The sequence below is a fragment of the Helianthus annuus genome, chromosome 5, assembly GCF_002127325.2.
Source record: "Helianthus annuus cultivar XRQ/B chromosome 5, HanXRQr2.0-SUNRISE, whole genome shotgun sequence".
Classification (NCBI taxonomy): domain Eukaryota; kingdom Viridiplantae; phylum Streptophyta; class Magnoliopsida; order Asterales; family Asteraceae; genus Helianthus; species Helianthus annuus.
In genome coordinates, this window is record NC_035437.2 from 114,055,017 (window position 1) to 114,127,105 (window position 72,089).

General features: G+C 35.5%; 1 protein-coding gene and 2 long non-coding RNA genes across 3 annotated transcripts; 2 read left to right on the top strand and 1 right to left on the bottom strand.

The window, feature by feature from the left end:
• The first annotated feature begins 1,372 nt into the window (after positions 1 to 1,372).
• Positions 1,373 to 3,067, top strand: LOC110939040. The gene is made up of 3 exons (XR_002591914.2): positions 1,373 to 1,481; positions 2,007 to 2,074; positions 3,028 to 3,067. It is a non-coding gene; the product is annotated as an uncharacterized LOC110939040 (long non-coding RNA).
• Positions 3,068 to 20,939: 17,872 nt separating this feature from the next.
• LOC118492273 lies at positions 20,940 to 30,352 on the top strand. The gene is made up of 5 exons (XR_004892929.1): positions 20,940 to 21,257; positions 22,408 to 22,467; positions 23,016 to 28,391; positions 29,542 to 29,601; positions 30,140 to 30,352. It is a non-coding gene; the product is annotated as an uncharacterized LOC118492273 (long non-coding RNA).
• A 999-nt stretch (positions 30,353 to 31,351) lies between these two features.
• LOC110941038 (cationic amino acid transporter 6, chloroplastic) lies at positions 31,352 to 35,693 on the bottom strand. Its single transcript, XM_022182641.2, has 6 exons — positions 35,391 to 35,693; positions 34,955 to 35,050; positions 34,637 to 34,859; positions 34,085 to 34,433; positions 33,015 to 33,249; positions 31,352 to 32,076 (listed from the first exon to the last, which is right to left on the bottom strand). The coding sequence occupies exons 1-6, from the start codon at positions 35,677 to 35,679 to the stop codon at positions 31,502 to 31,504; spliced, it is 1,767 nt and encodes a 588-aa protein (XP_022038333.1). The 5' UTR covers positions 35,680 to 35,693; the 3' UTR covers positions 31,352 to 31,501.
• Between the last annotated feature and the right edge of the window lie 36,396 nt (positions 35,694 to 72,089).

A 72,089-nucleotide genomic window follows, 5' to 3' on the forward strand; every position in this document is an offset into this window, starting at 1 on the left:
CAACTACCCTTTTTTTTTTTAAAACGCCAGAATCAAATTTTTGATTTTTTTTAAATAACGTCTACCGTAATGGGGGTGGGGGCGTTTCCGGACGGTTTTTTTTTCAACTTTTTTTAAAAATACCGTCCCACTACGGCTGTTTTAATTGTTATATGAACACTAAATGGAATTCGACCCAATATTTTCTCTTTACTAGCAATTTCGGTTCCCAAGGAAAAATTAGGTGAAGGGGAACCAGAACCTTAAGATCTTTGGTAAAGTTTACTTTTTGATTTTTCCTATTTTTGTGGTCGCTTTCTTTTACTTGTTTTGTTTTTTAAGTTTTGCCCTAGTTTTGTATTTAACATCCATTGACCATTGTTCCCATCCCGTGTTTTTTTTTCTTGTTCACTTTAATTTTACGTCTCAAATGATGTAGAAGCATGATGTTATTCTTCGACATGTGGTCGAGTTATTTCACTATTTGAGAAGTCATCCTCACTCCACAAAAATTCCCATCGTGTACAATCAAATCGGTTTTGTTGGACCAATGTTCAAAAGAGTTACATGATGCTCTTGATTTTTACACGATGAATCTGAAAAGATTTAGTGTGGGTAGGTTAGGGTTTATGTTATTCGGTCTTTCGAGAATCATGATATTGATGCAGGGATAATTTTGGAGAATTAAGATTTTAATTAATCAGACATAAAATAGAATTTCTTTCACATCTATATATATATATAAATGAGATGGATTTGGGCTATGTGTCCTTTGTCTTTGGCCATCTAGGCTGATGTGGCAATTTGGTTTAGGAGGGAAATCCCAATTTGCTTTATACAATCACGATTCCAAGGAAAAAAGGCGGGATCCGAATTGAGTTGGGTCGGGTTTTTCGAATTCGGGTCATAGTATATATTTCCTTTTTTTCTCATTCTTCTTGCACACACTTTACAAACCCTAAAAAACTAAGTTGCATCCTCTCTCCTATCACCACCACCAAGATCCTCAATTCTAAACCATAGCCAAATCTCTGCAACATCATCTTCTTCACACAAATCAATCCTATTAACCAATCAAAGGTATGTTTCTATGTTTTTAATTTTATTGTTTCTGATTTCTTTGTTTTACGATTGTAATCTACACAATCGATCCTAAATCTACTTTATTTATGTTATTCAATTCTTTAGAAACTTGATTTTATAAAGATTGTGTCGAATGCTATTAACTTCTTCTTTGTCCTAAACTTTGTAGATCTGATCATAAAAATTGAAGGTATATTGTTGTTTTAATTTGTTGTTTATCTATTGTGTATCTTTAATCTAGCGATTGAACATTTATCTTTCTATTTTTTTTTTTTTTTTTGCAAACAAAATCAAGATCACAGGTTTTATTATCATCATCTACATATATCAAAGTTACTGATTTTTGTTGATTTTGTTTTTCATGTGGAACCCTAAATCTTGGATAAAATCGGACTCCGATCATTCGTGAAACAACAGAGGTTAGTTAAATGTTATAGCTGTTTTCTTTTTTTTAACTTTGTGTAGGTTTGATTTTATCCTTTCTATTCGGTATTTCTTTTTTTTTTTCGTTGTTTGTTGGTTGTTTGTTGATGATGATTTTGCATTATCCGATTCCAATCATATGAAATGATATTTTGTTGATGTTTTGATTTTGTTCTCATGTTACTCATATTTTTATTTACAGTCTTTTAGTTTGTTGTTGATGATGATATGTTTTGATTGTGTCCGATGTTTTTTGATTGTGTTGATGAAGATTTACAGTGGTCTGATATTTTTTCATCCGGTATAAAGTTTTTGTCTTCGGAATATTGATTTTGGTTCTAAAAAATAAATATTTTTTATTTTTTTTTAAACCGTTTCTTTTTATTTTTGAATTTGGAAGTTTCTCAATTGATTAAATTATCTTTTAAAGCTTATTGATTGTTGATATAGGAATATTGATTGTTTTTCTATAAATACTTTACCGTTTTATTTTTTTAAAAACCTTCATATATATTTTTCAGATATGCATCCCTTGCACAACAGTCCTTCATTTTTAAAGCTTATTGATGAAGATGACCCGATATTTTTGGTACGTTTATGTGTATTCTATTTACTAATCATATTTTAAGTAAACTGATATATATCTTTTTTATTTTGTTTTAAACTTATAGCAAATAAATGGTGATCTATATTTAGTATGATAATTTATGGCATTGGATGTGAGTGATATAATTTTCAGAATTCAAATTTTAAATTTTAAATTTTGAGGTTTCTAATTTAAATTTTAAATTTAAAATTTTGAGCAATTTTAAATTTCGTTTTAGTGATTTATTTTTAGTATGATAATTTTGCGGAATTAAGGTTTCTGTTTCTATAAATAAATAGTGTTACGTTTTTTGAAACCTCAAATTTAAAATTTTAAGGTTTCTATTTATATTTCCGGAATTTAAATTTTAAATTTAAAATTTTGATCAATTTTAAATTTCATTAGTGAATTATTTTTAGTATGATTATTTTCCAGAATTAGGGTTTCTATTTCCGGAATTCAAATTTTAAATTTATATTTTTGAGCAATTTTAAATTTTGTTAATGATTTTTTTTTTGAAACCTCAAATTTAAATTTTAATGATTTATTTTTAGTATGATAATTTTTCCGGAATTAAGGTTTCTATTTAAATTTTAAATTTAAAAGTTTTCCATTAATGTGTTTCATTTTAAATTTCGAATCTGTAAATTGAATTTAAATTTGAAAGGTTAGATTTTCCTAATAAGTTTGCTTGATTTACGGGATTGGATATTAGTGATTTGATTTTCAGATTTTAAATTTTAAATTTTGAAGTCAATCATTATTTTAAATTTAAATTTTGAAGTAAACCATTATTGTGTTTGATTTTAAATTTTGTATGCTTTGAAAGATTGATGTTTTTTTATGAGATGCTTTGACTATATTATTTGTAATTTTAGGGATGCTTCGAGTGTTTGACTTTTGTTTTTGTACTCGAGTTGCATATCTCACAAACTTTTTGTGTTTTGTAATTTTAGGTGAAGAGCTTCTTTCAGACTCCTTCCCCTACAAGGAACTCTTGAATGGGTTCCTATGAGAAGGTGAAGAAAAGGTATATCTTGCACTGTTTTGTGAGTTATAATTTTTTGTATTTTAGTTATAATTTTTGTATTTAATTAGTTTCTAATTCTTTAAAGATGTCTTTAATTTCTTTTTAAATCTGTTTTTGTTTCTATAAATAGATTAGTGTTGTTAAAGATGATTTTTGTATTCGAAATTATGATTCGGTTTCTGTAAATAGACTTTGTTTCTACAAATAGATTACCGTTATATTTTTTTTTTAAACAATGGTTACTTCCTTTGCAGTTATGGATAATGAAAACAATGCTCCTTCGTTTTTAAAAACCTTCATATATATTTTTCAGATATGCATCCCTTGCACAACAGTCCTTCATTTTTAAAGCTTATTGATGAAGATGACCCGATATTTTTGGTACGTTTATGTGTATTCTAATTACTAATCATATTTTAAGTAAACTGATATTTATCTTTTTTTATTTTGTTTTAAACTTATAGCAAATAAATGGTGATTTATATTTAGTATGATAATTTATGGCATTGGATGTTAGTGATATAATTTTCAGAATTCAAATTTTAAATTTTAAATTTTGAGGTTTCTAATTTAAATTTTAAATTTTAAATTTTGAGCAATTTTAAATTTCGTTAGTGATTTATTTTTAGTATGATAATTTTGCTTATTAAGGTTTCTGTTTCTATAAATAAATGGACTTACGTTTTTTGAAACCTCAAATTTAAAATTTTAAGGTTTTCTGAAACCTCAAGTTTAAATAAATGGTGTTACGTTTTTTGATTTATTTTGAAGTCGTGAAGAAGAATAAGTGAGACATGTGTAGCAGATATTAGTGAGTGCACAACACATTAGTTAGGGTTTTGAATTATTCCTACAGGTTAGTGATGTTAGAGATTGTGTTATGAGAAATGTGTAGATTGAATTATGTCTGTGTTTGATTGTGACACCTTTGATTGTGCATGAAATTGCTGGTTATATGAGATTTTGTTGATTGTAGACAAATAAGTTTGAACAAAACTTATTAGATTTGAAAGTTTGTCATTAATGTGTTTGATTTTAAATTTCGAATCTGTATATTGAATTTAAATTTGAAAGGTTAGACTTTTCTAATAAGTTTGCTTGATTTACGGGATTGGATATTAGTGATTTGATTTTCAGATTTTAAATTTTAAATTTTGAATTCAATCATTATTTTAAATTTAAATTTTGAAGTAATGGCAATCTGAGTCTGATTTTTTTCGTAAACGATTCTGGTAAACTTTCCCGATTTGGGTTTTCTGCAAGGCTAATCATCTAAATTAATTTGTTATTTTTATGGTTTACCATTGCATAAGTTAGTATAATTTGTTGACAAAGTTTTGTTTTGTGGGATAGTAGTCATAAATTGAGTAATATTCAAGGTTTATGTGTTTTTATTTTGATTCATTAAATAAGATGTGTTTGAGTAATATTCAAGGTTTATGTATATGAGAGATTTTGTTGATTGGCATAAGGTGTTAGATAAGATGTGTTTGAAGTTGTGAAGATGAATAAGTGAGACATGTGTAGCAGATATTAGTGAGTGCACAACACATTAGTTAGGGTTTTGAATAATTGCTACAGGTTAGTGATGTTAGAGATTGTGTTTTGAGAAATGTGTAGATTGAATTATGTTTGTGTTTGATTGTGACACCTTTGATTGTGCATGAAATTGCTGGTTATATGAGATTTTGTTGATTGTAGACAAATAAGTTTGAACAATTAGATTCACATTTAAGTATAAAAAATGAGAGGTTGTTATAATCTGAATTATATTCTGAACAAAAAACTGAAAGGAAAAGGAAAAAAGAAAAATTTAATACAGAGAAAAGAGGATAGAGAGAGAGTTGCCACATTTTTAAAACCAAAAATATAAGGTAACCATGCTTCTAAAATCTACTATACTTTTTAATAATATTTTGTGGAAAATGGACTATATTGGGTAGGTAGTCAAACATGGTTTTTAGGGTCAAAACGGCTGTGTTGGGTTGACTCGGGACACTTTTATGAAAAACTTGATGTTTCTGACCTTAGTAAACCATTTTTGTAGATGACCAATGTATATCTCTATTTGAGGAATTCTCCAAAGATCCAGAGCCGATTGTTTCATAGAGCTGTGAAGTTGCGTTAAACATACTGGATTTTGAATGATCCGACAAACCATTCGAGGTACTTGGAAGATTAAGTCTCTTATCTGGGTGGTTGTTACAGGTTTAGGATGTTAAATGATTTTGGATGTACTCTGCGATGTCGATGATGCAGAGATGTTGGTGAAGCTCAGGTTAACAACTTCATGTGTATATTTTATTGAATAAAGTTTTTGTTGTTTATATTTTCTAATTTAAACTTTTAATTAACTTCTAAATTTGATTAAATGAGTTTGTTTTGCAGGTTCGAACAACTTCATGTGTATATTTTATTATAAAAAAGAAAAGTTTTTTTTTTTTTGTTTCATGGGTCGTTCAGAGAGGCAAGTTTCTACCTCCGGTTCTTGCCTGAAGTTTCTGACCTTACTCGCAACCCATTGACTACAACTTTCAATTCAAAACAATTATAAAAAATTACATTTGAAAACATGTATTTTTATTTTATTTAATGACATAACTCGATTAATATAAAGTAAATTTTTCTACCCGCGAAGTTCGCGGGTGATAACCTAGTTGAATTATATAGAAAATATGAGAAAATCCATGAGATTTTCGCATAATTTCACCTCAAACAAGAAGTAAACTTCCTTAACCGGGAAAACTTCCTGATCTCCCCGATGAAAATATATAATTATTTTGTGTGTATTTTGTTGCAAGAGAATGGGTTTTTTTAATACTCAGTTTTCATTTCTGTTGCAGGTATGAAGAAGGAAGTTTTATCTATTTTATAACTTTTAAGCCCCTTAAGTTTGCTTTATGTTAAATATTACCCTTGAAATTTGTTTTTAATTTAAAAAAATCTTTCAAATTTGTTTTAGTTTTAAATAATACATATTAGAATTCAGTTATATATGTTAATGTTTTAAAGTTTAATTTAAATTAAAAAATATGTTTAATTTTTCTTAGCATATTAAAGGAGTAAAATATGTTATTTATAAATAAAATGCCTTAAAAAATATAAAAAATGGAAGGGGGAAATGGGAAGAAGGGAAACTACACCCCACTCTTGAGGGAAATTGGTGAGGTGGAAGGGAGGATGATGTGGCGCCTATTTGGACTTGGGGTAAGGGGGAACCACACCCCATAGTCTAAGACTTTGATTTTTATTCGGTTGTTCTAAAGCAATTATGATTTGTTTACTTAATTAAAATTAAACAATATCTTATTTATTTGATCTGAATTTTCACTGACTAATCGTATGAATTCTCAGTTGAAGACCAATAATCATTGGCGGGTGGATATCTACCTGAAGATATTCGGGTGCAGTTAAAATGTTTATCAAAGCATTGGAATCGTCTAATTTCAGATCCAAAATTTATGAAGTCCAGATCACGGGGAATGGTCTTTCTCCCCAGCCTACCTTTTCACGCCATTGACAACATTGTGACAGGCGCTCCATCGATGATCAAGCTTTCCTCTTCTTCAATTAAGCTAGAAAGTTATAAAGAGATGACCATTGTTGGATGATTCAATGGGATAGTCCTTTTAGTTCTAAAGTATCATAACCCAATCATTGTTGATCATAATCAGTATGATTGTCATATGATCCAATACAACCCATTGTCTAGAGAGTCCAAGACAATGCCTAATCCACAATCATTTGGTTCATATTTCGACTATGTGTATGGATTTGGTTATGGTGATAATTTAAAGATTGTGAGACTAGAAGATTCATTTGAAGATTCAAGGCATTATGAGGTCATTGATCTTAAAACTTGGTCATGGAGCAGACCTACAGAGTTCATCACGATTTTCATTTCCTCATCTATTCAGGTACATTTGCAAATGAATTTTTGTACCGTATCACATCAAGAAGGACGAATATTCATTGCTCATTGATTATGGCTCTTGATATCAAGAAGATGGTCTTTTCAGAGATAGAAGATGGACGTTGCACCAAACGTTTGGTACGTACAAGGGATGACTGTGTAGGCTTTGTTATAGTATGGATGGATATGAGTAATTGGTAACGAACGAATATGGGTTCGGGGAAACATGGTCGATAGTATGTTCGTTCACATTGCCTTGGCAATCGCAGTTCAGGGTGCAAATTTCGTAGGGGATGTTACGTATTTTGGATGACGAGAAACTGCTTATGCTGAAGTCATTAGAACAACTCATCATCTACAACATGTTTAAAGATTCAAATAAGGAGGTGAACATCTTGAGAAGTTTTCACCGAACAGATCAGAGGCTGCAATCTATAGAATATGTTGAGAGTTTGACATCGCCATCGGATTTATGCTCTATTTCCATATGATCCTTTTGAATCCATTGGTTTATCTACCCTCGTCATCATCACTCACTACAAGACCTACATGTGTTGTCACACCCGCTCGTAGGCGGAAGCGCAAGGTGTGAACTTGATCGGTTTCCATTGCATCCGATGTAAGTAAACAAACTATATGAATAAGATGTTCATCCATTAATAATAAGTAAAAGAGAATAAAAGTCATACTTTATTTAGTGATGAAATTCAACACAAGTTATAATGTTTTACAAGACTTTTTTCATAACAAAGTTTTCAAAACATAAAGGCTTTGCATCCTATGTCTCATCGAAGATGAGATATATGGACCAAACCCTTCAAAAGCAGATCACAATGCCAACAAGACAACCAAATTCTTCGTGATAACCATAGCGCCAAGATCCACTAAGTTCCCTGAAATACATGTAAGTTTAAAACGTCAACAAAAGTTAGTGAATTCATGTGTTTTGAGTTCGTATCAAATGAATCTTAAAAACATTTGAAAATTCGAGTATAGGAAACCAGTATGTAAAGTGTCTATTTGATCATTAATGTTTTGAAAGACATTAATATGTGTGACGACATTGGAAGCACTCAATGCTTTGGTGATTTATACCGATCCACTCGGTTGGGACAACAAAAGCACTCCATGCGGCCACACAAGGACCATGAGTGGGGCTCGCCCCTACCCGATAGATCTACCCTTCTTGTTCCTTGCTCTTATACAAGATTAATGGCGCTTAAGATTCACCCTATTCGCACATGAACTAGTTGTTTCATTCCATAGCTTAACTATACCATCGTAACATGTATTTCCCCCCGAGAGTTGTAAAACCGAAAACATTTAAAAGAAAAGAGAGACATAAACTCACAGTTTTGCGTCCAAATGTGCTAGCAAAGGGGTGTTCCAAATGCATAAGTCAACCTACAAGTGTTCTAACCCATTAAACACTTAGGTCTCTACTAGATCATGTACATGTTGCTCATCTTGAACGTTGTTAAGTTTGTATTTGTTATATATTAGGAAACCTTGTGTATTTGATTATGTTGGCATTTGTTTCGTATGTTTGCTTTTAATATATATATATATATATATATATACACACTTCTTATATATATTTTTTGCATTCATAACTTGTCCAACGGGCCTCGCCCTTCGTAAGTCTTCGCGCATCGCGTGAGCATAAGTGGGCCTAGCCCACGACAGTCTTTATGCCATGCACAAGTGAGAATGTCCTAGCTCATTTGAGTCTCCATGTTCCACACGGTGTGAGTGGGCCTAGCCCATGAGCGTCTCCATGCCACGCACGGTATAAGTTCGTTACGCGTAATATGTATTCTTCAAATATATATTTTTAAGTTTAGTGAATCTCGTTCACATGTATATGTATGTTCGGTTCGATTGCGTATATTTGTATCACAAATATATATATGTATACCTTTTCTAGATATAATAGTCAAAAATTTTTATTTTTAACATCGTATTTATATTGATGTACATGTATGGTATTCTTTGTGTGTGTACACTTCAACAAGTGTATTTGAGTACATCACTATGTACTTGCGTATCTATACGTATACGTATACCATGAATATACTTTACTTGAATATTTTATTATCGGTTTTCATGTCATATTTATACGTATTTGTGTACATGTACATTTCTTGTATTCTTGTAATATCACCAAGTGTAATTTTGTACGTATTAGTATACTTGTATACTCATGTATTCACACTTAATAATTATTTATTTATACTTTCCAGAATTTTAAGAGTTTTAAAAAATATATATATTATCCAAGGTTTAAAAATATATTATTTTTAGAGTTCGTCGTAGGAGTCGTGGATATATATTTTTCGTATCGAGAATGCCCAAGTGTCGCCGGTAAAATGTACACATTCCTCGTTGTGACGGTACGACGATATGACGATCGTTGTCGGTGACAATGTACATAATTTATTACTGAACTTATATTGTATCTTGTATCGGTTTCAAATGTATATTATTTCGTCAGTATATTTATGTAACGGTTTGTCCGAAGTTCGTTTTGTCCGTTGTCCGCATCGCGTTTAGAGATATAACATAAGTTTGTCCGTATATGTAATTTTTGTGTAATTAACCTTCCAAGTAATTTTGGGGGGTTTTTTGTATATGGTGTGTTTGTCTTTAGTTATTTTTCCTAACTTCTAATACATACAGATAACACACTTATACATATACACAAAATGAGTTTTCTAAATATATATATATATATATATATATATATATAGGGTTAGGTTAACGTACAATATCTCTTATCGTACAATATGTACGCGCTCATTTCAGCTATCCGATCCGGTGCGAATTCAATTTTGAACATGCGATTTATAATGAAAAACCAACATGCGAAATTGCTACAAAAAAACATGCAATTTCATCAAAAAAAAAAAAACCAACATGCGATTTCCAACATGCTTTTTTATAACATGCGATTTCCCTATATCGTACGTATTGTACGTTAAGGGATATTGTATTTTACACTTTCACTATATATATATATATATATATATATATGTAGAGGATCCTGTAAAAAGTCCAACTTTTGTGAGAAGTGTGAGAAATAATTTGGGAATGACAAGTGTCCCTTATTTTAATTAATTCAAAAGGGTATATTAGTAATTATCCATTCTTATCAATTAATTGATTTCCAAAGATAACTGCCAAAAATATCAGGCAATATATTAGGGATGTGATTCGAATTCGATTTGTTCTATACATTTAATTGTTTACGGTAAGTTCTTGTTGTAGTGTTATATTCCCCAGTCAATAGTGTTATATTATGTACAGGTATCTTTAATCTCCTTTTCATAGTGTTTTATCCACATCAATAGTGTTTTATTCTGTATAGTGTCTTACAGTAAACAGATAGTGTTATATCTTTCTATAGTGTTTTATCATGTAATATACTGTTCCTTTTCATAGTGTTTTATCCTCATCAATAGTGTTTTATTCTGTATAGTGTCTTACAGTAAAGTAAACAGATAGTGTTATATCTTCCTATAGTGTTTTATCATGTAATATACTGTTCCTTTTTCATAGTGTTTTATCCCCCATGAACAGTGTTTTATTTATGTATAGTGTCTTACAGTAAACAGATAGTGTTATATCTTCCTATAGTGTTTAATCATGTAATATACTGTTCTTTATAGTGTTATAAAAAGTTGTTGTAAAGGAAATCGAAGAATTTATTTCACTACGAGAAATTCGCTGATTTTTTAGGAGATTGATGGGGGGTTTTGAAACAGTTACCATAAATTCGTTGATTTATAGGAGATTGATGGGGATTTTGAAACGGTTACCATATTTGAAACGTTGGAAAAGTCATTATTGCCCTTTAATTTTATATAAGGTCCTTCTAATTAAAACACAATTTACATTTTATACCCTATTGATCTCAACCATTAGATCAAATATCCAATGGTTTAAAACACTTCTTACCCTTCTCACATTTTAGACACTTTTTACCATAGCCCTACCCTATATATATATATATATATATATATATATATATATATATATATATATATATATATATATATATATATATATATATATATATTAAGGATCCTGTAAAAAGGGGTTAATAGTGCAAGAAGTGTAGGAAATAATATGGTGTTGACATGTGTCCTTCAATTTAATTAATTAAAAGGGGCAATAATGTAATTTACTTCAAAGTTTAATTAATTGATAAAATAATCTTTGTAACCTACAGTGAGTTATTTTAGGTTAGTGATATAATTTTATTTTTTACAAAGATTTAAGAATTAAGTTTTATATACCAACTCAGAGATTTTATAAATCATTATCGTCTGATTCATGAAGATCGAAGGAAATTATGGTTCGTTTTTTTTTTTCAATCACTAGTTCTTATTTTTTGAATCATCAGTTCGTATAAAACACCATACGAATTCCACAAAACACCACAACTTAAACCATAATACAGCCATAGTGTTCTAACATCTTGAATGGTTTTTGTTATATATATATGAAAATGTGTTTAAGCGAATCGTAACACCGTGGTAATAGAGCCATGGTGTTCTAACATCTGGAATGATTTTTGTAATACAGCCATAGTGTTCTAACATCTGGAATGAATTGTAATACAACCATGGTGTTAACTTATGAAAATGTGTTCAAGTGTTCAAGAAAATACTTTAGGAGTTTAGGACTTAAACCATTCCATTAAGACTTGCCTAATCATGATTAAGGTCACTAATCATGTTTAGTCAAGTTAATCACCTTTTAATTACACCTTAATCATGATTAGAATTCTAGAAAATTTTGACATAGTTTCCCTCTTAAATTATGACGTTATCCATGTTTTTAAAATGTATTTTAAACCATGTTTAATTCCAAAGATCATCATCAACTCAATACAAGTTTAATTATCAACTTTGCATGTATAAAATAGCATATAAGATCTTCATTTTTCCATGAACTTTTGTATATATATATTTTTAACAATACATCTAAAAATATATTTCAACAAGATCTTTAAAACCAGCATATTTTCTCTAGCTTGTTTATGTTACATAAACTTGTTTAGGCTTCTTTTCAAAATCATTATATAATAAATCATGATTTTAATTTTTGTAAAACCAATATTTGTAAAAAATCACTTTCAAGTATATTGTTTAAGTTCATGGTTTATGGTTTATGAAGGTGATGATCTTGTTAGATCTGAACATCTTGATGTTTAGATCATCATTTTAGCCATGTTTATACAAGATCATAACATTTAAACAACCTACTTTAACATAATCATCAAGTTCATACTAACTAGTTCACAAAAATCAACATAATCAACATGTAAACACTTTATTTTTGTAAACTTTTAAGTTATATTTAAGGTTTTAAGCTTTGATTTTCATGGTGTTCAAGATGACAAGTCGTACACTATCATTTTACATAATGTAACAAGCATGAAAACGAGAGGAAGAGCCTTACTACTAGCACAAGGCTAGGGAAGTTCCTTGATGAAGATGAAGAAGAAGATATGAAGGCTCCAAGTGGTAAGAACAAGTTCCTAGTGTGCATCCATGGCTTGTAACCTCCTTATATTACCTTGAAATGGACTTGTGAAGCTTAATTTAGTGTGTTTAGGAGTTAAAAATGGATGGTTGTGTGTGTGTGATGTTGTCCAAAAGTTAGAGAGCAAAAGAGAGGGTGTTTGGTGCTTTGAAAGTTATGGAAATGATAAGGATAGAAGGTATGATGGTCATATATTTCAAGAGATCTTGCAACTTTGGTTAAAATGAAATCTTGAACACACCATTCCCTCATGATCTTGGACTAGCCATAGGTCGGCTTGTGGGTCCCATATGGGCCGATTTTAAGGGCATGGTGCATGGATTATTTTTTTTAAAGATATATATATATATATATATATATATATATATATATATATATATATATATATATATATATATATATATATATATATATATATATATATAGTTATGTTATATTTAGATATTTAGGTAATTAGTAGAATCCTTGCATCATTAGGCCACTAATGATGGTTTAGGGTGTTATTACTCTTAACTAGTTCTTTAGACTAGTTAACTAGGTATTAGGATAATAAAAATATCGCTAGTTCGTTCATCGGCTCGAAACCAGACAATTGTGAAAGATGTGTCGTAATACCGGAAGCTAGGTTTGAATATTCCATTGATATTCCCGGGTTTATTTAAGGTGTTTAACACCATTTACAAGCCACATGGACATTGTAAGAGCTGAATTTTAGTGTTGCAGATAATTATAATTATTACAGTTTATTGCGGATCCGACAATTTAATAGTTTTGGCATTCTCCGGAAAGTTAAGCTTTTGTTGCAATTCATTCCCATAATTAGGGTTTTTATTCTAGTTTCTATGATGATATGTTTTCATATCATTCATTGATCGTTCAGTCAGTTTTTAGAATTCGCTGACATGAATAGTGTTTTCAGTATTTTCACCAATATTAGGACATAGTTTATCGTGTTCTCGCGACGCGATGAAAGTAACAGTATCAATTTTCAAGTTTCAATATGTCCTATGATTGCTAGACTTTTATGACCTAATCATGCATTAATTAAGTCAAATTGAACGCAATTAAGTGTATAAATAATTGTTAAGTTGTACGGAATTACCATTAATTTTGCCGGTTGTCACATGTGTGATGTTTAGTTGTATTATTTTAAAACATTTTAAATTTTTAGAGTTTGAAATCCGATGGTTTTATCCGTTAACTTTTCATCATGCCAAGATACAAGATTCCATATCTCTTGAACATTAATGCATATTTATCAATAATATAACCATGTTGTAATTCTCATGACAATAGTACCTTATAACAAATCATGTATATTCAAATATTGCTCAAAAGTCTCAAAGCAAACTAAATATGATCAACACTGATTAAAACAACCTCCTTGATTACGCCATTCTTATTATGATTTTTGGAACTGTCCAAATGTGCATCCACATGCACTTATATGTACATTCCGTATGGTTTTAGCATATCAAAACGAATATGATACGATAATTGACCAAGAACAAAATTCTAAATTAGTTGTCTTATCATTTTCGGTAACATAACTCATTACACAATTATGTGAGGTTGAGCTAAAGTTGCTTTGGTAAATGCTTTATGTTTGTTCATTAACCTCAACAAACTAAGAATATTTGTAACAAAATGAGGATACATTGAAGATGGTAAACCAGAAAAAGGTCGAATTAAATAACACCATAAATTCTAAGTTAGAAACTTACAACTTTAGCATATAAGTAATCTGACGCACTGGATTTATCCATATTGAGTTAGAGAAAGGAATGAGAGAGGATTGAAATCGGGGTATTTATATTATTTTAATTATTATAATATGAAAAAATTACATAGATAGTTAAAACTACGTTTTGGCCAAACCACGTCGGAGTAGAACCGGTTTGAAGGGGAAGGGTTGGTGCAACACCTTGTAAAATCATACCCAATAAAATAAAGACACGTGTCATGTAAGACAAACGTGTCAGGAACCCGGATAAAATAAAAGATGTATGGTAGGATTTAAAAGGGCGACATGTTATTAAAATACCTCTGAGCGGCCAAAGTTATAAATCCCAAGATCCTTAAATCGTTATGATAAACATCGAACATATATATTTAGCCGGTTATTCCTAAATAAATAAAATTCCATTTTATATGGAAATTGGATCCTTAAAAATATTACTACAACATCCAGGAAATTTAGATTCTTGATTAAAAGAATTAAACTTGAATTATTCATGTCCATGGTGAATTCTTAACATTTCCGTCATTTCAAACCTCCCACAAGATCCAAAACATGTAAGTGCATGCAAAGGCTGAGCAAAGGGACCCTCAACTGAAAAGGATAGCATGAGATTCGGAGTTCACAAAGTTGCATGGTCGAAACTTGAAAGTTTGCAAAATTTTGGATTCTGGTCAGCGGTTACGAACCGTATGGCTTTAAGCTTACGGTCCGCAAGGATCGGTTACGGACCGCATCCGGTTAAGCATACGGTCCGCAAGGATCGTATCTGGGCGCATCAGACCAGGGTCGGTTACGGACCGTATCCGTATAGGCTTACGGTTCGCAAGAGGAGCATACGGACCGCAAGAGATTTGTCTTACGGTCCGTAAGCCTGTCGCTGGCAGCAGAAAATGGACAGCTGCCTGTTCAGCCAGTTCCACCGCCTTACTTAAGTGGTTTTCGAATTCAGGGGCTTGATAGGTGGTATATAGCATCATAGGGGCACCTGGGATCATCTCACAACATTTGTAGAGTTACTTGGCTTGATCTTGTGCTTCTTAGTTCACTATATAAGGAGAAGAATTGGTGACATTTTCTTTTGCTCACTTGCAATACATCTCAAGACTTCTCTGGAGCTTCACTGATCAGCAACCAACTCCTCTTAGGTCCCTAATCATACTTAGGACTCTTGTAAGTGTCCTTAATCCTTTATTATTCAGTTTAGCTTAGTTAATTAGCTAAAAGTCAAACCGCCGTAATTAAGGTTTGACTTCGAGATTAAGCTATAACTATCCAGTCAAATCTCGAATTAAAAATACCTATAAGTAGGTAATTATGTGGGTAATAAACTCTTAATAGGGTATCCTCAGATTCCCACTCTAACTATGTCAATTGTTGGGTCAAAGCTAATTACAAAAAGTCAACAGAAAGCTTTATTTCAAATAAAAACATAATTAGCAATGTAGGATTCATGCAACCTGTTTTGTCATTAATATAACTTGGTAACTAATATAAGAACATGCCTAAACATGTTCAACTCAACAATTTTCAGTTTAGGATCGGTTTGGAACCGAAAGTCGCATAGTTTGACTTATGCTTTGACTTTCAGTTCTGACCCGTTTAAGCCAAGTTTAGGATTGCCTTAGAGCTTCTTTTGGACCTAGTTACATGTTAGTGTAACCCTCTGTGATTATACGGCTTGGTTCATTAGTTGTCTAATTATTATGCAAGTTTCCGTTAGTTGCCTAAATGTTGACTATTATGCCCTTTCCACCTTAAAATTATGATTTTTGAAAATATAAAAGAGTAGACACCTTAATTACTGATTTATAAACTTGTAACTAAAATTTGACATCAGTTTGAGGTCTAGATTTAGAGTTATGCTCATTAGCGTAATTAGAAGCATTCTTAGTAATTAATTGGCGTATTAGCATATAGCCTATCTAAATCTAAATATTAATATCAAACTTTTTACCTACTGATATAAAATATATTTTGGGATTTTTGGAGATTTTTATTTATTTTTAGGCTGAGCATAACTTAGAGTTTAAGCTTATTTCGGTTATTGCCGGTTTTGCCCTTTTGGGCTATAAAATGAGTTTATATATCCTTTTGACCCAAACCTTTTTCTACTAATCTAATATAGTAAATAAATTATTTTGAGCCTTCTGGAATTATAAAAATATCAGCTTTCTATACAAAACCCGGAAATGGCTCCAAATCGCCTTTTTAAGCATTTTTACGACATGGTATGTATCAAAACTAGTTTATATATATAAGGTTTGATACCTACTGATATATTCAGTAAATTTTTATATTATAATAGTAAACAAAGGTTTTAAACTCATATTTCCAGTTTTAACCTTTTAGGCTTATGTGAAATTACCAAAATGCCCCTTCGGTGCATAATATGGTTATAATTAATAAATTTCACATATATATGATGCCCTACTGTCTTAACTTATTAAATTAAGTATATTTACTAAATAAATTAGACCTGTAACTCAGATTTCAAATTAAACTCTTTTATACCCTTTAAAATGACCAAAATGCCCTTATGAGGCATAGTTTGTGTTTAAAATCATTTTGGGCATAATAGAAGATATCTTACTGATGTCACAACATATTTAGTGCATATTAACTTAGGAAACTTGTATATGACTCTTATGGTTACTCGTTACGCACTTCCCGCGTTCGGATCGACTTATGTAGCTAGTTTACACATTTTAGCCGAAACGTGTCAAACCATATCATTATTGTCTCAAAATCCAGAATGTGTTTAAGTTACCCACATTAAACAAGCATGCAAGCTTGTCGGGTCAAAACCACATTCTATAACGGTCCTCGCTTAATTATGCGTTTGAACCGTATCTTTCTTTAAGACTAACCGGTCTAAGCTTAGGCTAAATTAGAAGACCCGTTAGGATTCTAATAGGTTATTATAAACCTTCGTTCCAGAATAGGAGATCCAGTAAAAGATATTTGCACTTGCTTATTGTGACAATACTTGCTCAAGTAAATACTTTTAACTTATTTTCCCTTATACGGGCTTGGGGTACGGGATATAAAATACCGCTTGGTCGGGCATTTGACCTTAATCGATTGGTGGTTAAGTATTATCAAGATGACCCGTTTAAAAATTTGTTTTGCTTGTTTTACGCCTTTGGGAGTTTAATGACCATGTCCTGGATATCCTTGGCATCATTCATAGAATGGCCACGACCTTAGCACACTAGTGTAGGCGTACACCCGTCAGTGCATTTATATTTATTAAGGTATAACCGCTGGTTTCCCGCCGCGGGACTATATCATGTGGTGTGTCTATTAATCTTTAACCTGGAATGAACCGGGCAATTGAACGCATAACAAACATGTAATTCTTTACAAGTATTATATTCAAATAATTATCCCAAGTTATAAAAATCTTTTTATGCCATGTGCATTTAAATCAATTTTAAACCTTTTCAAAATGAGTCAGTTAAATTGTATTTACCAGTGTAAACTGACGTATTTTCCCAAAAAGATTAAGTGTAGGTATTACGCGTAATAGGCTGGCTTCTCCTTAGCATCACTTAGAGTCTCACAAGCTTGGATGCAAATAAATCTGTTGAACATGTTTCCTTTTTTCTTTTGATCCGCCTGTGGATCTATTTCAACTGTTTGTGATACTTAATATTACAATAATTATTCGGTTGAAATAAATCTATCTTTTTGCTTCCGCTGTGCATTTTAAATTTATGTTGTTTGACTATGATGATATCAACTACGTCACGATACTCCCCACCGGGCCCACCGGTGATACGTGGAAAATAGGGGTGTGACAGTTGGGCTTGAAACCGAATTCTGACCGGTTAGGAAACCATGGTGGGGGAGGAACCGCATGCTATGCCGAAATTGTGAAGAATGTTAGCGATGGGGAATCTTTCAGGAAATGATGACAGTTCTGGATATAGCGGTAGTTCAGATGGAGAATGATTGAGTTCAAGTGAAGAAAGATCTAAAGTTGAGATGAGGGGAGATGTTGATAGTGAGGTAGATGATGTGATTGCTGAAACTGAATCGACGGATAGCAAGGAAGCAACTTTGGAACATAAAATTGAAGGCTCGTCTGATGATTTTTCCAAGCATCTTTCAGAAGTTAGATCTTCTACCTTCCGTGCTGCATTCATGGCTCGTTTGGATTGCCAATCCATTCAGGTAAGTCTCAATAAACCTATCTTGTCTAAGTGTGTTGAATGTATGGTTTTAAAAGGTAAATACTTAGAACTAGAAGGTAAATTTGATCACATCATGAAATATCATCAGAGTTTAATTGTAGATTTGACAAAGTACACTAAGGCAAACATAGCTCTTAATAAAAATGAAAAAAAAAATTAAAATGACAATTGAAACCTTAAGGAAAGATAATTCTGAACTTAAGAAAACCATTCTTAATAAGCAAATTGGTTTTAATAACTACACTAATATCATTGATGAAACAAAGAGAGAGCTAGCCCATGCACGATGTGAACATGATGCAATCAAACTCAAGTTGGACAGTCACATGTATATGTATGTTCGGTTCGATTGCGTATAACAAATATATATGTATACCTTTTCTAGATATAATAGTTAAAAATATTATTTTTAACATCGTGTTATGTTGTTATGTTGATGTACATGTATGGTATTCTTTGTGTTTGTAAACTTCAACAAGTGTATTTTAGTACATCACTATGTACTTGCGTATCTATACGTATACGTATACGTATACCGTAAATATACTTTACTTGAATATTTTATTATTGGTATTTATGTCGTATTACAATTTTTGGGCCCACATAATTTTATCTTTTAAAATGTGAAACTGAAAATATATTGAATCATCTCTATAAAAATTTAATCTAACAACTTATTAGGCCCAAATAATTTTATTTTTTATTCATATCTAAAGTATGCTATATTATAACATATTGGGCTCATTGTTTTGTTTTGATTTATATCTATTATCCAAATATCTGTCTATTTATCTAAAGCTCTTTATAAAAATTTAATCTTACAGCTTATTAGGCCCAAATAATTTTATTTTTATTCATATCTAAAACATGCGATATTATAACATATTGGGCTCACTGTTTTGTTTTGATTTATATCTATTATCCAAATATCTATCTACTGTATTTTATCTGAAGCTCTTTATAAAAATTTAATCTTACAACTTATTGGGCTCAAATAATTTTATTTTTATCCATATATGAAAATCTTATAACATATTGGGCTCATTAATCTTATTTGTATCCATATAAATTATCCAAATATCTATCTAATATTCTAATGTAATTAATAATATAAAAGGTTTTACAAAAAAAAAAAAAAACTAAAGATTGGATACTGGATATTGATGGTGATGAATTTTATATGAAGTTGATATTTGACATATTAGAAACTAGTAGAGAGATTAATTATTGCCTAGTGGACATGGATATGATCGGGTGGTTCCGCTGATGGCGCATTAATACTACAGTGGTGCGTCAGTGATCCAAATTTGCCGAACTACGTTTTTAATAATTCTGTATATTTAATACTTCTAACATATCTATCTATCTATATAATAAAAGAAACCAAGTTTTGGACACGTGTCATTCATAGAAGCTATCTATTTTTTAGTTTTTTCCCCTCTCCCCTACTTAATTATAGATAATTAATATTAATTAAAAGATAACTACAAAATTTAATTTAATATAAATTTAAACAATTTGTATAGGAGATAATATAATATTTTGAAATACTTATTAGATTTAAAAATTATTTATCCTGAAATTAACAAAAAATGTACACTAAATATAAATTAGAGTAAATTACGATTTTGGCCCCTGTGGTTATATCACTTTTACCTTTTTAGCCCAAAAATGAATCTTTTAACATGTGAAACCCCAACGTCTTTTTTCTAACCCTTTGGGCCCCTAACACTAACCTCATCCATTTACTTTTAAGGGCCAAAATGGTTAGAAAAAATACGTTGGGGTCAAAAGGGTTAGAAAAAAAGACGTTGGGGACTCAAATGATAAAAGATTCCTTTTGGGGCTAAAAGGGTAAAAGTGATATAAACACAGATGCCAAAATCGTAATTTACTCTATAAATTAATATAATGTTAATGATTTAATTATTTTATTGAACTAAAGTAGTTAAGGGTACAACTTATTTAAAAAAATGTTTATAAGAGGTATACAAAAACATTAATCAATGTTTATTGGTTCTATACTTTTATTTTCGTGTTCAACTCTCAACTCAAATACGGTATTCACTATGTTTATGGGATATCTATAAGAACCATTACCGCAATCACCTCATCTATCATATATGTGACAACCCGTAACTTCGGGGTAAAAACCGTTCATTTCGCTTTTACAAAAATAATATGCTTATCTTATTCTACGAATTAAATTTGTACTTATATAATTTTTAGTGTGCAAACGTGTAGTCGAAACCAAATCCATATTGTGTTGAACTGACCCGAACCGTTTGAACCAAGGTTCAAGTCTCTCTTGTCGATCTTATCCAATCGTGTGCCTCGAATTTATGAGGCCCGAACCATAGCATGAATAGTATACATGTATATTAGTTAACTAATTGTATATTGATATTTATAACAGTTAATTCCATTTATAAAAAGGTAAAATAAAATAAATAATATATAATAATAGTGACTACATCAAACCAACGTAAATGACATAATAACAATTCTCTGATTCCATTGTTGCGGCCCAACCCCTAGTCCACTTACCCCCTTCTTTTATTTTTCTTGTCATCGGCCCACTTGCACTCCTTTTGATTTAATAGGTTACGTAGTGTAGGAATTTTATAAACCGCTAACCCTACCTGCGAATTTTATTTTCCTTCTCTGCCTCTCTATCATCGACGCAAGTAAGGAGGGCCTAGGACTCCAAGCAACTCTCGGCTACAAGACTATAATCTGACCCCTTCAATCTCTAGGTATCGCACCTTGTTAATTGTTTATAGTTCTAGATGTTTACATTCATGATTTTCGGTTGCAAAATTCATGTTAAAGCTGCGTTTTGTGATGTTAATGATGATACATACCTAGGGCTTGTTGTGATATCTGTATGCAAGAAAGTGTTTGATAGATTAACTTGTTATTAATTGGTGTTACTAGGTTGCATGATCGATTAACACGTTCTAGTATCATATAAGTGAAAAACTAAAAGCTGATTAGCGTATACAGCCAACTTCAGTTGGCTGTAAACAGGTCTTAACATGTCGAAAAACATAATTTCTGAAGTCTAAAACGTACAATTTTGAAAAACGCTTCTAATGGCGCTGGAATCGCAATTTTTGGACGTCGTTTACTAATTTTAGCGAACTGTTTCGTAGAGCAGCTAAAGCTGCGTTTTTTCTGCAGAAAATACGCTGACTTGCGTAGCCTGTTCCGGGACTTTAAATTATCGAAACCTTACGTTTTCAGAGTCTAAAACCAAGTATCCGCAAATAGCTTTCAAACAGAAGTGGTTTCGTATTTTTCGGACAGGTCTAGGTATTTTTAGCGGAATTGTTTGTAAAACTGCTATGAGCTGCCATTTTCTGCAGAAAATGCAGCGAATGTTTTGTGTTATAACTCGGTGTGTGTTTACTTTCTGAATGTGAAAATGCTACTGTAGATTCTAGGGATCGGACATACGATTTTGTTTTTGGTTTCGCGCCAATCGGGTACACAGATATTTTTAAATAAATTTTTCGGCAAACTTGATCAGATTACGTCAAATCTGATCATGGTTTGGCGCAAGATTTTTCACGAAAAATCCGTAAGGAATTTGGTCACCAAATTTTAATAAAATGGTCTCTGGTTCGATTGAAACGTTCTGTAATTTTTTGGGAATTATCCGGTGCCCGAACGGTCCCGATTAACGCACCGCAAATTGTCCGAAAATGCACCTAAAAGCTGAAATTTTGTGACAAGATTTATTATGTGATTTGTGACAAAAATGTGGCCACTATTTGGAATAGCGACACTTTGCATGCATGTGTACATATATATTATAATATTTTACGTGCTACGTGTTAGATACGTGTAGGATCCGCGTCTACGTGTGAGTGCACACACTAACTTTACCGGTAATCATGTTAGGACGCGAGTGACCCGTTCCACTCCGCACCTACTTTCCGTCTTTTAACCGAGCAAACTAAGGTGAGTTCACTGCTCTTTTCTAAGCATGCGTCCCGGTGGTTTGGGACATCTGGTAAACGTTCCTAGAGGGAATGCTGGGTAAACTATTAAACTGGGATGTTGGTTATTAAACTCAGTATCTATCATATAAGACCCCTTACATCTACCGACAGTTGCCGAGGAGGCAACGAGGTTATTAGTTGATAGCGCTATTAGGTTTGGCACCCTCACACCGGGCCGAAAGGACGGGCGTGAACTAATTACCTGGACTTCATGACCAATGCCTAGTTAGAGGCATTGGGGTTGGGCATTCACATCGTGTACATATAAGACCCCTTACATCTATTCAAGGTTGTTTGATACCTTGACATCATGACCAATGCCTAAATGGAGGCATTGGGGTTGGGCATTCACATCTAGTCGCCACATACGGTAATCGAGTTAATAACAACATCAAATCAAGTTGTTGAACTGTTGAACTGTTTTATACACATATCTGGTAACTAAACATGTTACCAAAACTTTGAACTCACCAGCGTCGTCTGACACACTTGTATGCATGCTTGCAGGTCGTTAGATTTGTGATATGGACTTGCTATCTGGGAGTGCTGGAGTGGTCATGGGTCGAGACTCTTGGATATATGCTCGTTGATTATGAAAACTTGTTTTAGAACAATTGATTTACAATTTACTTTATGCTTCCGCTGAACAAACTACATGGGTTTAACTTATGTTTTGGATTTATGTTTTGAAAATAATGGAATGTTTTATTGAAGTATTATGCGTAGTTCAATGTGATTGGTGGCTTGGATCCTGGTACGGCACACGTCCCGCGATGTTTCCGCATGTGGTGTTTTGGGGGTGTGACAGTTTGGTATCAGAGCCACTGGTTATAGTGAACTAGGTTTTAAAACGTTTTCATAAAACCAGACTATAACCGAACAGTTCCGAAATCGACCATGACACTCAGCTCCAGATTGCAAGGTTCGTCTTTTATTTACTGAATACATTGCATGTCTAGCATACACTTATGTAAAGCATTGCATATAATTACATACTCAGCACTACAGTACGATTACATGAATTACTTATTTACATTATGATGCATCGTTAGTATGTCATAGTCTTTAGATTTCTGTGATCTTTGCCATTTTGACAACCTCCGTTTGACACTCGAATTTGGGAACCTTTTAACACAAGTTAAGAGGCACTGAGATGAACATGCAAATCATATTATCATCATGGGTGCACACGTAATAATAATTTGGGGTGCATGTGAGTCCTAGTGAGGCTTAGCAAGTGTAAGAGGATTCTGACCCAGTATCCGACATAATTGGGGATTCAACAATCTATAGGAGTCATACCGATGATAGACTCCTACTCGACCTTGATCTTCCTTTCTTTCCTGAATCATTATGACCCTAGATGATTTTGAGGTAGTTATCGAAGCGTCGAATGTTTGGTCTATACTCTACCCACTTTTCTTGTTTACTTGAACTCAACGAATTGGCGCCTCAGATCAAGAGTATGGTCACCTCTGCAAATCTAGAACAATTTACCGTGAATTATTCGTTTGGCTCACAAGACCGATGAACAAGAAGTTGAACGTGGTACATTACCGAACATAGTATCATGATGACTCCGATTACCGACAACGAACGCAAGTAGAGTGACTTCAACCAAGTCTCTAACTCTAGTCAGCAATAGAAAAGGACTGACAACAACAACAACTGCAATACAAATCAAAATCGAGGCATAAATGCTGGCAAACAACCGGAGTATAAGACGTGTAACTACTATCACCAAGGGCAGTGCCCTAGGACGTGTCAAAGGTGTGAGAAGGTGGGTCATTTGGCGAAAGGACGCAGAGTTCTACTCCGAAGCAACAACATCAGAGGCAACAGCCACATCAGTGGTAAGATACTCGTAAGGGCTGCTTTCAGTACGGAAGTGAGGATCACTTCGGTAAGGATTGGCTGCAATTAGATCAAAATGCCAACAACAGGAACAACAACAACGCTGGAAATCCTTGTAACAGTAACCACGACAGTAGAAATGGTGCTCGTGGAAGAGCATTCACGATCGGCGTAGGTGACGCCAGCAATGATAGCAACGTAGTGACCTGTACGTTTCTGTGAACAATTTCTTCGCTTTTTTCGGTTCGACCACAACACCTCTCGAAACCAAGCATATCGTAGAATTGGCTTATGGTAAGCCAGCTGAAGCGTCTCATGTTCACGTAGGGTGCGAACTCGACCTTCTAGGTCAACTGTTTGACATTGACCTTCTCCCCATCATTCTTGGTAGCATTAACGTAGTCATCGGTATGGATTGGTTGTCCAAACACCAAGCGGGAATTCTCTGTAAAGAGAAAATCGTCGTATACCTCTCCTTAGTGGAGAATCACTGTCAGTTTAAGGCCATCAAAGTGGTGCTACGGTTGGCATCATTTCGGCTATGAAAGCCCAGAAGTGCTTACGAAAGGGCTATCCTGCTATTCTAGCGCTTGTAATCGATACTCAGCCTGAGTAAAAGAAGATTGAAGATCTACCAGTTATTTATGACTTTTCCGACGTGTCTCCCGAAGAACCTACAGGACTACCTCCACACCGTCAGGTGGAATTTCAGATTGAACTCACACCAGGAGCAGCTCCGATTGCTCGCGCCCCTTATCGTCTTGCACCGGGAGAGTTGCAAGAGCTATCGAATCAACTCCAAGAACTGCTGGATAGAGGTTTTATCCAGCCTAGTTCTTCGCCATGGGGAGCCCCAGTCCTATTTGTGAAGAAGAAAGACGGGTGTTTTCATACGTGTATCGACTATTGTAAACTAAGCAAGGTGACAGTCGGAAACCGTCACCCTTTACCTCGTATCGACGACCTGCTTGACCAGCCGCAAGGGTCAAGCTTCTATTCGGAAATCGACTTCAGATCGGGTTATCATCTGATGGAAGACCGAGAGGAGGATGTTCCTAAAACGGCATTTCGAACGCGGTACAGCCATTGCAATTTTCTGTTCATGTCACTCAAGTCACCCAACACACCAACGGTTTTATGGATCACATGAATCGTATGTGTAAAACCCATCTCGCCGAATTCGTCAACCGTGTTTATTGATGACGTTTTGAATCATTTCCAGGAGAAAGGAACACCATGTGCGGCACTTGTATCTTATCTTAGAGCTCCTGAGGGAGGAGCAACTCCACGCGAAGTCTTTCTAAGTGTGACTTCTGGATTCGAGAAGTACACTTTCTTGGTCATATAGTCAACGAATTGAGAATACACGTGGATCCCGCTAAGATCCATTCTATTGGAAATTGATCGGCACCAAAGAATCCGTCGGAGGTGCGACAATTTTTTGGTCTCGCTAAGTACCATCGCAGATTCATCAAGGGATTATCGAAGATCGCACAACTTTATCGCTTTAACACAACAGGGTGCTGTATATTCGTGGAGGGCAAAACAAGAGGACGTCTTTTCAGCTTTGAAACCAAACTCTACAATGTACTGAATATTGTCCTTACCCGATGGTAGAGGTGATCTGGTAGTGTACCATGTTGTTTCGATTCAGGGTCTCGGTTGCGTGGGGGTGCAACGCGAGAAGTGATAGTTTACGTTTCTCAGCAGTTGTAGATTTACAAGAAGAATTGCACGACTCACAACCTGGGATGGAAGCCATGGCCTTTGGATTTATAATATCTGGGGGTGTTACTTGTACGGTACCAAATGCACTATTCAGACCGATCACAAGGGCCTCCAGCATTATTTTGTTCCGAAACAGCTAAACATGCGACGGCGTCGCTGGATGGAACTCTTGAGCGATTACGACTATGAAACCTAAACGTGTACGAGCTTTGCAGCTCCATATCGACTCTAACCTAACTGATCAGATTCGTTCTGCCCAAACCGAAACGTTGAAGGACAAGAACCTCCCAGCTGAACCCATGTGGGGCATGGAAAAACAACTTGTAGCTAAAATCAGGCGGTATTCGCTACTACATGGAGCGAATATGGGTCTCACTATACGGCCACCTTAGGGAACTTGTGTAGGACGAAGCACAAAAGTCTCGATATCCTATTCATCTGGGCTTTGATAGGTTGTATTAGGATCTGAATACCTTGTACGGGTGACCGAGCATGAAAGCCCACATAGCGACACATGTGAGCAAGTGCTTGACTTGTGCGAAAGTCAAGGTAGAGTACAAAAAACCGTCTGGTTTGCTTCAACAGCCAGAAATACCCATGTGGAAATGGGAACAAATTGCCATGGATTTCGTTACTGGCCTACCTAGGACTCAAAACGGAAATGATACCATTTGGGTGATCGTTGACCGTCTCACGAAGTCTGCACACTTCCTAGCGATCAAGGAAACTGATAAGTTTTCACAGCTTGCCGGAATTTACTTGAAAGAGGTGGTTTCTAGACATAGGGTGCCGACCTCTATCATATCTGATCGCGATCCACGCTTTATATCCGATTTGTGGCAGACGATGCACAAATCTTTCGGCTCACGTCTAGACATGAGCACTGCTTATCACCCTCAGACGGATGGTCAAAGCGAGTGAACCATCCAAACACTTGAAGACATGCTGCGAGCATGTGTAATCGATTTTGGCAAGGGTTGGGAAAGACACCTAGCCTTGGTAGAGTTTTCTTACAAAAACAATTACTATTCCAGTATTCAGGCAGCTCCGTTCGAGGCATTGTAGGGACGGAAATGCTGATCTCCTCTCTATTGGGCTGAGGTGGGTGACAGCCAAATCACAGGTCCAGAACTCGTACCCGAAACTTCAGAGAAGATTGTCTAGATCAGAAATCGTATGTCGGTAGTGCGTGATCACTAGAAAAGCTACGCTGATAAGCGTAGGAAACCCTTGAGTTGCCTGCTGAACTCGGTAATGTTCAAGACGTTTTTCACATTTCTAACTTGAGTGTCATGAAAAACTTGTGGTACCTTTGCAAGAGCTAAAGATAGATGACAAGTTACAATTCGTTGAGGGACTTATCGAAATCATGGATCGGGAAGTTAAGGTCCGTAAACACAGTCGAATCCTAATCGTGAGAGTTCGTTGGAACTCAAGACGTGGACCGGAGTTCATGTGGGAACGCGAGGGTCAGAGGAAGTTCAAGTATCCTCACTTATTCAAAACTGTTGAAACTAACACTGATGCAACTGATGAATTTCGGGACGAAATTCCCTTTCAAGTTGGGGATGATGTGGCACCCGAGGAAAATCCACAGTCATCTTGACCTACCACTTTATTTATCTGATTGTCAAATTTCGGGACGAAATTTCTTTCAACTTGGGGATGATGTGACAACCCGTAACTTCGGGGTAAAAACCGTTCATTTCGCTTTTACAAAAATAATATGCTTATCTTATTCTACGAATTAAATTTGTACTTATATAATTTTTAGTGTGCAAACGTGTAGTCGAAACCAAATCCATATTGTGTTGAACTGACCCGAACCGTTTGAACCAAGGTTCAAGTCTCTCTTGTCGATCTTATCCAATCGTGTACCTCGAATTTATAAGGCCCGAACCATAGCATGAATAGTATACATGTATATTAGTTGACTAATTGTATATTGATATTTATAACAGTTAATTCCATTTATAAAAAGGTAAAATAAAATAAATAATATATAATAATAGTGACTACATCAAACCAACGTAAATGACATAATAACAATTCTCTGATTCCATTGTTGCGGCCCAACCCCTAGTCCACTTACCCCCTTCTTTTATTTTTCTTGTCATCGGCCCACTTGCACTCCTTTTGATTTAATAGGTTACGTAGTGTAGGAATTTTATAAACCGCTAACCCTACCTGCGAATTTTATTTTCCTTCTCTGCCTCTCTATCATCGACGCAAGTAAGGAGGGCCTAGGACTCTAAGCAACTCTCGGCTACAAGACTATAATCTGACCCCTTCAATCTCTAGGTATCGCACCTTGTTAATTGTTTATAGTTCTAGATGTTTACATTCATGATTTTCGGTTGCAAAATTCATGTTAAAGCTGCGTTTTGTGATGTTAATGATGATACATACCTAGGGCTTGTTGTGATATCTGTATGCAAGAAAGTGTTTGATAGATTAACTTGTTATTAATTGGTGTTACTAGGTTGCATGATCGATTAACACGTTCTAGTATCATATAAGTGAAAAACTAAAAGCTGATTAGCGTATACAGCCAACTTCAGTTGGCTGTAAACAGGTCTTAACATGTCGAAAAACATAATTTCTGAAGTCTAAAACGTACAATTTTGAAAAACGCTTCTAATGGCGCTGGAATCGCAATTTTTGGACGTCGTTTACTAATTTTAGCGAACTGTTTCGTAGAGCAGCTAAAGCTGCGTTTTTTCTGCAGAAAATACGCTGACTTGCGTAGCCTGTTCCGGGACTTTAAATTATCGAAACCTTACGTTTTCAGAGTCTAAAACCAAGTATCCGCAAATAGCTTTCAAACAGAAGTGGTTTCGTATTTTTCGGACAGGTCTAGGTATTTTTAGCGGAATTGTTTGTAAAACTGCTATGAGCTGCCATTTTCTGCAGAAAATGCAGCGAATGTTTTGTGTTATAACTCGGTGTGTGTTTACTTTCCGAATGTGAAAATGCTACTGTAGATTCTAGGGATCGGACATACGATTTTGTTTTTGGTTTCGCGCCAATCGGGTACACAGATATTTTTAAATAAATTTTTCGGCAAACTTGATCAGATTACGTCAAATCTGATCATGGTTTGGCGCAAGATTTTTCACGAAAAATCCGTAAGGAATTTGGTCACCAAATTTTAATACAATGGTCTCTGGTTCGATTGAAACGTTCTGTAATTTTTTGGGAATTATCCGGTGCCCGAACGGTCCCGATTAACGCACCGCAAATTGTCCGAAAATGCACCTAAAAGCTGAAATTTTGTGACAAGATTTATTATGTGATTTGTGACAAAAATGTGGCCACTATTTGGAATAGCGACACTTTGCATGCATGTGTACATATATATTATAATATTTTACGTGCTACGTGTTAGATACGTGTAGGATCCGCGTCTACGTGTGAGTGCACACACTAACTTTACCGGTAATCATGTTAGGACGCGAGTGACCCGTTCCACTCCGCACCTACTTTCCGTCTTTTAACCGAGCAAACTAAGGTGAGTTCACTGCTCTTTTCTAAGCATGCGTCCCGGTGGTTTGGGACATCTGGTAAACGTTCCTAGAGGGAATGCTGGGTAAACTATTAAACTGGGATGTTGGTTATTAAACTCAGTATCTATCATATAAGACCCCTTACATCTACCGACAGTTGCCGAGGAGGCAACGAGGTTATTAGTTGATAGCGCTATTAGGTTTGGCACCCTCACACCGGGCCGAAAGGACGGGTTACCTGGACTTCATGACCAATGCCTAGTTAGAGGCATTGGGGTTGGGCATTCACATCGTGTACATATAAGACCCCTTACATCTATTCAAGGTTGTTTGATACCTTGACATCATGACCAATGCCTAAATGGAGGCATTGGGGTTGAGCATTCACATCTAGTCGCCACATACGGTAATCGAGTTAATAACAACATCAAATCAAGTTGTTGAACTGTTGAACTGTTTTATACACATATCTGGTAACTAAACATGTTAACAAAACTTTGAACTCACCAGCGTCGTCTGACACACTTGTATGCATGCTTGCAGGTCGTTAGATTTGTGATATGGACTTGCTATCTGGGAGTGCTGGAGTGGTCATGGGTCGAGACTCTTGGATATATGCTCGTTGATTATGAAAACTTGTTTTAGAACAATTGATTTACAATTTACTTTATGCTTCCGCTGAACAAACTACATGGGTTTAACTTATGTTTTGGATTTATGTTTTGAAAATAATGGAATGTTTTATTGAAGTATAATGCGTAGTTCAATGTGATTGGTGGCTTGGATCCTGGTACGGCACACGTCCCGCGATGTTTCCGCATGTGGTGTTTTGGGGGTGTGACAATATATCGAGTATATCCATTTGTTTTTTTTAAAGATATAATTTCTTATTAGATTCATTCATCCCTTGTAATAAACGAGGTTTTTTTAAAGATCTAATGTTTTATTATTTACTATACAAAATTACATTTATGCAACATGTGTAATACACCGGGTTTTTAAAAATATAACTTTTTTTATTATGTGGTATATAAAATTAGATTTATTCAATCCGTATAATACATAGGGTTTATAAAGATGTAACAATATATAACTTTTTATTAATTGGTATATAAAATTACATGTGCTCAACCCATACAATACATGAGGTTCTTTAATATATAAAATTACATTTATTCAACCCATATAATAAACGAGATTTTTAAAGATATTTGTTTTATTATTTGGTATATAAAATTACATTAATTCAACCCATGTAATAAACGAGGTTTTTAAAGATATATTTTTTATTATTTGATATATAAAATTACATATTCAACCTGTGTATTACACGGGATTCTAACCTAGTTTAACATACTATTTAATAGTTATTTTAAGTTTGTATAATATATTAATATATATGGTTTTAATACGAGTAGATATGTCTGGGTAATCGAATGGATATCACCTAATCCTATATCTGATTATCTGTCCCAAATGTTACGCATATCTAATTATCTGTCCCAAATGTTACGAATTTGTTTCCACGGTTGAGATTATTTTGTCACCTCTACATTAGAGTAGCTAGGAACAGATATTAAAATACTGATTTATATACGAACAAAAAGAGGGGAATCCAAGTAGATTTAGCATAATGCAAGTAAACATAAACAAATAACTCTTAACCTTGAACTCGAGCCAAAATGAGACGCGGGATTCAATTGAAAGGGGTGGTCAAGCTTGAGCATGAAAAATACCTAAAATTGTTCCCTTATGTCATGTGAACCATCTTCAAAAGCTGATGGAATAATTGCATTACATTTATATACAAAAGGGGCCAAACCCACCCACTATACAACTTGCCCACCAAATTTTAGTTCTATTCTTGCTCATATCTCTATCAACAACATTAAAAAAGTCAAAAGGTCAACTTTGGACTTTTAGAGTAAGGTCCTCTATATCTATAGATTCCTTCACCATTTCAACACTCTTTTGACATAGACTCCCTTCTTCTACCCCATCAAAGCTAGAATGAACACTATAGAGAACATATACAAGCACTATAACAACCGAAAAGAACCCAAAGCGTATATAAGAAGGTGCATCGATGTTTCCCAACAAGAATATGTTGAGAAAGATTGAAACACACGGTATCCATGGCATAAGCGGGACCCCCCAAAAATCGGGCTTCCTCGCTTGTGGGACCATGTGATTGAATAGTTGAACCAATCCCACTGCGACTACAACGCAGGAACCAAGCATGTAGCCCTTGGGTTTCCCAGGTGGCCCTAGCCACCATAATAGGGTGAACATGATGCAAGTAAGTGAGAAGCTTAATAGGAACGACAAAGTGGGCCATGGGCTCGTGGTTTCCACTGACACATACCGCCTGTAGATGACCGCATTAGAGACCATCAAAAATACAAAAAGTGTGCCAATAGAGACAAGGTTGAGAAGGACGTGTAGTTCGGTGAAAAGGGCTATCACTGCTGTGAAAATACCTGAAAATTCATTATAAGTTATATTAGATTAGATACAATTGTGTTTAAAAGACAAATATGGTGTGACATAGTAGATCAAGAAAGTTGACTAGGGAGGAACAAAAATTGAAGATAAAAATTAGTCAAAGTCAAAACTTTCAAATGAATCTCATTTAGTGGTTGTAAGAAAAGAAAATTCACAAGACCCACATGATAGAGATAGGATAGGATTTGATTTGGGGATCACATTTACAAAAATCGCAACTTTAGAACATGATTCTTGAGGTGAGACTAGATTAGCTTTGGAGCATATGCTTGGGTTATAAGTTAAGCATCATGATTCTTATTTCTTCCAATCAAACCTAACTTCCTTTTCAAGATTCGTATCCTCCCATTCACAAATAAATAACATAGATTTGTCACCAATAATAACACAAATTCTTACTTCTTTGATTTTGATTGACATATAACTGTTGAGATTTTCTAGTTTTATATGTCCTATGAAATTAATATTTGCTTTATTTATTTCCAAGTACAAAGAAAATACTTTTAATGTAGTATTTCAATAATTATATTATATCAGAATAATATATAAAAGACATTTTTAAAAATATATACAAAGAGAATGGATCACAGGATTCCATGGTTTTTATTATTATATGTTCCCAATATTTCAAAAAACTAAAGTACGAACAAGACCATTTGCCCCCCAACCGAAACGGTTCATATGGGACCGATTTCCCATACGGCCTAACTTTCTATAAAAGCAATGCTTTTAACAATATTTGTATATAAAGTATTTAATATTTATTATGTTAAGTCATTATTAAAAAAATACGATAGTAACATATGACAAAATCAACAAAATCAACATAACTGATAACGATATATCGTTGTCAATATATCGTTATCAAAGGTGATACTCACTAGATTATGGATTTAAGGAAAAAAGGAATTACCTAAAAACACAGACGCATTTACAGGAGTTGATGTCTTTTCATGAACCTTGGCAAACCATGTCGGGACCACCCCTGACCTCCCAATAACACATATGTATCGAGCCTGGCCCAACATCGCCACCAACAACGACGTTAGTATCCCGAAGCTAGCGCCAACTCCGATAACATTAGATACCCAGTTAAATCCGTCTGGATTTTCATCAAATGCACCACTAAATGGTGATTCTGGATCTGTCTACAAAGCACAAACAAAGCTTTGCTAATTAATAATATTACGTGTTAAAATCTATATCTAACCTAGTTTGTCCAATGCTAGAAAAATGTATTGTCTTCAAAGATGAAAACAATTATATTTAGACATATTATATAAGAAACTCACAAACAAATTTTATACATTTTTTTTCCATTTAATGTTAACCTCTTTAAGAAATAATCAAAATAAATATCAAATCATCAGATTTATACATTTTCAAATATAAATGAGTTAATTACATAATTAGTCCCTATGGTTTGCACAAAATAACATACTTAGGTACTAATAATAGAATGTGATTTTAAACCTATAAATAACCTTAATACCTCCAAACGTTACAAAATAAAAAGTTAATACCCTAAAATGTGATTTTAAACTATTAATACCTAAGTATCTAATTAACTCAATATAAATTGTACCCAACAAAAAATAGTTGAGATAAGACAATGGTGCTTTGAGAAGACAGTTTAAAGGCTAAAGGTCTTTTTCAAGAAAAAATAGAAAACATTTTCCTTAAAGGATCTTTCTATATGTAGTGGCACAAAAGTACAACACCCGAAGCTAATAGTACAACTAGTTAAAGCAACACAACAACTTTTATCTACTATTTTCTTTGCCTAATTAATTTCGGGTCCGAGTAATCTCACACCCCAAAATCTTAAATTCACACTATGTATACGAGCCGTATAACGTTATGCAGTCTGTATAAAATAATTTGACATGATAAATATTGGGCCGTATAATGTTATACGGCTCGTATATATAACTTATATTTAATTTAATTATTATTATTATTTGTTTTGAAGATAATACATACCAGATCATAAGGGAGAAGCATAGACATTGAAGCAGCCATCAAACAATAAAGAACGGTCACAAGAATAACAGACCCAGAAACTCCAATAGGAATATCAGTAACCGGATTTTTAACCTCTTCAGCCAGAGTTGAAACGGCGTCGTATCCTATATAACTAACATAAACCAGAGCTGCTCCATTAAACACTCCTGGAGCACCAAACGGGAAGAACCCGCCCGGATGACTCGGATCCGACGGCTCGCTGAAGTTCTTCGTATCGCCTTTCCAAAAGCCCATCATGATCACAAATAATATGAACATGATGTGTACCGCGGTTAATATCATGTTCAATACAGAGCTCTCTCTCGTACTGCAACAAAAAACTTTAATCACAACATTGTAATGTAACTTATTCAGTCTAGTCTGTTTGTTACAGTATGTAACAACAGACTAGACTGACACTTAGTTTCCTGTAAGTAAATGTTTATTTATGTTGTTTTTGTCTGTATATGTATAAATTGTAAGGTAACATATTCAGTCTTTTATAATGTTTTGTAACAGACTGAAATTTACCTGTAACAAATAACGAGAGTGAGAATAAGGATAATGAGGACCGCGATGACATCGATTTGATTAAAACCGTTAGGAAGAAACGAAACGGTTATTCGCCATTTCGATTCAGCCGAAACGCCAATGGCTGTTCCAAGATAGGTGGTGAAGCTTCTGGCTGCGGCCGCGTTCGATAAGACATAATCCATTACAAGATTGGCTCCGACTAAAAATGCGGTGAACTCGCCTAAGGAAAAAGTAACGGAAACACATTTAAATCACGTGAACAAAAGTTTGTTACAACATTAGTTGTTGTTATGCATAGGATGAATATGAACTCACCAAAAGTTACACGGATGTAGCTGAAGGCACCACCAGCAACCGGCATGTGGACCGCGAACTCGGTGTAACAAAACGCCGACAGGAGCGCGCATAGTCCTGCGATCAGGGCCGGCTCGATAGTATAAGTAACTAAAGCAACCGTTTTAGACCATGGGCCCCAAATTAAAATAGAACAGCAATTTTAATATGTATTCTAAGCTAAATATATGTATAATAATCCATCAATATTTCTTTTTAGAGAAATGAAAAAAAAAATAATTGAAAAAAATATATGTAATTATCCATCAATTTTTCCGGCCTAAACATTAACATTATATATTTTGACGCTATACAGAATAGCATTTTAAATAATTTTATATATTTATAAAACTTTTATAAAAGGTTTGACTTCAAAGTAAGTTCGCTTTAGGCCCAAAATAAGTTGAGGTGACCCTACCTGCAATGGCGTAGGACAATATAACCGCGGGACCGGCCTTGTCGTGACTAGCGGTACCGCTAGTCACAAAAACACCGGCCCCGACCATTCCGCCGATGCCGAAGCAGATGAGATCATACCACCGGAGGTTTTTCCTCATATCGGTACCGGATCGGGACCGAATTTGGTTGGTTTCTTCAAAGGTGGTGGAGACGCAACCGGCTCGACAACGGAGCCGGTTACCGAGGTCAGAAAGTGCACAGATGTATGATTTGAAGCTCGAGAAAGATGAGCCATGGTTGATATCCATCACCTTTTGTACTCCTATGAGTTGTGTGAGAAGGGGGTTTTATAGGGAAGTTGAACTTAACGATAAAACTAACGCCGTGAATCTTTTTTACTTGCGGTCCCTAGAAAATCAACGTTTGTCAAATGGGTTCTTTTGTTTTACAATTAGATAAGCATTATACTTTTTTCATCATTTCTAAAAGGTTAACCTTTTTATAAGTTGATATATACACCCACTACTTGTTCATGATTTCATGGAATCAACTAAGTAGCTAGTTGTGATTTGACAATGACTGAATATTTCAACTTTAGATATACCAACTTCGAAAGGTTAAATGATTTTCGTCGTCACGCAGTAAAAGTATCTGTCTCGGAATTAAATTCTTATTATATAATGCGTCTTTTCATTTCCTCATAAGGAAATAATCCTTGTTCACGATCGAATTATGTTGATTTGTTCGTAATCTCATTAGATATGCTTTAGATTACTTGGATTGATGTTGTTTGCTTAATTTTTTGATTCAGGCAAGCATAAATGTGTGTATTTATATTAAGTTTATGCAACGCGATGCATGTTGGCGCAAGTTTACTTATCAGGAGGGGTAGCCCGGGCTACCCCTCAACTCTGTCTCTGTCTCTGTAGTGTAAAAATACCCTTCAACTCTGTTTACGTAGTGTAAAATTTTTATTGTTTTTATACAAAGGTTACTCCTGATCCCAAAAAAAAATTGGGATACCTTTAATTTTTTGGCCTAGATCGGGCACTGCTTCTGTGACAATGAAATACGTAAAGAAGTTTGGCAAAAATCGCAAGCACCGGAAAATAGTAATAAAAACTAGTTGATGACTTTTAGAGAGAATATAATTGATTCATGAGAATGAAATACAAGAAATTTATCCTCATATTTCATGGCTATCTGATTGTGATTTATAGATTAGAGTCAAAAGACTTTCTAAAAGAGGATCAGATGCAGTGGCTCTTTGATGTTCAAAGATAGTAATATTGTGCAGTTGAGCTAGTGGTGGATCTGAATATTTCAACTGGCAAATGTATTGACCATAAATGAAGGTTGTTGCAATCCATCCATCCCCATGTAAGGCATTGATTCTAAAAAATCCCTTTCTTTCTCTTTTTTCACTTTTTCCATGTTTGAAGATTTTTGTTAGACCATGTGTTACCATGTAACGCCCAAGGTGAGGCGTACACACCGGCTCGTTGGGTGTTAGTCACCGGTGAAAAGCGGGTGGCGTTATGCAAACAACGGGCTTAGGAAGGGAAGAAGCAGAGTGAAGATGGTGGGCCCCATGAAAATCAACCAATCAAGCCTCATTCTGATTTTTTTAGTTTATTAGATTTAACGTCCTGCTTGCGGTATGCGCATATAATGTATATATGTGTCGGCGCTCGGGGGGCACAAGTGAAAGTGCACTAATTTTAGCGTTATTTTACTAATTTCAAGAAAATAACGTTAAAAGAGGGGGATGGTTAATCATGCATCACTTGGTGGCATTGATAGCCAAAAGACAAGGGCGTAACGCACTAATCGGCCTTTGTCTTAATTGTTGGGTGTTATGTGTCTTATGTCCAAGTCTTGATGCAAAACTACTATCGAGCCGGGGTCTCACTGGAAGCAGTCTCTCTATTCCTACGAATTAGAGGTAACCCTGTCTACATCTCACCCTCCTTAGACACTATCTTAGCTTTGACATTTGTGGGATTTGTTGGAAATTTTAGTGAAAATGGGTTTTAATTATATTTATATATGTGTTGTATAAATAATTATTTGTGGGTTTGTGTTCTCCGCTATGAGAACTTTATAACGAACAAAACTATGTCAAAAATAGAGCAAGATGAATGAGATATCGAAGCTTGAAGGTGTATGGTTGGAACAACCAAAGATAACAAAGATGGATTAATCTTTGTCACTTGTCCCACATAGGAGGGATGACAAAACTTGAAGTGGTATATAAGGAGGAGCACTCCTTGTAGGCAAACACTAGTGGGGATCCTAAAGGGTGCGGAGCACCCTAACTCGCACTCGCACACACGTGCGTGGCGTGGGCGATTAGCGCAATGTGGTGCTTTGATGGCGCACTTTACACACTCGCAACGCCGCGAGCCGCTTGAGAGCCACCTTTGTATTTTTGTCCATGTGCGTGTGGTCAGGAATGTGGTTAGTCCGCTTATGGCGCACCAGCGGGTGACCTAGGCGGATGATGTGGCGTAGGCCTCTCAGGCGCGCGACGGGTAGTGTAGGGGCGCACGAGTGTGAACGGCGCAAGGCCTGGTGTGTTGCGGATTCTGAAGGCGCACATGTCCACTTAGCATGACGCGGGGGCTAACGAACCGGAACAACCGCGCGCAGGTTTGCAGTAGTAACTAGGCGCACTGGTCAGCGTGTCGTGCGCATAGCGCGGGTTATAGTGCAGTGTGCGCGTCTAGCATACGAGCGACCTACGGCTCGCATAGGCGTGGATCCGAATTTATAGTATGCAGCTCGCTTGCGCGCTGGTCACGATCAGTCAACCTAGTCTCCGTCAGTTACGAGATCGTCATGAATTGATATGACAGTTACGTTGACCACTCCAACTCCAGTTTAATGCGATTAAAACCTTTTTTCTTGTCTTTTAGTTACAAGATTAATTATCTAGTTTAATATTGTATTAACTACAAGATTAAATGGGTTTTAATTCTATGTTGACTATATTGTGTATAAGTACTGGAATATGGTTCGACAGATTGAATATAAATATTATACACACATGAAGGTTGTCTTTGTTGGGTGAAAATTTAGAGAAATGTATTCTCTAAATTATATTTTTACACTTCTAAATATTTCCTATTTTATGAACACCATCATACCCGGCGTTCTCTAGGGCACGAGAGCTATCTCCGGCAGCACACACTGTTTCAGTTGTTGTACCCTGGGAGACAGAACCGACTAAGAGGAGGCGCGAAATCTGTTTTAAGGGCCAAGTGTCAAACACGATCCTCAACCAAAACCGTCAATGATATTTTGCTTGTCTTGCAGCGGAGTTTCGAACAATAAGGTGCGGTTGAAGTTCTTCCAAAGACATCAACTTGAATCAAGATTGGTACAATGTATTTGTATTTTATTTATTTTTCATATAGTTTTGTAACCGGATTGTACTATTATATTTCCTACAAATAACGAGAGTCTGGTTATTATATATTTTATAATATATTTTAATAAAAAGTGAACCTAATTCCAACAATCTTAAAACAGACTTTCGTCAAGATTGTTACTACAATCTTAAATCCCTTTTCTACGAGGATTTAGGTTCATGAAAGTTAAAATTTTAATTGAGATTTTGCGAAAAGCTTATATATATTTTTGGAAATATTTATTTAGTACAATGAGTCGGATTAATTTTGATGCCTAGAGCACAATCTTTAATCCGAATACCGTGTTACAAAACCGAACAACTTGATTCAAGCTTTAGAATGGGTTTTGTTCGTCTTTAGATAACTTGAATTATATACAAAAATTAATATGTATTTCGAATGGTTGGAATACTAATCTTTCTAATGAGCGAATTAGAAATTGGTAATTTTTGTAAACCCATATAATGTGTATGAACGATGGATATTCTCTAAGGAGAATGTTAGATGTAATTTGGTAAAATAATATTGGTTTCAAATGTCTTGAAAGATATATATATTTTCTAATGAGTGTATTAGAAAGTAATTATGTTGTAAAATTACAAGTTTAAAACATTTATGTATTCTAACAAGCTTGTTAGAAATAACTATTTTGTATAATAATAAGTTTTAAAACATCTATATGTTCTAACGAGCGTGTTAGGAACAATGTTTTAAAGACGGTTGGATGTTCTAATGAGCGTGTTAGAAACAATAGTTTAAATACATTTAGATTTTCTAACGAGCGTGTTAGAAAAGATTATTTTTCAAAATAATTACCGATGAGCGTGTTAGAGACACTTATTTTGGATGATAAAAATAAACCTTATAATGGTTTCGCTTTAAATCATTAAATTTCTAACAAGCAAGTTAGAAATGGATTACTTACATAAATGTTAAAATGACTTCGTATTTGTTTAGTTCTAATGAGCGTATTGGAAATAGTTTATTTTTATAAACTTCAAAACAAAAATTGCAATCGTTTATTTCTAACGAGCGTCTTAGAAACCTTTTAACGACTTTGGCAATTGTTTATTTCTAACAAGCGGGTTAGAAAACATTTATTTTATATAAACCAAAAACGGCTTATGGCAATAAGTGTGTTCGTTTAAATTTCTAACGAGCATGTTAGAAACAATTTACTTTATAGAAAACCAAATATTTTGAATGTTTGTCAAACATTTAAAATCTAATGGACATATTAGAATTAGTTTATCTTATAACCAACTATTTTAACGATTTGCAATCCTTAATTTCTAATGAGTGGGTTAGAACCGGGTTAACTATGATAAACTATTTAAAATGATTTGTAATCGTTTTATATATATTTTCTAACCAGCGTGTTAGAAAAGGTTTTTGTTTATTTCTAACGAGCGTGTTAGAAAACGTGCATTTAAATATACCAAAAGTGAATAAATGTATTCATTTTATTTCTAACGAGCGCGTAAGAAATGGTTTACTTTATAAAAACCAAATATTTTGAATGTTTGTTAAACATTTAAATTCTAATTAGGGTATTAGAAATGGTTATTATACAAACCACTCTTTGCGATTTATAAGTGATTCGATACTCCCACAAAAAGTATTACGTCTTGAATCATACAATAGTCTCTGAAAGACTATTTGGTGAAAAACAACTCAATGTAGTATAAATATAATAAGTTGCTCAACTACTTGAGGGTAGTTAATTGTAAACAACTTTTTATTTTTGGATAACTTGTGATTATTCAAGTTTTGATTTTCAAGATGAAACAAGTTATATGTGTTCCATTCAGGGAATACCTCAAAACATGGTAAGAAACGATATAATTGCGTTTATTTCGGTCGAAAGTGTTGAAGATAATAACACTTTGGGATTTGATGTTTAGATATCATTGGTGTATCCGTTATTTTATATGTTCGCTTTTATTTTATTTAGGGGAATTGGCCTGTAATAATCCCACCTAGACCTTATTGGCCATTAATAATCCCACCTCAGAATATTCCCCACACCAGTCCCATCTTTCACCTATTTTTCCTACAATGGTCCCCCGTTAAAAAAACTTAACGGAGTTAAGCTTTTTTCCAAACTACAAACAAATTTTTTAGGGCTTTTGATCAGAACGATGATACGAGTCCATTGATGTAAAACTTACTTCGAAATGGTGCTCCAAGTGACTTGATTTTGGTTAATTGGAAATTTAAACATCCGAATTGAAGCGCCGTTTTCATCGTTTGGAGCACCGTTTCGAGGCAAGTTTTACATCAATGGACTCGTATCGTCGTTCTAATCAAAAGCCCTAAAAAATATGTTTGTAATTTGGAAAAAAGCTTAACTCCGTTAAGTTTTTTTAACGGGGGACCATTGTAGGAAAAATATGTGAAAGGTGGGACTGGTGGGGGGAATATTCTGAGATGGGATTATTAATGGCCAATAAGCTCTAGGTGGGATTATTACAGGCCAATTTCCCTTTTAAATAAATGGTGGACTACCGTTTGGATTTATTTTACATAAACAAATGGATTAAAATATAATAAAAGATAAATTCTTATTTTGGACTCCTAGTAATTTGTCAAAAGGATACACATTTTGATACAAAGTGTAAAAAGTAATTTACACGAACACAACGAGCGGGTTGTGATCATGACTTATGTAATAAGTCACAAATCAAACATCAAACGTATAAAGACTTCGTGAGAAACGTGGTGAATGGTTTGAGATGAAATGCACGAAAAGGAGATATGTCATCTAATGTTGAGAGCATCAACATCGAAATGCACATGTAAGTTTTCGAAGAATATAACATATGAAAAAATATATATGTTATTATTGTGAGTGATTTTTATAAATTTAGCAAATTTATTAAGGGAAATTTACAATAGTGATGGACTTGTAGATGCTTCTATCACCATCAATATTGTTTAAACTATGTGGAGGGTTGGTCCTGAATTTGGGAGAGTATCCCAATACATGGTATTAACGAAACAACAACGTAAATGTATATATCACTATAGGCATACGTGAATGCCTTGTTGTTAAGAGTCAATTTAATCGACTATATCTCAAGACTGGAGTGATTTTATACAAAGATCATTCATCAAAGTGACCTGGATTAAGACTTATGTTTAAGTCCTTAGGAAGTCAATGGTGAAGCCTTGGAGATAAAAGGCAAACGAGTTATGATCCTAATGGATGAAGTTAATTGTAGTTTTGGGGCCTTACCAAAAACCGATGTTTTGGAAGAAAAAATAAAATTTTATTATTGTGTCTAAACTAAGAAACGAATGTTCGTAAAAGATAGTTCGTTATCTCTTAAGGCTGTGAAAAATCAGAATGATTCATCTTCTGTTCACATGCTAAAGAATTGTGGTCTAAAGCATGCTAGACTAATACTTGTTAATTTATATGCTCAATGGAGATTAAATTAAATTTAAACATTCAAAATATGTGATGATATAAGAACGAATTTTATGCTAAAACAAAACTATAAATATAACTTCATTGTAGTCCAAAGGGATAACTTAGGAGGACCAACTAAATAGATCATTTAACGATTTCATCCGGTTTCATATGTGAAGAACTCATATAGATCAGAAGCTCTTATGAGCAATATTAATCTAAGTGGATTAATATAACCGGACGACTGCATTGACAAAAAGATATGGATAACTTTATCCTATCACCCGGGTTTAAAAAGTCATCAAGAGTGATATTGCTCAATCTTAATTAAAATGCAAGCAATGTGGGCGGAGGAGCCATTTAAGAAACAAACCCTTTAGGATATGTAGAAATGGTAATTGAGAAGTTTTCTCAAACTCTAAATGAAAGGGAGAAACTTTCATCACCCCATTTGGATGTTATCCAATAACACTTAAATGTAGGGGTGACTTGCATTTGAATATGGAAGGTTTGGCAATAAGGATTTTCAGTAAATATTGCAAACACATGACCAAGTGGAGTACACAATGGTTATATGGAGTCAATAGAGTATATTGGACTCGAATGCCAAATTGGTTAGATTCAAAATCTAGGAAGATGTCAATTATGACATACCAAAGGCATAATGGAAACGTGTTTAGCCATGAATTGAGTTTCATGTCATTCTAAAGACAAGGTAAATAAATAGATCCAACTTGAGATCACGAGTTATAAGTCTTACGAATCGACTAAAGGCAAAACTGACCAGCGATTGAAGAACACGTTAGAACAATTGATCTCAATTTAAATTATCATTGTTGACTTAGCGAAGTCAAAAGATAATTTTGGATCCAACAACCAGTGGGTTGATAAGAGATCAAGTTGTGGAATGAGACTAAAGCCCATGGAAAAAGGACATGAGCGAAACCTAACCTAGTTGACTGGAGATCCCTAGATCTAGGTTCAATATGACAAGTTAATCAGGAACTAAAGGGTAGTCACTATGGGGGCATAGCTAATATATATGTTTATATATAAGCTAGTGTATATGTTCATATATCCCCCTAAAACTACAAAAGGGTGTTTAAATACGTCCTAGTCCATTCCTATAATATTCAGTGACATTGTTGTGAGAATAATATATGGTTATCTGATTTGTGAAAATCATAGTAGGCCATAGTGCTTTTAATGATTTAAAGGAATCACCTATGTGAGAGAGAAGTAGGGTCGCTTCGAATGGCAATGTGGGGTGTGCAATCCTAGAGCTCTTGTAGAACCAGGCTAGTGTTCCAAGACCATAATAGGACACAATAATGAGGGGATGGCCTGGATAGGGAAAGTATTGTGTAAATGTATATTTTCGTTTACACAAATAGGGGGTTGTTCAAGGATATCACGTCTACAAAACCCTAGTAGGCTAAGTATACTTCACAAAGGAAGGTTCAAAGGGAAAACCGACCTCTCCTGCAATACTCGACTGTAGAGGTTTCATCGGGGAATTTTGTGTGTTTATCGATCTCTATTCATTTGGGGGATTGTTGGAAATTTTAGTGATAATGGGTTTTTACTAATATTTTGGACACTAATAATTATATTTATATATGTGTTGTATAAATGATTATTTGCGGGTTTGTGTTCTTCGCTATGAGAACTTTATAACAAACAAAACTGTGTCTAAAATAGAGCTAAGATGAATGAGATATCGAAGCTTGAAGGTGTATGGTTGGAACAACCAAAGATAACAAAGATGGATTAATCTTTGTCACTTGTCCCACATAGGAGGGATGACAAAACTAGAAGTGGTATATAAGGAAGAGCACTCCTTGTAGGCAAACACTAGTGGGGATCCTAAAGGGTGCGGACCCTAACTCACACTCGCACACACGTGCGTGGCGTGGGCGATTGGCGCAATGTGGCGCTTTGATGGCGCACTTTACAAACTCGCAACGCCGCGAGCCGCTTGAGAGCCACCTTTGTATTTTTGTCCATGTGCGTGTGGTCAGGAATGTGGTTGGTCCGCTTATGGTGCACCAGCGGGTGACTTAGGCGGATGATGTGGCGTAGGCCTCTCAGGCGCGCGACGGGTACTGCAGGGGCGCACGAGTGTGAATGGCGCAAGGCCTGGTGTGTTGCGGATTCAGAAGGCGCACATGTCCACTTAGCGTAACGCGGGGGCTAATGAGCCAGAACAACCACGTGCAGGTTTGTAGTAGTAACTAGGCGCACTTGTCTGCGTGTCGTGCGCATAGCGTGGGTTCTAGTGCAATGTGCGTGTAGAGCATACGAGCGGCCTACGACTCGCATAGGCGTGGATCCGACTGTATAGTGTGCAGCTCACTTACGCACTGGTCACGATCAGTCAACCTACTCTCCGTCAGTTACGAGATCGTCATGAATTGATATGACAGTTTTGTTGACCACTTCAACTCCAGTTTAATACGATTAAAACCTTTTTATTGTCTTGTAGTTACCAGATTAATTATCTTGTTTAATATTGTATTAACTACAAGATTAATAGACTTTAATTATATGTTGACTATATTATGTATTAGTACAGGAACATGGTTCATTCTGTGACATATTGAATAGAAATATTATACACACATGAAGGTTGTCTTTGTTGGGTGAAAATTTAGAGAAATGTGTTCTCTAAATTATATTTTCACTTTTAAATCTTTCCTGTTTTATGAACACCATCATACTCGGTGTTATCTCGGGTGCGAGAGCTATCTCCGGTTGTACACACACTGTTACGGTTGTTGTACCCTGGGAGACAGAACCGTCTAAGAGGAGGTGTGGAATCTGTTTTAAGGGCCCCATGTCAAACACGATCCTGAACCAAAACCGTCAACGATATTTTGCTTGTCTTGCAGCGGAGTTTCGAACAATAAGGTGCGGTTGAAGTTCTTCCAAAGACATCGACTGGAATAGAGAGTATTTTATTTATTTTTCATATAGTTTTTTTTAACCAGATTGTACTATTATATTTCCTACAATTAACGAGATACTCGTTATTATATATTTTATAATATATTTTAATAAAAAGTGAACCTAATTCCTACATGATTTACATAGTATGATGATGATGATGATATTGATGAGTCTTTTAGATTTGAATACTATTGTAATGGGTGGTGGGTAGTAAAAACTTGTAAAACGATTACCCACTAAAGGTGAGAATAGTGAGCGAGAGCTCGTGTCAGTGAAAAATGTGAAACCATAACAGATAGTTATGAACTCCTTATGATTGATTATGTATGTATAAATGCAGGTATATATGTATGTATGTATGTATGTATGTGTACACATATATGTATTGTATGAATGTGTGCACATATAATATTTACATTCCTTATGTAAATGACATATAATGATAAGACATGTAATAATACAACGCAATAAACCGTGTTTATAATATACAATGCTTACTTAAAACTAAGGGGAGAGACGGATTATATGCTAAGGGGGTATTTGTTTTTTTTGTGAAACGCTCTTCCTGACCTCTTATGTCTGTCCCATGCAGACCACGCGCAAACATTTGAGTCTGCAGTGTGTTTGTTTTCTCAAAGTGATTTCATTAAAAAAATGTCTGTTAGTCCTCTTCTTGGGGCATATGTGGACTCAAGTCTTCAAACCTCTTTTCCTCTCATTTGTCCTATTTTCAAAACACAGATCCTCAACCCTAGCATCTTCTCTTCTCCTCCACCCCTTCCTCCTCCCAACTGACACCTCCACATCTCCGCCACCTCCACATCCCCGGACGTCACTTCTTCCTCATCGCAGCCTCCACCACTCTACACAGACCGCCACCGCCCGTCACCCCTTCCTCCTCGAAGCCTCCTTCACTCTCCATAGATTATCGCCGCCCGTCACCCCTTCCTCCACACCGCCTGATGTTACCTCCTCCATGTTGACCCTCCTCCACTCTCTACAAGTATGTTTATTGTTTAATTTTTGTTTAAGAATTGTTTGTTTTTATTGTTTAATGTTTGTTTAAGAATTGTTTTTTTTTTTTTTGTGTTTATGTTAAATTCTTATTAAAATGTTGTTTAAATTCTGATTTTTGTTTAATGTTAGTTCATAATTGTTATTTTTATTTAATGTTAGTTCATAAGTTAATTATTGGTGTTTATATTTTGATTTTGCTTATGATTATGTTAATTTTTTGTGTTTGTTATGGAATATAGATGTTCATCTTGGTGAATTGTCTGATTAGAGTTTTTGTTTTTTTTATTATAATTGTTGTTCATCATGATAGATTATTTGATTAGAGTTTTTTTGTTTGTTTGATTATAATTGTTGTTCATCTTGATAAATTGTTTGATTAGATTTTTTGTTTGTTTGATTATAAATGTTGTTCATCTTGATAAATTGTTTGATTAGAGTTTTTGTGTTTGTTATGGATTGACATGATTCGTGCCTAATATGTTAATTGTTTGTTTGTTGATTAATAGAAATGGGAGAGAAACAACAATGGTCAGATGAGCATCTAAAATGCTTACTGGAGACTTGCATTGAAGAGATAAACACGGTGGGTAGAAAAGAATTGAGTTTGCATAAAGACTCATAGAATAATTTAGGAAAAGTTCTTAGGGAAATGTTTGGCTTGGATTTGACTCAAAAACTAATGAAGAATGCGTATGATAATCTTAAAGCGAAATACGTAGGTTGGGTGTATTTGAAAAACAAAACCGACAATATAACGCTCAAACAAATACTTTTACCTTAACGAATGAGGAATGGGAAGAATTTAAGAAGGTATGTTCATTTATATAATTTTTAAACAAATATTACAAACAAAAATTTATAACATTTTTTTACTTTGGGTTTAGGGGCATCCGAAGGCTGCATCATTGAAAACAGTTCCATTGCATTTTCCAGAACTTTGTGCAGAATTGTTTGATGGTAATACTGCCACTGGAAATTGCAAGTGGACCTCAACCCAAGCAACATCCGAGGTTCGATCTTTTTGTCATCGTGTCCAGTCACTTATGATTATGGACACCCATTATCGTAACACAGAAGATGATGCTGGCACTTCTGAGCCTACTCTAGAGCCTACTTTTGAGCCTACTCCCGAGCCTAATCCAAAGAAAAGGGAAAAACCTCAAAACCATCTATCAACCATGATGATTTAGGACTTGATATGCAGAAGGCTCTACGGTTTTTGATTAAAGGAAAACAGGGGCCAACAGTTCGTGAGTGTTCTAAGAAGTTAAAGTTGGTTGGGTTAGACCCGGTAGATCCTCCGACATGAGAGAGGCGTGGATGGCATTGCGAGAAATTCATGTCTAAAGAGGGTGGATCGGAATGATGGCTAAAAGTTTAGGCCTCATAAAGTAGTGAGGAACATTATCTGCTTAACACGACTATTGGGTTTATGTTTAAGACATTGATTATCTTTGGTTTATGTTTGAGACATTGTATGATTTTGGTTTATGTTTGAGACATTGTATGCTTTTGGTTTATGTTGGGATTGAACCCTACCAAAGGAACAGATAATAAAAGCCAAAACTGGATCACAGCAGTAGATTCAGAATAAGCAGATGTTTGGTTGCAAGTCTCTCCCCTTGAAAGTGGTTTCAACATCTGCTGACCTCCTATCTGCTGATCATACAAACTGCTGACCTACAACTGCTGATCAAGACAAAGTCTGATAGAAGAACTAAAGCTCTGCTGCTCAATCTACTGCCTTGGTTCAAGCATTGCTGATCATGACAAGAACTGCTGGGTTCACAGCAGTGGAAGGATGCAGCAGCAGTTTGAGTCTGTTTTATGTATTGAAATGTAATATCAGTAGTTAGCATAGCAGTGTTTGTATAGATCAGAGGTTAGAGTTTGTTAGGAGGTTAGATGTCACTTTCATGGTGACGTCAGCTTTGATGCTCAGTGGTTTGCAAGTGCCTATAAATAGAACGGTACTCTGTACTGTTCTGTTCAGCTCTTTCACCATCTTCTTTCTACACGAACAAACACTGAGCTCGGGCTGAGGGGGAGTTTGCATATCATACACGCATTGTAATCAGAGTTTAAAAATAAATTTAATCATTTGATTCAGTGTTTGAAAATGTATGATTGATAACATTTCTTCTGTTTGATTGTGAAAAGTTTGCTTCCATTAAATTCCGCTGCACTACTCTTCCATTTGTTCATTTAAATTCAAACACAAATCACAATCAATCCAAACTCAGATCCTAACAATTGGTATCAGAGCTTGGACAGTCAAACTTGATCTAACAATCATTTTGACGTAAACAGTTCAGCTCGAAATTGTTGATACTGATCGTTTGTTCGTTGTGTTGAAAAACAGAGTAAGGTTTAATCACCGATAAAGTTGATTAATCAGTGCCTGTAAAACAACCGGAAAGATGTCGCAATCACAAGATGATAAAAATAACATTGGCTCTTTGTTTAAACCACCTATGCTGAAAAGAAATGAGTACAACATCTGGGAGCGAAGGATGTGTCACATTCTCGCTCAACAAAACACTGGATGTTGGAGGTCTGTCGTTTTCGGTCCTCATGTTCCTATGGTGCCAAGCGCAGAGGACGCTAAAAAGTCCGTTCCTAAACCAACTGAAAATTACACTGAATTGGATTTTCAGAAGTTTGAACTGGATGCCAAAGCGTTTAGCATCATAGCCTCAGCACTCCCCAACGAAATCTATGCTAGACTGTTACATTGTAACAGTGCAAAAGAATTGTGGGATGCATTAAAGGAACAGTTCGGAGGAACGGAGGAGGTTATCGAAAATAATAGGGAAATTTTGAATCAGCAGTATGAAACGTTTTGTCACATGAAAGGGGAGTCACTAACCCAACAATTTGAACGTTTCAGTTGTCTCATCAGTGAACTAAGGCTTGTTAAGGTTACATTTCCGAATGCAACCCAAAATAGCAGGTTCCTTAGATCATTGCCAGAAAAATGGGACACAATTGCTTTTGTCACCAGGAATTCAGCTGAATTCAAAGATCTGACCCTGACCCAACTCCATGGTAGACTCCTGACCTATGAAAGGGAGTTGAACCAAAAAAGGAGGTTGCAAGAGTCTGGTAAAGTTGCTGATGACTATTCATTCGGCAGCACAGCTCTGTTTGGTCAGGAAGAATCTGGCAGTAGCAGTAAGGATCAGAGTTATGATCACTTTATTGACATAACTACTGGGGGTAACTTTGCCAACTCTGATTCTCACTCTACGAATTATGCTTTCACAGCAAATACTGAAAACTAGATGTCAGATAATTTGTGTTTTGAGCTGAATGATCTGCAACATTTTGATCCCACTGACTTAGAAGAGATGGACATTTTGCATCAGTTGGCCTTGCTTAGTGTAAGAACAAGCAAGTTCTACAAAAGAACAGGGAGAAAATTTCCAGGGCTTCATGGAAATTTAAGGGTGGGGTTGGATAAGTCGAAAATCAAGTGTTACAAGTGTAGTAGGCTAGGTCACTTTGCTAGAGAATGTAGGAGTCAAACTACTGGTCCCATAATAACTCACCCTAGCACAAACCCTATACCACAACAACAAAACACTGTGCACTATACCCAATATGCCCCTGCAGCACATGTTAACACTGCTCATTATGCTGCAACCCCTGTGCCAGTGCATTATGTTCAAACCACTGTTCCACAAATTCAGTATGTTCAAGCCCCTGTTCCTCAGGCACAAGTGCAACCTGTTGCACCTCAAACAGCTGCTCCAACTGTGACACAACCAGATCAGCAAAGATTTTTCACACAAGGCTTTGTTGATTGGAGCAGCATGCCTGATGAACTTGGTGATGAAAATTTTGCTCTATATACTTCTAATGATGCTTTTAATGATGAATACTGCAGTTGCTGGTGAACTACTGTTGGAAGAAAGTTCAGAAACCCTAACTGAACCACTAACCGACCCTTGGTCCAAAGAAGACAAGGAAAAAGAAGAGATGAAGAAAGCTGGTGATGTAGAAGAGAGAGAGCCGATGAAGAAGATAATCATCAATGTGATTGTGCCATGATGGCTGCTGCTAAGGTATCACCTCAAGTTCTTGAAAAACTGTGTTCAGACAACTGTGTTATTGCATTTGCTAACATTAAAGAGGTGAATGAAAACCTTAGAGATAAAATCTTGTCTGATGAGGTCAAATTTGAAAAGTCATTGAAAGAACTTAGAAACAAATTGGCTGAAAAGGATAAAGAGATTAGCAGCTTGAAAGAAGAACAAAGCATAACCAAAACTCAACTCCAAACTATGGTAGAAAAATACCAAGTTTGCAAAAAGGAGTTAGAGTCTACCCAGATCACTTGTGAAAAATGGGTAGAGTCTTGCAAAGGGTATGAGGTTATGCTTGAGAAACAGCTTAAAAGCAATGTCAAGTTTGGTATAGGTCATAGAAAATATGATGATATTGCAAGCACTGCTGCAATGCAAGCTGTTTCTTCTGAGATCATACCAACCAACAAAAATGGCCAAGAGGTTAAAATAACCGACAAACTTGGTAACAAAATTACTTTGGAAAGCTCTGTGGGATCCTCAACTTTTGAGGAAATTGAGAAATACCAATTTAAACCCACATGGTCTGATGAGTGTGATATCCTTGAAAATTTCAAACCAATGGATTTCACAACCACTGATGGTGTAAAAGCTCCAAAAGCAAGAGTCATTCCTATCAAAGATATCCCAACAGAGGTTCAAAACTCTGTTGCAAAGGAATCTGAGAAAAGGAAGAAAAGAGAAAAGATCAAAAACTTGTTTTGTGAATTCTGTGAAAAGAAGAATCATCTAACAAAAGATTGTTTTCATCTAAAAACATATGATATAAACAAAACAAGCATCATTTTACCTGCTGCAAGCTGCACCATCTGTGGTAAAGATAATCACAAAACTCAGGCATGTGTGTATCTCAAAAACTTTGACATAAAAAAAGAATGAATACACTGCAAAAACATCCTTGAGTCCATCAACATCATCTGTCAAGTTCACCAAGAAACAACCACTGTTTGTCCCTGTCCAAACAGCTGTCACAAAACAACTGAACCAAAAGTCTGTCCAAAGAGATGTACAGGTGACTGATGCACCCCCTGCCAATCAATTCAGAAAAGGCAAGGAAAAAGCATCATACCAAAGGATTCCTCATGTTTATGAGGCTTACAAAAAGCCCTCTAAACCGAGAGTGAACAGACATCCTTTTGGTTATCAACAGATGATGGGTCAAGACCCCCAACAGTGGTTAGAGAGAAACATTCCCAAAAATGTTCAAACCCCTGAGCTAACCACTGTCCATGCATCTGCTTCCATTCCAGTCGCTGTTGAGACCCCATCCAAAGCCCTGTTGGCTTTGGAAACCTCTATGAACTAATCCATTTACTTCATGTGCAGGGAGCTTCTGCATGCTTAGATAGTATTTGGTATGTAGATAGTGGAGGCTCCAGGCACATGACATGATGTAAAGCCCTTCTTCAAGATTTCAAAATTCATGGAGGGGGTGATATATCCTTTGGTAATAATAGTAAGGAAAAGTTCTGGGGTCTGGAACAGTAAAGTCTGGAAATGTAAAATTTGAAAATGTCAATCTTATTGATAATCTGAAATTCAACCTCCTGAGTGTATCTCAAATGAGTGATAAAGGGTTTGGATCATTCTTCACAAAGGATTGTTGTAGGATTGTTGGACCAGAAATGGTTAGTAAGATTGAAGCAATTATCAAGAAAGGCTCAACAAAACTTGTTGCTCAAAGAAGTGGCAATGTTTATGTTGTTGACATGTCAAGAGAGTGTCCCAGAGCTGATGCCTGTCTGTTTTCAGCTGCCTCTAACAAAGAGACAGAGCTATGGCACAAAAGACTAGGACACACAAATCTCAAAACAATAAATGAAATTTCAAAAAATGGCTTAGTAAGAGGCTTACCACAAAAAATGTTTTCATGTCCTGAACACTGTGTTTCATGTTTAAAAGGAAAACAGCACAAGAGCTCTTTTAAGTCCATTGAAGAGTCCAAAACAACCCAGTGTTTGCAAATGCTGCACATGGATTTGTTTGGCCCAGTGCAAGTCATGAGTCTCAAAAAGAAAAGATATTGTTTGGTTATTGTTGATGACTTCTCTAGGTTTACATGGACCTTCTTTTTACCCTCAAAAGATGAGACTGCAGGCATTTTGCAAGACTTTGTGATACAGGTTGAAAAGCAATTTGACCTTCCAGTAAAAGTCTTCAGGAGTGACAATGGCACTGAATTCAAAAATAAGGAGTTGGATGCCTTCTGTGTGAAGAAAGGAATTGTAAGGCAGTACAGCATTCCTAGAACACCAGAGCAAAATGGGGTTGTTGAGAGAAAGAACAGAACATTGATTGAGGCTGCCAGAACCATGCTTGCAGATTCAGGTTTGCCATTAACTTTTTGGGCAGAGGCATGAAACACTGCTTGTTATATCCAAACCAAATTTTTGATCAACCCCAGGCACAAAAAGACTACTTATGAAATTCTGTATAAAATAAAGCCATTAATCTCATATTTCAAAGTTTTTGGTTGCCCCTGCTTCATTTTGAACTTAAAAGATTCTATCTCAAAGTTTGCAGCCAAAATTGATATGGGATATCACTTGGGATACTCAACCACTGCTAAGGCCTACAAAGTGTTTAATACACGGACCAAAGCAGTGGAAGAGACCTTGAATGTAAAGTTCAATAAACTTTCATCAATGAAAATCCATGCAAATCCTGCAGAATTGTTTAACCTTGAAAAATTCACTTTTGAAAATACTGCTGTCAAGACTAACACTACAGGTCCATCAAAGGATTCATCACCAGACTATGGATATGAAATCATCATTCCTCAAAAGTCTGCTTCAAAAGGGAGAGCATCAGTTGTTCAAAACAGTTGTCAAAGCTCAACCACTGCTACCTCAACAGTTGTTGACCAAAGTAGCCCCTTAACCCCTACTTCCACCTCATCAAACACTGCTGACAGAAGTCCTCAAACAGTGGATCAAAGTCAGCAGGTGTCCACACCTTTACCTCCAATGCCTCCACCTTTTGAAGCCACTGCTGGGTCATCAAAGTCACCAGCAGTGGTTAGCTCAGATGATACACATCTGCAGCCTTCACCACAAAATGCCATCATTCCATACCAAGGAGAGCTAATCTTCTTGAAATCTCATCCACCAGATCAAATCATTGGCAACATCAATGAAGGGGTGCTCACAAGAAAGCAGTCCCAAAACATTTGTCTTTTTGCTGGCTTCCTATCACTCCATCAGCCAGTCAAGTACCAAGAGGCACTGAAAGACAACAGCTGGGTAGAAGCCATGCAAGAAGAGCTCCAACAGTTCAGAAGACAACAAGTATGGGAGCTTGTACCACTGCCAGAGAATGTAAGTCCTATTGGCACAAAGTGGGTCTTCAAAAACAAAACTGATGAAAGGGGTATTGTTGTCAAGAATAAAGCCAGGCTTGTGGTTCAAGGCTACAGACAAGAAGAGGGTATTGACTATGATGAAACATTTGCCCTGGTAGCACGACTTGAAGCTATCAGACTCTTTCTGGCGTTTGCTGTCAACCACAACATCAAGGTGTATCAAATGGATATCAAATGTGCTTTCCTATATGGTAAAATTCAAGAAGAGGTATATGTCTGTCAACCTCCAGGTTTTGAGGATCCATTTTATCCAGATCATGTCTACAGGCTGAATAAAGCTTTGTATGGCTTGAAACAAGCACAAAGAGCCTGGTATGAAACTCTTTCCACCTTTTTACTTTCCATTGGTTTCACCAGAGGCAGGATTGATAAAACATTGTTTTTAAAATGGAGAGGAAAGGATTTGTGATTATCCAGATTTATGTGGATGACATCATTTTTGGAAGCACATGCAATAAAATGTGTGAGGAGTTCAGGCAACTCATGACAGCTGAGTTTGAAATGAGTGCAATGGGTGAACTTCAATGCTTTCTTGGTCTCCAAGTAAGGCAGCTGCAAAATGGTACTTTCATCCATCAAGGAAAATATGCCAAAGAGCTTTTAAAGAAATTTGATATGGATGATTGTAAGCCATGTAGTACACCCATTGCAACCAATAAATTGGTCATGTCTGAAGAAAAGGATGATTTGGTTGATCGGACCCTATATAGAAGCATGATTGGGTTTTTATTGTACCTAACTGCATCTAGACCAGATGTCATGTTTGCAACATGTGTCTGTGCAAGATCCCAATCAGCCCCTAGAAAGTCAAACCTTATTGCTGTAAAAAGGATATTTAGATACCTCAAAGGTGCTCCCACACTTGGTATCTGGTATCCAGCTGATGGTAAAATTGAGCTTTCAGGTTTCTCAGATAGTGACTTTGCTGGATGCGATAAAACAAGGAAATCCACTTCAGGAGGGTGCCAATTCCTAGGCAATTGCTTAGTGTCTTGGCAAAGCAAAAAGCAAGCAGTTGTTTCCACATCCACTGCGGAGGCAGAATACATAGCTGCTGCAAGCTGTACATCCCAACTGCTCTAGCTTCAAAATCAGCTACTGGATTTTGGTATCACTGCCTTGAAGACACCACTTATGTTGGATAGCCAGGCAGCAGCAAATATCATCAAAAATCCAGTTTCCCATTCAACCACCAAACATATCGACATCAGACATCACTTTGTGAGGGATTGCTATGAAAAAGGTTTGATTTCTCTGCATCATGTTCCAACTAAGGATCAGATGGCAGATGTGCTAACCAAAGCATTAGACACATCCACCTTTGAAAGCTTGATCTCTAGGATTGGCATGCTTAACATGGAATAATAGGCAAAATCCTGTTTTTCCATGAATAAAAGCATTAAAATGTTTTCAGAAAATCGAAAATCCATCTTTAAAAATAGCTAAAATGAATCTTTCATTAAAATCCTAAAAGTCTGCCATAACCACTGATGGGTTCAAAAAGTCTGTTCTCATTTTCTTTGGTTAACCACTGATGGTCAAAATCAGTGGTGCATCCACTGCTGAGCTATCTACTGATGATAAAAAGCATCCACTGTCCTCCATTATCATTACAACTGCTGTTCTCACCAGTTGTTTTCACAATCTGTACTGTTTAAAAGTACTGTCCTTCACTTCACCAGGGGATGGCATGCGGGCAGTACTTAGGGGCCAGACCTTTTGTAACTGCTGCCACGTCAGCACTCACTCTTCCTCTATAAAACCCCCTTTCAACACCCAAACAGGGTTTCACTGTCGAATTGAATTCTCAAAAATTCTCTTCTCAAAGCAGTTTCCATCACATTTCGTCAAATCTCTCCACATCTCATCTTCGATCCTCATCTTCAAAATGGCAAAATCGAAATCATCCGCAAAAGCTTCAAAAGGGGCCTCTCAAAAGGCTACCTCCACCGACATCCCACACAAACCATCTCACAATCTACTGGGTCTTCTCATAAAACCCGGCACCATCGATACATTTGATTCCATCCTCGACATACTCAACGCCTCAACGTACAAAACTTTGTTGACCGCTAATGCACCCATTTACCTGCAAACTCAGAGAGAGTTTTGGAAAAATTGCATCCTTGAAAAACAAGGAGAAGATATCATAGCCATTAACTTTACTCTGCAGAAGAAAGCAGTCCGAATAACACCGCAATCAATATCTGAGGTCTTTCAGCTCACTGACCAGGAAGGTAAAGATTCTTTCCCTAAAAACGAGTTAAAAACTGACTTCATTGAGAGAGGGTATGCAGACACAATGAAGAGGGATACCTTACAAAAAGGTTTCTTCCCTTCTGCAACCAGATTTTTATTTCATACCCTTCTCATGTGTGTTTCAAACAAAACCACCTCCTTTAATGAAATACCATTGAAAATTAAAACTTGGGGTATGCTATTTTACAAGGAGAAAATCTTAACTACTCCAAGGCAATTTTCAATGATTTGGTTAAAAATGTTGAAACAAAATCATTCTTACTGTTTCCAAGATTTTTAAGTTATTACTTTGAGAAAAAGTTCAGTAAGGATGATATTGCGGTAATAAACCAAGGTGAATCTTTTCAAATAAACAGCTTAACTGCTGAAACATTTTCAAGAATGTTAACGCCTTGTAAAACACAAGCAGAGGTGCCTGAGCAGACTTTAGCAGCAAACACTGCTCCTCAGGTATCTGCTGCTGAGCCCACAGCTCAAGGTGATCAAGGCAGCCAAACAACTGTCTTGAAACCCACACCTAAAATCACCAAAAAGCCACAGAAAAAGAAAACTCAAAAACCCCCCAAACCCATCAAAAAGGCAACTCTGGAGGATGAGATACCAGAGCAACTGCCTGTGATTGCACAAAAATCACAACAAACCACTACTGCTACTTCCTCACAGCAGTTGGTAGAAATATCTCAACCCATACCTGAAACTCCTCCTGTCTCTTCACAAAAAGAACAGGTTGTACAAATAGGGTCACCACATCATGAGGCTCTGGAAGCACTCGTTTCCATCCTCCACACCCCAATACCCAGGGCAATTCCGCTTTCTAAACCCACCTTCACATCCCCAATTCCACCAAACACCAAACTGCTGTTGGATGTAATTGATTTGAACCTAGCACAAACCAGTCCTTCTCACTCACCTGTTCATGAGAAAATACTTCAACATGAGACTGGGCTTGATGTATCAATCTTTGCTAACCCACCAACACAACCTGAGGAGGTTACACCCCTTGAGTTACAAGTAACTCTTGGTGGTATTCCAAGTGAAGCAGCCACTACAAGTGTTGAACCTATAGGTTTACACTTGGACAGTGGTTACATCAATAAGACTTCCTTGGAGGCAATTCCTTCCATAACACCTCTGTTATCTGCTAGTGAGTTTGTATTAACCACTGGTTCAATCAAAAGATTATCAAGTGTTGAAGGAAGAAGACCCCAGTACCAAGAAAAAGGGGCATCAGTTGTTGATGTTTGGAGTACACTCCCTACCTCCCCTTCTGATAAAACCACTGCTATTGGGAAATCAGATGATCCCATTAAATTGGGTGATGGTTTAAAGTACCAAGAATTGACAGAACGTTTTGAAAAATTGGACGCATCTGTTGCAGAAATTAAAGACATGCTGCAACAGTTGTTAACAATTCAAAAGGTACCATCCACTGCTGTTCCATCTCAAACACCTGCTCCACCACCAGCAGATGTTACAAATGAGCTCTGGAACCTCTTTCAACCTTTTCTCCATCAACAATTTCAGTTGGCTGAGCACCAACATGCCAAACATGTTCAAGGTCTCAAAAAGGCAATGGAGTCTAGGTTCAGGGATACCAACGATGACATCAAGGCTCTTAAGGCCCATTTGTTGACAACCACTGGCACTGCTCCTCCGACTGTACTTTATATTGGTGACCTCCCTGCAGATAATGCCAAAAAGGGGGAAAAATTAAGGAGTGGGTAAAGAAAGGGATTTATAATGGGCTATACCTTGACACAGAAAAAGATGCAATGCTCAGAGATATTCCTTTGCCAGATGGTAGTAAAAAGGTTGATGTTACCCAGAATGCACTTGATGATGCTGTCATAAGTGTAAAGAAGGATAGAGCGGCAAAGGATCTAGCAAGGTGGAATGAGGAGAAAAGAGCTATTATGGAGCTGATGCGCAGGGTTGTTCTGGTGAAAAGGATGATCAAAATCCGATTCCAAAAGGAAATCTTACTAGAAAAGTAAGGAAACCCAAATTCACACCATCCAGCCTTCCAAAGCACACTCCAAAACCACTGTCCAAAAGCCATCAACATCAAACCTCCATCCAAACAGTTGCTGAAACATCTGTTGTTACAACAACTGCTCCCACTCAAACACACACCACTACCACTTCCTTACCACCACCATCAGTTCCTGCTCTAAAGTAGAAGACAACAGATGTTAAAACATCTGTTGTAATGACAACAGTGGTTGAAACACCAGTTGTTTCAATAGCTGTCAGTCAGTCACAAACCACTGATCCACCCAAAACATCATATGCCCTCCCTAAAATAAAAAGGAGAAGGGTTGTCATATCAGATGATGATTCTCCATCACCACCACCAAAAGCTTCAAAATCCCAAGCACTTATCACAATTCCAAAACCCATTCCTCTCTCTTCAGCTCAAATGTACAAACCCTTACCTCCTGCAGGTGTTCAATTTCCTCTTGAACTTGTAACAGTCAGAGATGAAATTAAGTCTTTCTACTATGAGGATGACACTGCTAAAAGGAGCTTGCCATCGATTGAAGGATATCCCAGGCCAACAATATTGAAGAATACTTGAAAATCAAGGCCAAGCAAGCAGAGGATATCTCAATCAAAAACAAACAAGGGAAATCTGATAGAGAGTATCAACAAAACTATTAGTTTCTACTTACACAGGTCAGAGCTTTGGAACAGTTTGCAAAAAATTTATGTCAGCAAATCTCTGAGAAGGGAGATGAGTCCTTGAGAAAAGACTACATTGAAAACATCATGACCTACAAGACATACAAGGGGGAGAAACACATGTACAGAAACTGGACCATTCCTGAGCTTGAAAAAGAAGTAGCCAGGATTCATGAAATGATCAAGAATAAGGTTGAGCAGACTCCCCTAGAAAAATTCAAAAGGGTTGAAGCTGATAAGGCTTTAGAGCTGAAGAGAATGAAAGAGGAGCTGATAATTGCTGAATATGGGTCAAAGAACTCTGTGTCTAAGTGGGGAGAAGCGAGGGTCAGGGCCACCTACAAAAGGTTGGAAGAGCTTAGGAAGAAAGATCCAACAGCTCCACAAAAACCTGATTACTCTAAAGCAGAGGTTTCAAAAGGATCATCAAAGCCACATCCCAAAAGAACCACTACTCCTGCTGGTACTGCCATCTACAAAAGAGGGAGACAAAGCCAGTTAGGTTTTGAAACAGTTCAAGATATACTTACTGGAAATGCCATTGTGAAAAAGGGCCTTTTGTTAATGTTGAAAGAAGAATCTGAACTGGAAAAATCTGCACATACTGCTCAGCCAGTTATGAATAGGCCAGCATCACCAAACTCCTCAACAAATAAAAATCTCCCAAGAAACCCATTACACCTAAAAATACAAGAGTGGAAACTGATAAACAGAACCACGTATTGACTATGGTTAGGGCGGATGGCGAAGTGAAGAAATTTACAAGGGAACAAGCTCTTGGCCTGAGACTTGAAGATTTGCAGGATCTCCTTGATCTTCCACTTAGCACGGATGATGATGATACAGATGCCTTGACTTTTGAACTACAATTCAAAGGGCAAATAAGGGAATTGTTGTTGAGGCAATAAAAATCTACAATAATGGAGAGTTTTGGCATTATCTGTTCCAGGGGGAGATTGTTGGGATTGAACCCTACCAAAGGAACAGATAATAAAAGCCAAAACTGGATCACAGCAGTAGATTCAGAATAAGCAGATGTTTGGTTGCAAGTCTCTCCCCTTGAAAGTGGTTTCAACATCTGCTGACCTCCTATCTGCTGATCATACAAACTGCTGACCTACAACTGCTGATCAAGACAAAGTCTGATAGAAGAACTAAAGCTCTGCTGCTCAATCTACTGCCTTGGTTCAAGCATTGCTGATCATGACAAGAATTGCTGGGTTCACAGCAGTGGAAGGATGCAATAGCAGTTTGAGTCTGTTTTATGTATTGAAATGTAATATCAGTAGTTAGCATAGCAGTGTTTGTATAGATCAGAGGTTAGAGTTTGTTAGGAGGTTAGATGTCACTTTCATGGTGACGTCAGCTTTGATGCTCAGTGGTTTGGTTTGCAAGTGCCTATAAATAGAACAGTACTCTGTACTGTTCTGTTCAACTCTTTCACCATCTTCTTTCTGCACGAACAAACACTGAGCTCGGGCTGAGGGGGAGTTTGCATATCATACACGCATTGTAATCAGAGTTTAAAAATAAATTTAATCATTTGATTCAGTGTTTGAAAATGTATGATTGATAGCATTTCTTCTGTTTGATTGTGAAAAGTTTGCTTCCATTAAATTCCGCTGCACTACTCTTCCATTTGTTCATTTAAATTCAAACACAAATCACAATCAATCCAAACTCAGATCCTAACAGTTTATGTTTTAGACATTTTATGCTTACACTTTTGGTTGTTTATAATTGTTAAAACAAGATCATAATGGATTATAATAAGAAATTACTTCTCGTCATTCTTATGTACTTGTATGTCCGGTTTTTTTGGAGGATAGGTTTAAAACAAATGCGAGACAATGATTCGGGTATGACAGGACATAAATACACATAAGAGTTATTGAGAAGAAATCCCAAACAATGCCTTGAACTGCTACGTATGTGTCATGAATCATTTGTCCGACTATTGTGATAATCGGTCATAATCAATGTTATGTAGTTATCAAGTGTAGATTTCAACACTCAAAGCAAACAATTAATAATTTTTTTTTATGAAGTCTTGGATAAAATGATGCTTTTTGCCAAAGATATGATAGTACTAACTTCTTTCAATCCAAATCCAAACATTCCGGGACATAATAAGAGGCTACGACGGGTTTTTAAAGGAGCGGTTGGTGCACTAGATGGAACTTTGATACATGTTGTTGTCCCTATACTAGTAAACAACAATTATATATAGAGGAAGAGGAAAAGGAGATTGTTATCAAAATATTAAAATATTAAAAAGAATATATGTATATATTTTATACATATCATTCACATGCATCATATATGTGTATATATAATATGGGTAGGGTTATTGTAAAAAGGGTGTTTTGTGTGAGAAGTGTAAGAAGGGATATGGTGAGGACATGTGACACTAATTAAATTAATACTTGAGGGTATAATTGTAATTGTATCAATAATTAAAATTTGGTAATAAATATGCAGTTACAAAGCTACGAATTTTTAGGGTTCGATAACCACCCATTCGCATAATACATTATTCACAACACATTAGACCTAAATTCACAACATGGTGTTTTAATAAATTCGTAGTGCAATTCATGGTGTTTCTACACATGCGTTCTGGTACATGTTCTTCGTATGGTGTTTTAAACATACATTTACATAATGTGTTCTTAGTATAGTGTTTTAAACCTGCATTTCCACATGGTGTTTTAAACCATCATTTCCTGAATACGTCATATGACTCAAATCACAAATAAAATGAACTAAATTCATAACATGGTGTTTTAAAAAATTTGTAGTGCAATTCATGGTGTTTTTCACCTGCGTTCTAGTACATGTTCTTCATATGGTGTTTTAAACCTGCATTTATTCATAGTTCAATTCATGATGTTTTTAGAACTTGCATTCCAGATAGGGGTGTTCATCAAATCGAATATCGAATTTTCGAATTTTTTGAATCGAATTATTCAAATAATTTTTATTTTCACTTGAATTCGAATTCGATTAAAACCTATCCAATTCGATTCGAATTCGTATTCGAATAAAAAACCCAATTCGTATTCGATTGAAAATTCGAATTCGAATAAATTTGATTTGATTCAGATTCTTTTAAAACATGTAAAAAACTATTAAAATGAAACATAAATCTTAAAGCAACTATAAAGCACGATATCACAATAAAAATTTCCAAATAAAGTACCAGAAGTCTAAAATTCAAAACGAGAAGTTGGGAATAAACACACCACATTACAAGTTAATAATTTAGGGTTAGAATTCTATTAATAGATTTGTTACTTAAGTTTTTGTTATGGGCCATCTAATGGGTTTGGTAATGGGTAATTTTAATACTTGGAATAAATTTTGTAAATAATTTATAGTATACCCCAATAAAAGTTATATATGTATTATATATAAAAATAATATATATAAATAATAAATAAAATGTATAAATTTTATTCGAATTTCGACTCGAATCGAATTTGAAATTATAAATTCATATTCGATTCGTATTCGATTTACTTGACTCAAATTGAATCGAATTTGAATTCTTATAATCAAAACGAATTCTTGATAATCGAATCGAATTTAATTGAATTTCGAATTTTTCGAATTTGAAACGAATTCTGAACACCCCTAGTTCCAGAAGCTGCTCTTGGTATGGTGTTTTCCATCATTTACAAACATCAAAACACATTTATAACATGGTGTTTTAAATTAATTCGTAGTTCAATCCATAGTGTTTTTACAACCTCTGTTCCAGATGTTAAAACACCATGTCTTGAATCACAAATATAATGTTCCTGCTGTTTAAAACACCACGCTTGAATCTTATTACAATTCTTTCAGATGTTACACCATGTGATATCCACTTGTAATTGTATTATAAAATTCAAATTTGTTAAAACAAATCATATTTACACATCACTTCCACGAGACCTACCTACGTAATTGATTGATGATATTAGAAATGAGAAATATATAAATATTCATTTAATAATTCATTAAGGGTAAAATAGTCATTTAGTAAGAGTTTTTAATGATAAGGGAAATATGTAATACATATGGGTCAGGGAGTGGAAATATGTAATTGTTTTTTTTTCATTTGGTGAAATACGTAATAAGTCAGCTTAGGAGGAGGAAATATGTAAAAATCCCTATTTTTTAATAACTAATAACTTCTCAAGTTGATCCCGCCTAAAAATAGTATTGCTATACTCTGACTTTTTTTATATAACTAAATACGTTGTGCGTAATTACGCACATGCGTAATTATATAATGTAGTTTAAAGAGAAAAGTAAAATGTTGCGTCCCTATGGTTTAGGCGGGATCAACTAGATCCGCTAAAATGCAAAGAGTAAACTGCCATTTTGGTCATTGTGGTTTGGGCACTTTTGACATTTTAGTCCAAATCTCAAACTTTTTAAATCTGGATCCATGTGGTTTCACTTTTATTGTCATTTTAGTCCAAAATTCAAAACCCCCTTTTTTGACTGTTGCAACCTGTCTATTTTGTCTTTTTGTGCAGTGGCAATTTTGTCCATCTGATTTTCATTTAACATATTAATAATTAATAAACTAAATTAAATATATATAATTCCTTTATACCCTTATTTAACCATCATCTTCCCCCATTTAACCATCATCTTCCCAAAAAAACCCTAACCCAAACCCTAACCCACAAAATTGAAGCACCGCCGTGAGAGAAGCCGTCAAGAAAAGTCTCCTGATCGGTGATGGTAGAGCTCATAAGCCTCTTGAGATCGTTAGCATGCTGCTGTAGGGATTTCTTGGTGTGGTACTCTACCAGGTCTTTCTCAACTTCCATAAGCTCTTCCAACGTTTTGGCTACCATCTCTAGACAGTCGTGAAGCGCCCCAATCTCGCGTGGCGTCAGACCTTTTTGAGTGCTCAGCTTCTTTATCTCTGGAAGTAGTTTTTCTCCACCGCGGTTTTTGTGATATTCACAGCCAGCTCGATTACCTCCTTTTGGCTTTTCACCTTTTTGGTGACTTCGGGGTGACTAGTGATGGTGGAGTAGCATAATTCTAGGTAAAATGTGCTGTCGCGTGATGATTTTACAAGGGCGTGAGCTGTGGAAGCCATCATACTTTGTGGGTGACACTCATCGAAGCCTTTTTGTTGTAGGGGATTCGTTGTGGGATTAGGTTTTTTTTTGGGAAGATGATCTGCTTCGATTTTGTGGGTTAGGGTTTTTTTGGGGAAGATGATGGCTAAATGGGGGAAGATGATGGTTAAATAACGGTATAAAAGAATTATATATATTTAATTTAGTTTATTAATTATTAATATGTTAAATTAAAATCAGATGGACAAAATTTCCCCTGCACAAAAAGACAAAATAAGCAGGTTACTACAGTCAAAAAGAGGATTTTTGAATTTTGGATTAAAATGGCAATAAAAGTGAAACCACAGGGACCCAGATTTAAAAAGTTTGAGATTTGGACCAAAATGGAAAAAGTGCCCAAACCACAGGGACCAAAATTACAGTGTACTCAAATGCAAATTTCGTTTCCTGACTCTCTAACCTATAAAAAATGCTACGATAATCACTGCACCTAACTTTGTTAGTTTAATTTACTGAAAATGCGTACTTATAGTTCATAAACTTTTTATTATTTGTGTCTCTTAACTGTTTTTTTTTTCCTAAATATAAGATCAAAATGAAATATTTGGAATTAAATATTTTAATTAAAATGAAGAGTTAAATGCCATTTTAGTTCCTGTGGTTTGGGCCATTTTGCCAGTTTAGTCCAAAGGTTTCATTTTTAACCTGTGGGTCCAAAAAGGTTTCACAGTTGCCATTTTACTCCACTGGGTTAACTTTATCCATTTTTTCTGTTAACGAGAAGGCCAATTCGGTCCTTTTATATGGCTGAATTACCCTTTTAGTTAACAGAATTACATACAAAATGACCAAATTGGCCTTCTCGTTAACAGAAAAAATAGATGAAGTTAACCCAGTGGACTAAAATGGCAACTGTGAAACCTTTTTGGACCCACAGGTTAAAAATGAAACCTTTGGACTAAACTGGCAAAATAGCCCAAACCACAGGAACTAAAATGGCATTTAACTCTAAAATGAATAAAATTTAAAACTACGCCTAACTCTCTCCCTCTCTCTTTAATCGTCTCTATCTCTCTCTAGAACCTTCTCTCACTCTTTCTCTAGTGCGATTGGTTTAGTAAGGGTCGTATTATTGGCACACCTTGGGGGATTAAATCGACACCCTCAATACGCATCGTATAGGCCTATACGATGCGTATTGAGGTGGGTTCAAACTTCTATGCCTGCCAAAGGCTGCCATTGTCCCCTACTAAAAAGTAATACACATCGTATAGGCCTATACGATGCGTATTGAGGGTGTCGATTTAATTTTTTAATTTTTGCAAGGTAGCTTCTTGTCACGCGGTAGCTTTCCGTCACGTGAACGAAGAAGCAACACTTTGGACATTTGTTGGTCTTCAAACATCTAGGAAACATTATTTGAGAATACCCCTGAATTTATCGAAGCTATCGAATGAGATCCTCCACTGTTGGGTTATCATCTTTCAATCCCATTTTCCCTAAATTTATCGATTATGTTTCTCAACAGGGATGTAATGTAATGATTCCTCTCAATTGAATAGACCGACACTTGATTCATAGGACTCACTTGAATCGTCTCGGATGTAATAACAGTACGTTTAGCATCCGTGCCTGCTTGAATTGCAGAAAGCAAAGGATAACGAAGATGAACATTGTATTTATCACGAAAGTACTGAACAACCGAGATAACAGCTCCGGTTTCATCAACTGCAGTTGGAATTGATCTTGGAACAACATACTCTTGTTAACAATGGTTCTCCAATTCCAGATCAATAATGTAAGGAGAAGCGTTGAGATAACGGACATCCATCAAGCTCAAAAAGAAAACTTGTGTTTCCCATACTCACAAACGATTGCGGGGTTTGTATTTCGCATAGCCACCGTTTGGTAGTCAAAAAAGGTTGCGGTTTGCAGATTCAATCTTCATTGCTTCATTAAAATTAACAAGGTGGTCTCTTTGTTTCGTCCACTAGAACTATTTGTGTATGCATTCTTAGTTTTATTATTTGATCAATGGAAGTTGAAATCGACATAAACGACATCGATGATTCAATCTCAAACAAAACCAAACATGATCAGGTATCGGAGAACGTGTACTTCAAAAATTCGGTTACGTTTTTCAACAGAAATAAGACTCACTTGAATCATCTCGGAATTACTGAACAACAGAAATAACAGCTTCGGAGAAACCGGACCGGCTTTGAAACAAGCATGCCTTGAACGATTCTAGAACACTCGTAATCCTCAACTGGCTTTGAAACCGGACCGAATCTATGAGGAAACTGTTCGATTTCACGGTTTGTTTGAGAACCTGATTTAGATACACAACGGTCTCTTTGCTTCGTCCACTAGAACTATTTGTGTATCCATTCTTTTGGTAGTTAACAACGCTAGTTAGAAAAAAATCTGTAAACTTAATCATATTGATTGCTATAACAGGATGGATGTGACACACACAGATAGATAAGCTGTCACAGTTGTCAAAGACTGTTTGTCGGGTTTCCAATGCTCACACAGGGTGATAAACAACGCTGATACGAACACATGTGTTTTGAAATAGGCTTTGTTCTTGGTTTAATGAAGTTACACGTAACATCTAGTTATATTCAAATTTAAACAATGCATGCCTCAACTGAGATAACGAACATCCATCAAGCTCAAAAAGAAAACTTGTGTTTCCCATAGTCACAAATGATTGCGGTTTGTATTTCGCATAGCCACCGTTTCCGTAGTAAAAAATGGTTGCGGTTTACACATTCAATCTTCAATACTTCATTAAAATACCACTAGTAGAAGAACCCGACACGTCTTCATGTTACGAAGAATGTTTTCAAAATTGAAGGAAAAGCAGTAAAAAAGATGAATCAGTTGTCAGAGAGAGAAAAGGAAGCTGTTATTTCAGTTATTTCTGTTGATCCACAAATTCCGACAAATTTTGTCTGTCTGAACCAACCGAAATCCACAAATTCCAACAGTTTCTCCGTCGCTAATTTCTCCACTCACCATGAAATCGAACAGTTTCTTCGTAGATTCTGTCCGGTTTCAAAGCCGGTTGAGGATTACGAGTGTTCTAGAGAACTTATCGTGTGTTGCAGTTTGGACATGTGTCTATTCCAGTGGTCCCGATACTATTTGTGTATGCATTCTTTTGGAGAAATTATCGTGTGTTGCAGTTTGGAAAGATGACCGAATAGAGATTTGAATAACAAACTGTGGAGAACTTGTTTGCATTATCCATCAACATAAGCCGGTGAGGCATTTGATGAGAGTTGTAAGGAGAAGCGTTGAAATCAAGGGTCCCGAAGAAACCAAATTTGCAACAATGAGTCTGAGTCCATTGTTGTTCGTGAATGTTTCGAATCATCATAGAAGACGTGTGGGATTCTTCTGCTACCACCGGTTTCTAACTTTATGCTTGCATCCACCACAGTGAATATTAACTTTGTTGGAATTTGTGAATCAACAGAAATAACTGAATAAATGTTTCTCAAATATGAATGCACGCAACGAATTTGACAACTTTGGATATATTCGAAACCAACAAAAATACGTTGGGTATATTCGAAACCAACTAAAATACGTTACAATACATTAAAATACGTTAAAATACGCTAAAATACCCTAAAATACGTTAAAATACGCTAACTTACGTTACAATACGTTAAAATACGCCAAAATATGTAAAATACGTTAAAATACGCTAAAATACATTAAAATACGCTAAAATACGTTAAAATACGCTAACTTATGTTACAATACATTAAAATACACTAAAATACGTTAAAATACGCTAAAATATGTAAAAATACCCTAAAATAGGTTAAAATAAGCTAAAATACGTTAGAATACGCTCAAATACGTCAAAAATACTATTAAATACGCAACCATATGCTAGAATACGTCAAAATACGCAAAAATACGTCAAAGTACGCGACTAACGATATATCCACACACGAATACATATAATACGACACTATGGAGTACAAGTGGATTTCAAACAAAACTGTAGGTAATCATAGAATACGATATTCGCACGCAACCGAACGACACTGAAACGACTTATGTTGAAGGTATACGTAATAAAACGACAAAATATGCGAAAGTTCAGCAAAAAACAAGACGTATACGCGTCGAACCGAGGGAAACACGATAACACTAAATTTGAAATAATGCCATATACCATGGTATAGGCCTAGGTTGTATCGTATATCAGCTTAATACGAATCGTATAGGCCTATACGATTAGCATTAAACTTCGAATATTCTCAAAAATACCCCTGAATTTATCAAAAAAGCAGGGGTATTTCAGTAAAATCATCGATTAATACATAGCGTATAGGCCTATACGATGCGTATTGAACTATAAATTTCTCAAAAATGTTTTTCAAATCAAGGGTTTCATCATTACAACCACTTGTTTTCAACAGGGATGAAATGCAATGATTCCTCTCAATTGAATAGACAGACACTTGCTTCATAGGACTCACTTGAATTTGTGGATTTCAGTTGGTTCAGATCTCTATTCGGTCATCTTTCCTCTCAAAAGAAGAATGAGATATCGGCAGTTAGCTCGAAAAAGTTTCTCTCAATCAGGTGTTCCATTAGATTTTCCCTTTTAACAATGTCCTGTTAATTGTTGGAAATTTGTGGATTTCGGTTGGTTCAGACAGACACAATTTGTTTTCAACGGGTTGTAATGCAATGATTCCTCTCAATTTAATAGACAGACACTTGCTTCATAGGACTCACTTGAATCGTCTCGGAAGTACTGAACAACAGAAGGATGAGATATCGGTAGTTACGAGATTCTTCGAGAATTAGAAAATGAGAAAATACGGAATGGCAAGGGTAGTATGAGTCTGAGTCCATTGTGGTTTGTGTTAGGTTTCCGTAGTAAAAAACGGTTGCGGTTTTCCACATTCTCGATTAAAGATGTAATTGCAAGACTGTTTGTCAGGCTTCCAATGCTCACACAGGTTGATAAACAACGCCGATATTGAACGGATTATTGAGCCAAGAAAGTCATTGGACTACCACAGATGAAGTCAAATGTGATCAAACTTGGACATCAGACGTAAATCTTGAAGAAACGGAACATAATCCCAGATTGTCTAAAGAAGCGCTTTTATCATGTGTGATCCAGAGAAGACGTATCGGGTGGGCATAAGATCCGTGGGCCCTATTGTCAGATCTGTGATTCAAGAAAGTCATTGGACTGCCGCAGATGAAGTCAAATGTGATGAAACATGGACATCAGACGTAAATCTTGAAGAAACGGAACATAATCCCAGATTGTCTAAAGAAACGCTTTTATCATGTGTGATCCAGAGGTCGGTCTCGGGTGGGCATAAGATCCGTGGGCCCTACAGTAGGATTATTGAACCAAGAAAGTCATTGGACTGCCGCAGATGAAGTCAAATGTGATCAAACTTGGACATCAGACGTAAATCTTGAAGAAACGGAACATAATCCCAGATTGTCTAAAGAAGCGCTTTTATCATGTGTGATCCAGAGAAGACGTATCGGGTGAGTTGTGGTTGATTTATAGGAGGAGGTTATAGAACAAATATATGTTTATGCGAATTTAAAGGACAATACTGACAGAGGTGCTGGTCTTATCTACCACTGTGCAAACTTGAAAAATCTCACCATAACACATCTAATATGACACTGATAAAAGCGCTTCTTTAGACAATCTGGGATTATGTTCCGCAAATTGGGAACCACATATTCGTGTGTAAAAGCTTGGAAAGATGACCGAATAGAGATCTGTATAGACCCTTGGTATTTGTTTACCACATGATAAAAGCGTTTCTTTAGACAATCTGGGATTATGTTCCGCAAATTGGGAACCACATTGTAGACTGGTTGGCTTGAATGGTTTTAATAATACTTCAAAATGGAAATAATCGTGTCAAGATCTTTATCAATCATTTCATCGACCAACCGCTCGAAATCCCTTTCGTTTCCCGGGTTCGCATTCGACACAACACAACAAAAAATAAATTCAAAAAAACAGTGTTCTGATACGCATCGTATAGGTATAGGCCTATACGATGCGTATTAGGCCCGCCGCCAGACATAACCTGCACCTGTCAGTCTGCCATGTTTTTTGCTTTAATTCAACACGCATCGTATAGGCCTATACTATGCTTATTGAATTGAAAAAGTGTGTAGATAGACAGGGGGTGCGCCACTAAAAAACCCCTTTAGTAATTTCTAAAATCCCCAATTTTGAAGATGAAGGGTCAAAGAATATGTTCTAATATGGTTTATTAGTTTGATTTATTAAATTCTTTATAGACCCTTTTGTGTGTTGGTTACTTTTTGATGTTATCTCGTTTGGATGTTTGAGATTGATTGTGTTGTTGTGGAGATGGTGTTTCTTTGTGAGGTATTAGAATGATAAATGCTTGTAGGATTTGCAGAATAAGTGAAAAGAATGAAATTGATGAAGAAGGATTTAAACTTTGTTATTCAGGATGTAGTTTGATTAGTGTTTTTGTGAAGATTGATAAAGAGGGATTTGCAGATTATGAAGACGATGGTTGAAGGTGGTTAGGGGATGATGATGATGGTCATGAATTGTAATTGATTTTTGAAGATATGGAATTTGTTTTTTGCAGATCTGGAATTGTTCTTGATCCTTGAAGATCTAGATTTTTGCTTTGAAGTTGTATTAAGTTTTGAAGATGAAGATGTGTAGATGATGAAATTAGATTTAGGGGGTGTTTGGTGTTGCATTTTCAAAATATATTATACGTTTTCAAAACTGTGTTTTTGAAAAAACATGTAGGAACATGCTTCTCTAAAACTTCGTTTTAGAGGCAGATAATCACTTTTTCCTCCAAACATTTTTTAGATTATTTATGTTTTACAAACGCAATAATCAAGTAATTACTTCAAAACGTAATCGCAAACACCCTCTTACTATATTTTTAAATGGTAAGATTACGAAAATGTCCATTGACCTAATGGTTAAACTAACGAATTTTTAACTGGGGACTCAAATAGTAACGCTTTTTATAAGTTAGGGACTCCAGAACAGAAATTTGCATTTTAGGGACTGAAGTTGATCACACGTATAAACCAAATGGATGTAAATTGCATTTTACTTTAAACAAAAGTAAATGCTCATTTTTATAGTTTAGATTTTTTTAAGAAACATATATAAACAATTTATTAACGACTTAACGTTTAAAAAACGTGAGATAATTATTATTATTATTATTACTATATATTACTATATTACTATATATTACTAAACGAATTGAAATGAATAGTGATTTTAATATTATAATAATATATAGTTTTTTTAATATTTTTATTATTTTAATATTATAATAATAGTTATTTTCTTTACTTTTTAACTTTAATCATTTTTTTAATATCAGGGGTTGGGATAAGCTTGGTATCAACCGGTATCGAGCTAGTACTGGTATCGAAGATACCTGTACGGTCTTGTTCGGTCTGTTCGGTGTCAGTACATGAAGGTAAAATCCGGCACTAATACAGAAAACGCCAAAAGTTGGTACCGAATTGATATTTGAAATCTTTTGGTTCGGAAAATTCAGTGCTGCTATCCGGTACTATTTGCTTATCCAAGATCACGGTTATCGTACGAACAACGGTATCGTACAACTTTTTTTTGTTGATTTTCTTCAACTTTTAATTTTTTTTCTTTTTTTTGTTTAGGGGGTAGGGATGAGCTCAGTGTCAACCGATACAGAATCAAAAAACGGTAGTGAACCGGTACCAGGAACGCCAAAAATCGGTACCGAATTGGTACTTAAAATCTTTCGGTTCAACAAATTTGGTACCGACACCAAGAACAATTTGCTCATCTCTGACCACGAGTTTCATACGAACAACATCGTTACCATACAACTTTTTGGTTGATTTTCTTTAAGGTTTTTTCTACATTTTCTTTTTATTCTTGTCAGCAGTTTGCTTCGCAACACGCTCATAGTGATTTCAAAACACATGTAAACACACACTAAATAACAAAAAAAAAATTCGCTGCAACGCGACGAACTTCTTTAAAACTAGTTTTTTTTTTTTAAAGTCGAACAATTGTATATAATATACCAACTATACTCTTCCCAACTCTTTTTCTTACTTGAAAATTAATAGATCCATGCGTGAATTGAGTTTCCTCGATCCCAACCAATTATTCCTTAGATCAATAGCACAAAATCTTTTTTACATTAAATTATTAGATTTGAATTTATTTTGAAAGCAATAAAAAGATATTTTTGATATAAGATAACTGGTTTATTGGGAACACTAAAAAAGTAAGCAAACGGAGAACACTCTTTAAAATTCAACTTAACATGTTAAAAATAAACTTTTTTCTAAATTTTTTTCGGCGCTTTTCCTTATAAATACATGAAGAAACATTTTTAATAAAAAATAAAAATACT

Coding starts and splice junctions, on each gene's coding strand:
- LOC110941038 (XM_022182641.2), bottom strand. CDS start 35,679: ATGGATATCAACCATGGCTCATCTTTCTCGAGCTTCAAATCATACATC. Junction 34,434..34,636: donor ACTCTCGTTATTTGTTACAG/GTAAATTTCAGT, acceptor TTTTTGTTGCAG/TACGAGAGAGAGCTCTGTAT. Junction 33,250..34,084: donor TGCTTCTCCCTTATGATCTG/GTATGTATTATC, acceptor TGTGCTTTGTAG/ACAGATCCAGAATCACCATT.